Genomic DNA, 72089 nt, shown 5'->3' on the forward strand with positions numbered 1-72089 from the left:
AATCCCTTATATCCATCAGATCTTCATCATGCAAATAAGTCAAGTCTTAATCCTTTTTTATTATCCCCAGTACTCTTCCATCAGAGTTTTTAGCACATAATGGCCAACATCTTCTTTGTACTCAATCTCAGTTATGATGCCATTCCTTTGAACTGTGTAGTTGGGGAGTGTCATTCTTCTTTCAAGACTGATGCATGTGTTCATGTTTGACAAAGGATTCCTATCTCTAACATTCATCATGCAGTACAGTTCAGCACTGTCCATTTTCTTTAGCTTTTCTGTCCTTGATCTGTGAAGTTGAATTGTTCTCCAGCTTCTCTTTTCTTTTAGGAATGAGAATCCCTTGTTAGCTTCACCTTTTAAAAATTTTGAGAGATCATTCATTTGTCTTCCAGCCATCTTATTTCTGTTTGGATAGTCATAGAAATTGAGTGTTGCCATTCTTTCTAGTTGTTCTTGAGTGTATTCAGCAAAGTCACTCCTCACAACTATGTCTCTCAATTGTCTGCTTTCCATAATCACTTTCAGAGATTCAGAGACAGAATCATAGTAGAGTTCTCTTGGAAGATCCACATCTTTTTGTGGTCTTGCTGTTCTTTGGGGTTCAGATCTACTTGATGAGGCATTCATCCTTAAAGCAGAGAGCCTAGTTGGGATAGACTTCTTAGGTTTTCTAGGCCCCAGATTGAAAGTATTGATGTAGATTGACTCTACCATTTCAGGTGGAAGGTTGGAAAGATCAACAAGGTTATGTCCTGCTTGTTCATTAAGGATAAGCATCATTTTCTCTAAACCAGGATTGTTTGACAATCCTACAGGTACAAACCTTCCATCAACAAAGCTTCTAGGGTTCTCACATTCCCTTAGAGCCTTTTCCCAGTCAGCCTTTTGAATGTAGAAAAGTTTTTTCAAGTTTTCCTTTTCCAAGGCATTAAAAGTGGCTTCATCCATTCCCCTCTGATTTATCAGTATGCCCCTCAATATCTTAATCATTTCTTCATTTTCCCAAGATATTATAGGTTCATCTTCTGGTTCAGAATTTAATTCCTCTGGGATTGGTGTTTCAACAGCAGGTACTTCTTTTGATTTTTCCTTTTCAACTTAAATCTTTTGTTTATCCCTTAAAGTCATTATCTTTCTTTTCTTCTTAGGAGATTCTTGTTCATCCTGAGTTTTACCTGACTGTTCAGCAGATGGTTCAGACTGCTTAGTTGAGATTTCAGATTGTAACCTTTATTTTCTTTTCTTTTAAGTCTGTTGTATTGGTTCAACACTGACTCTCTTGATTGATTTTCAACTATATCAGGCTTCAACCCCTTTTTCAATAGATATCCACACATACCTCCAAACTTCTTTTTCAGAGCTTCAATCTTTTCATTTTCCTTGACACATTTTTCTATCACCTTTTCTCTTTCACTGTTGTAAAGATCTTGAAGTTTGTCAACTTTGAAGTGTGTTAGATCTTTTTCTGAATATCCATGCCTTCTAAGATATTCTCTGTATTTCTGATCATCTCTATTCTTTTGTTGCATAGCCCTTTTGATCTTGTCATTTTCCTCCTCAAGTCTTTTATTCAATTCATCATCATTCATCTGAGCAATACTTTCAAATCTCACACCAAGTGCCTTCAACTTTACAATCAATGGATTCTTCATTTTGGCATCTAACAAACTTTGCTCAATGTTGTCCCTTTATTCATCAGTCATTGTTACATGTGGGGACTCAACATTTACAGTCTCAGCACTTTTTCCTTGATCATCATCATAGTTATCATCAGATTCATCAGATTCATCCTCCTCCTCAGTTGAATCATTAACTGCATCTATTTTGGGCTCATTAGGGGGTGAATTGTAGGTTCCCAGCCGGATCTACACAGGAGTATCTCGTAACACGAGGGTGCGGAATCCCCACGTAATACGATACGAGTGTCAATACAATTATTACGTTGAATTGGTAAAACAAACACACTGGATAATACTGTAAACTTGATGTATTTCTATTGCCAACACGTGATGCACAAGATCACCAAAAACACGTACTGAAAAAAAACTCAACCTAAAACCCGAATTGAGGTTTAAATAGACCTTGAAAACTTCGCCTACAAGCTAGGAGAAGTTGTCATAACTTCGCTTGGTCCCCAAGTTCGCCTATACATACCAGCGAACTTACATAATCAACAGTATTCGACACGTAACAAACAAACTAAACAATTACAGACACAGACAAAACACAAGATACTGAACTACTGACATCATGCACCAACAGACTCCCCCTTGGCAGTAGCTTCATATCACTATCTTCATTCTCGTGTCATGTAATCCCAAAACTTTCATACCACTCGTCATCAAGCATGAACGCCCTGCCTTACACAGACAGAGACCACCTTCTGGTACTGTGACACCCGGTAAATTCCCAATCCCTTAAACCAAGTAATCAACCTAAATATTAGGTAATTTTGTTAGGTGCGCCCTGCGCGAGCGCGCCATGTTAGTCAGCGCGTGCATTTGTTATGTGCGCCCTGCGCGAGCGCGCCATGTTAGTCAGCGCGTGCATTTGTTATGTGCGCCCTGCGCGAGCGCGCCATGTTAGTCAGCGCGTGCATTTGTTATGTGCGCCCTGCGCGAGCGCACCATGTTAAGAACCAGCGTGAGCATATGTTATATGCGCCATGCGCGAATGTTTTGGCTTTATGTTTTCATGTAACTTAACGTTATGTTGTCTATGGGTTGACCATCCCGCATGATGCTAAGGCGGGTGCATCCTAAATCGTTTATGCGTGTGCGTAAGGGAACTAACCTCCCCGCATGGCGGGAACATTGAGAGCTAGTTTGTCTGAAGCTCCAAGATGGAATCGACTTCAACATGACTGATCACTATGTTGAAATACCAAGACCACCTGGAGAATCTACAAATGAAACTCAATATCCCCAACTGCGAGAAGGTTACGCACCTACCCGCAGCAAAGAAATGTCCTTCACGCAGAAAGCTATGCGCACAAAGTGATGCGCACAGAACACTTAGTCTATTCTCCAGACATAAGGAGATTACTCCCGCCCAAAAGGAAACAGTAGCGTGTTTCAGAGATTTTCCACTTTTTACTGTACACTGACAAAAGTACCTGAAAAAGCACACTGTAACATGAAAAGTCAACTGTCAGCCACCCTATTCTCACCAACCACAGACCTGCATGTCCTGTCCAAATCAAATCAAGATCTTTTGTCCACTCCTCCACTTTTAAATAAATAATAAACAATAACAATTTCCATACTTTATCATCATTACCCCTAGATATGAAAAGATTACAATCCCCTAAAGCAAGGGATTGTGTTCCCTTGAGTTTGCCTATAAATATGTAACCTAAATTATCACCCAAAACACACTCCAAAGAACTGCAAACTTGCACTAATCCTCCCCCAAGCATCCGTTGTTTTCATTTCCGATCCTGTTACTAGGTAAGCCGAGAATATAACCTTGAGATCTACTTTCCAACCCTTATATTCTCCTATTTCTTGATCTTAATATATATACTTCTTGTTATTTAATCGTATTCTAGACCTTCAATTCCGAGGCCAACACCAAGAAAACCCGAATCTCGATTTAATCCCTTAACAAGAACCACAGGTGAGTCTCACAGCCCCTATTTTCACTGTTTTCACTATTTTTAAACTGTTTTCGGGGCGAGGGACACGTACTTAAATAATGTTTTATCATGGTATAATTACAAGCTACGCAAGCGATTATGTGTTTAAGTTATGTTTCATGATGAGCAATGCAAACGGTTATCTAAGGTTTTCGATGTATGTGCGCTAGAACTCGAGTAAGTGATCACTTTACCATTGGAACTCTAAGGGTAGGGACTGCTGGTTTGATCCACCCACTCGTAGGGGTCGCACCTCTTTGCATGGACGAGTGCCTAGTATGGTCATGGGGCAGTACTATGGGTTTGAGCCCGCTCGTAGGGGTCGCGCCTCTTTGCATGGACGAGCGCCTTGTTTTCCGGCACAACGTCCGCGCGTAACCCGCGGGACGGAATTATTGATTTGCTCGTAGTGGCAGCGCCACTTTGCATGGACGAGCACATTTTTCCTGAAACGTTCGCGCGTAACCCGCGGGACGGTATTACTTATTTTAGCTCGTAGTGGCAGCGCCACTTTGCATAGACGAGCACAGTTCCTAGAAGTGTTCGCGCGTAACCCGCGGAACGATTTTATCAGAATATGTTGATAGAACTATGTTTTACCAAGCATGTGTCTTAATGATGCTATCAGAATTATGTTTCAGAATGATTTGTATCAAGATTATGATGCAATACGATTTATCAAGTTACTAAGACTTGTGAACTCACTCAGTTTATACTGATTCAAATGTTTTTACGTGTCTTTCAGGAGATAACTAGGTAGCGCATGGAGTCACACTTAGAGCACCTCACGCTGAACATCTAAAACTAGCTTTTTGGAAGATTTTAGTTCTATCCCTTCGATGCGCGTGGTTGTTCCCGCCGCGCAAGGGGATATGGCGTGGAAATCTTCAACAGTTTTTATACTTGGATGTTTTTATGTAATTTTTAATCAATGTAATGTATTTGTATTAAACTTTTCATGCGCAATGAAAATCTTTGAATGTTTGCAATGGCCCGTGCTTAATTATCAATCCCCACTCGTGCGCGCCCGGCTGTTTCCGCCGCTCAGGGCCGGGTGTGACAGATTGGTATCAGAGCACTGGTTATAGCGAACTAGGAAAAGAAGTTTTAACCTAGACTATAACCGTTGGGGAATCGCATGAAATATTTTTTTCAAAGAAAATATTTTCAAAAGGAAACTATACACACACTTAGGAACACGGGTCACACTGTAGTAAATAATGATAACATTATGCGCTCAGAGTACATGCGCTAAGTCTGATATATTTTCACTCTTTTAAAGCGAGAATGCCTCCAACTAAAGCCAAAGGAATTACCATGACACCCGAGGAACTCGCGGAAATAATCGCGCAAGCAATCGCAACACATGAGGCCAGCAAGGCCGAATCAAGTCAGGGTCGTCAGAATGAGACCCCAGAACCCGAATCAGGAGCCTTGGACAAAGGATGCTCCTATAATACATTCATGGCCTGTAAGCCGTGGCCATTCAAGGGAACCGAAGGGGCCATTGGGCTCTACAACTGGATTGAAAAGATGGAGACAGTTCTCTCCATTAGCGGATGTAGTGAGAACCAGAAGGTCCTTTACGCGACCTGCATGTTCCAAGAAGCAGCTTCGTCTTGGTGGAAGCTTCAAACGAAAACATTGGGGCGAGAAGTTGCTCTCCACAAGACCTGGGAGGAACTGAAGGAGATGATGATGAGAAAGTTCTGCTCTCGCGCAGAAATCCAGAGTCTACAACAGGAATTCTGGAACCACACCATGGTAGGAACGGATATCGACGCCTACAACAACCGGTTCAACGAACTTTGCCAGTTGGTGCCAGACATGGCAAACACGGAGGAAAAGAAGATCGAGAGGTATATTTTTGGGTTTGTTAGGGTACCGCTCAACGCCGCAGCGCCTCCAACCTTTGATGAGGCGGTAGCGCGGGCCATCACCCTTACAAGGGATACGATCCGTGCGGGTATGTTGACTACGCGCGGAAACGAGCAACGAACCTCTGATCCCAAGAGGAAATGGAACTCCCACCACCGAGGGTCCGACTCCAAGCAGCCACCGTTCAAGAAGCAGGAAAGCGCAAGGGTTTACGCGATTCAGGCCGCGGAGCCACCACGAAAAGGATACAGCGGGCCTCGCCCATAGTGCAACAAATGCAAGTATCACCACGAGGGTGAATGCGCCAGAATCGAATGCGCCAAATGTGGCAGACCAGGGCACAAGACGATGAATTGCCGTGTCAGAGAAGCTGGAGCAAGCGACAACTGCTACGCATGCGGGAAGCCAGGGCATTTTAGTCGGGATTGCCCGCAAAAGGGGAACCAAGCTCGCGGGAGAGCTTTTGTGATCGGCGCAGGCGAAGCTAAAGAAGAGCCGAATGTGGTAACCGGTACGTTTTTGCTTAACGGACATTTTGCATCTGTCTTATTTGATACTGGCGCTGACCTAAGTTTTATATCCGCTGAGTTTAAAGACTCCCTAGGCCTAGCAACCAGTAGACTAAACACGCCTTATACTATAGAACTAGCCAATGGTAGGCAGTTATGCGCGAACGAAAGAACTGAACAATGTGTTATAGTCATGGGAGGTCACGGGTTCAATATTAACTTGTTGCCAATAGACTTGGGAAGTTTTGACATTGTGGTAGGTATGGATTGGTTAGTCGGGAACCGCGCGGAAGTTATTTGCCATGAGAAGCAGGTTCGGATCCCACTGTTGAACGGAGAAACCTTGGTAATTCAAGGGGAAAGAAGGGGAGTTGCGACGAAACTGATTTCGTGCCTAAAGGCGCGAAAGTGCCTAAGGAAAGGGTGCTACGCCTTCCTGGCGCATGTCGTAGAGAAGAAAGGAGATGAGCGAAGAATTGAAGACTTACCAGTAGTGCGCGAATTTCCAGAAGTTTTTCCTGAAGATTTGCCCGGATTACCGCCGCCGCGACAAGTCGAGTTTCGTATTGATTTAGTCCCAGAAGCTGCGCCAGTAGCTCGAGCGCCTTATCGATTAGCTCCATCTGAGATGCAAGAGCTATCCAATCAGTTACAGGAACTATTGGATAAGGGTTTCATACGCCCAAGCTTTTCACCTTGGGGAGCTCCAGTACTGTTTGTTAAGAAGAAGGATGGTTCGTTCAGAATGTGTATTGACTACAGGGAGCTGAACAACCTGACAGTCAAGAATCGGTACCCCTTACCGAGGATTGACGACTTATTTGACCAGTTGCAGGGATCCAGTTATTATTCGAAGATAGATCTACGGTCAGGATACCACCAACTTAGGGTCCATGAGAAAGATGTGCCGAAAACAGCCTTCCGAACTAGATACGGCCATTACGAGTTCTTAGTGATGCCTTTCGGGCTAACTAATGCGCCGGCTGTGTTCATGGATCTGATGAACCGCGTGTGCAAACCATACTTGGACAAGTTTGTGATTGTGTTTATAGATGATATTCTGATTTACTCACGGACCAAGGCCGAGCATGAGCAACACCTGAGATTGATTTTGGAATTGTTGAGGAAAGAAAAGTTGTATGCGAAGTTTTCCAAGTGCGAGTTTTGGCTTAGAGAAGTTCACTTTCTCGGTCACGTTGTAAACGAGAAAGGAATTCACGTTGATCCTTCCAAAGTCAAGGCCATCGAAAACTGGGAAGCGCCAAAAACCCCAGCTAAGGTGAGGCAATTCCTAGGACTAGCTGGCTACTATCGACGCTTCATTGAGAACTTCTCCAAAATAGCTCTACCTCTGACCGCGCTAACTCAGAAAGACAAGAAGTTTGTTTGGGGCGAAAATCAGGAAACAGCATTTCAAATGTTGAAACAGAAGTTATGTAGTGCGCCAATTTTGTCTTTGCCCGAGGGGATGGATGACATTGTTGTTTACTGCGACGCTTCACATCAGGGACTTGGATGTGTCCTTATGCAGCGAGACAAAGTCATAGCGTATGCCTCACGCCAACTCAAGACCAATGAAAAGAACTACACAACGCATGATTTAGAACTTGGAGCGGTTGTCTTCACGCTAAAGATTTGGCGCCATTACCTCTATGGTACAAAGTGTATAATCTTTACGGATCACAAGAGCCTTCAACATATATTTGATCAAAAGGATTTAAACATGAGGCAACGAAGATGGGTGGAGTTGTTGAACGATTATGATTGTGAAATTAAGTACCAACCTGGAAAGGCGAATGTGGTAGCAGACGCGCTAAGTAGGAAGGAGCGAATAAAAACGCTACGAGTCAAGGCTCTAAGGTTGACCATTCACGCAGATCTCTCTACCCGCATCCGAGACGCTCAGCAAGAAGCCTTGAAACCAGAGTTTGTTAAAAACGAATGCCTTGGGGGTATGGTTAAGAATTTGGAACTTAAAGAGAACGGTAATCTATATTTCGCTAACCGCATATGGGTCCCTCTCAAGGGAGGATTGCGCGAGCAGGTATTGAACGAAGCTCACAAGACGCGGTATTCCGTACATCCTGGCGCAGACAAGATGTACCAAGATGTTAAAACGCTGTATTGGTGGCCCAATCTTAAAGGCGCCATCGCGACGTATGTCAGTAAGTGCCTGACGTGTTCGAAGGTGAAGGCTGAATACCAGAAACCATCAGGGTTGCTTCAGCAGCCAGAAATTCCCATGTGGAAGTGGGAACAAATCTCTATGGACTTCATCACCAAACTGCCAAGGACACCTGGGGGTTATGACACAATATGGGTTATTGTGGATCGGCTAACTAAGTCAGCGCACTTCCTGCCGATCAAGGAAACCGATAAGATGGAAAAGTTAGCCCGACTGTATATTCGAGAAGTAGTTTCAAAACATGGAGTCCCAGTGTCCATCATTTCGGATAGAGATAGTCGGTTCACATCAAGGTTTTGGAGATCGTTACAAGGGGCTTTAGGTACTCGTCTTGACATGAGTACGGCATATCATCCTCAAACGGATGGGCAAAGCGAGCGAACAATCCAGACATTGGAAGATATGCTACGCGCGTGCGCAATCGATTTCGAAGGTAGCTGGGATACTCATCTCCCATTGGTTGAATTTTCTTACAACAACAGCTATCACACAAGCATTAAGGCTGCGCCGTTCGAAGCTCTGTATGGGCGCAAGTGTAGATCCCCACTGTGCTGGGCTGAAGTAGGTGACAAGCAAATGACTGGTCCAGAATTGATCCAAGAAACAACAGACAAGATTTTTCAGATAAGGGATCGCCTTAAGACAGCGCGCGACAGACAGAAGAGCTACGCAGATGTGCGAAGGAAACCATTGGAATTTCAAGTAGGGGATAAAGTACTTTTGAAAGTCTCTCCATGGAAAGGAGTCCCCCGTTTCGGCAAGCGAGGAAAGTTGAATCCGCGCTACATTGGACCATTTGAGATCCTGGAAAGGATCGGTCCGGTTGCTTATAAACTCCGTTTACCCGCCGAACTCAGTGGAGTTCATGATACGTTTCATGTGTCCAACCTCAAAAAGTGCTTATCTGACGAAACGATGATTTTGCCGTCGGAAGAGATTCACGTCGACAAACAGCTGCACTTCGTAGAAGAACCTATAGCAGTAACCGATTGGAAAGAACAAAAGTTACGCAGAAGCAGAATGAAGTTAGTAAAGGTTCAATGGAACTCGAGGCGTGGGCCTGAATTCACTTGGGAAAGAGAAGACCAGATGCGCCAGAAATACCCACACCTCTTTCAGAACATGGCTTCTGCCAGCAACGTCTCCTAAATTTCGGGACGAAATTCGCTTAACAGGGGGAGAATGTGACACCCGGTAAATTCCCAATCCCTTAAACCAAGTAATCAACCTAAATATTAGGTAATTTTGTTAGGTGCGCCCTGCGCGAGCGCGCCATGTTAGTCAGCGCGTGCATTTGTTATGTGCGCCCTGCGCGAGCGCGCCATGTTAGTCAGCGCGTGCATTTGTTATGTGCGCCCTGCGCGAGCGCGCCATGTTAGTCAGCGCGTGCATTTGTTATGTGCGCCCTGCGCGAGCGCACCATGTTAAGAACCAGCGTGAGCATATGTTATATGCGCCATGCGCGAATGTTTTGGCTTTATGTTTTCATGTAACTTAACGTTATGTTGTCTATGGGTTGACCATCCCGCATGATGCTAAGGCGGGTGCATCCTAAATCGTTTATGCGCGTGCGTAAGGGAACTAACCTCCCCGCATGGCGGGAACATTGAGAGCTAGTTTGTCTGAAGCTCCAAGATGGAATCGACTTCAACATGACTGATCACTATGTTGAAATACCAAGACCACCTGGAGAATCTACAAATGAAACTCAATATCCCCAACTGCGAGAAGGTTACGCACCTACCCGCAGCAAAGAAATGTCCTTCACGCAGAAAGCTATGCGCACAAAGTGATGCGCACAGAACACTTAGTCTATTCTCCAGACATAAGGAGATTACTCCCGCCCAAAAGGAAACAGTAGCGTGTTTCAGAGATTTTCCACTTTTTACTGTACACTGACAAAAGTACCTGAAAAAGCACACTGTAACATGAAAAGTCAACTGTCAGCCACCCTATTCTCACCAACCACAGACCTGCATGTCCTGTCCAAATCAAATCAAGATCTTTTGTCCACTCCTCCACTTTTAAATAAATAATAAACAATAACAATTTCCATACTTTATCATCATTACCCCTAGATATGAAAAGATTACAATCCCCTAAAGCAAGGGATTGTGTTCCCTTGAGTTTGCCTATAAATATGTAACCTAAATTATCACCCAAAACACACTCCAAAGAACTGCAAACTTGCACTAATCCTCCCCCAAGCATCCGTTGTTTTCATTTCCGATCCTGTTACTAGGTAAGCCGAGAATATAACCTTGAGATCTACTTTCCAACCCTTATATTCTCCTATTTCTTGATCTTAATATATATACTTCTTGTTATTTAATCGTATTCTAGACCTTCAATTCCGAGGCCAACACCAAGAAAACCCGAATCTCGATTTAATCCCTTAACAAGAACCACAGGTGAGTCTCACAGCCCCTATTTTCACTGTTTTCACTATTTTTAAACTGTTTTCGGGGCGAGGGACACGTACTTAAATAATGTTTTATCATGGTATAATTACAAGCTACGCAAGCGATTATGTGTTTAAGTTATGTTTCATGATGAGCAATGCAAACGGTTATCTAAGGTTTTCGATGTATGTGCGCTAGAACTCGAGTAAGTGATCACTTTACCATTGGAACTCTAAGGGTAGGGACTGCTGGTTTGATCCACCCACTCGTAGGGGTCGCACCTCTTTGCATGGACGAGTGCCTAGTATGGTCATGGGGCAGTACTATGGGTTTGAGCCCGCTCGTAGGGGTCGCGCCTCTTTGCATGGACGAGCGCCTTGTTTTCCGGCACAACGTCCGCGCGTAACCCGCGGGACGGAATTATTGATTTGCTCGTAGTGGCAGCGCCACTTTGCATGGAAGAGCACATTTTTCCTGAAACGTTCGCGCGTAACCCGCGGGACGGTATTACTTATTTTAGCTCGTAGTGGCAGCGCCACTTTGCATAGACGAGCACAGTTCCTAGAAGTGTTCGCGCGTAACCCGCGGAACGATTTTATCAGAATATGTTGATAGAACTATGTTTTACCAAGCATGTGTCTTAATGATGCTATCAGAATTATGTTTCAGAATGATTTGTATCAAGATTATGATGCAATACGATTTATCAAGTTACTAAGACTTGTGAACTCACTCAGTTTATACTGATTCAAATGTTTTTACGTGTCTTTCAGGAGATAACTAGGTAGCGCATGGAGTCACACTTAGAGCACCTCACGCTGAACATCTAAAACTAGCTTTTTGGAAGATTTTAGTTCTATCCCTTCGATGCGCGTGGTTGTTCCCGCCGCGCAAGGGGATATGGCGTGGAAATCTTCAACAGTTTTTATACTTGGATGTTTTTATGTAATTTTTAATCAATGTAATGTATTTGTATTAAACTTTTCATGCGCAATGAAAATCTTTGAATGTTTGCAATGGCCCGTGCTTAATTATCAATCCCCACTCGTGCGCGCCCGGCTGTTTCCGCCGCTCAGGGCCGGGTGTGACAGGTACTTCTTGGCTTCATCCTTCCACGCAGGAGTGTAGAATATCTTCTTATCGTTCAGTACCTGCAAATCAGCTTGAGACAAATTAACCAAGTGCACGGGATCATACACTCTGAGAATCTCCATTTCGTCCTCATCTTCTATAACAGCTTCAGCTGTCTGACAATCAACGTACCACCACTTGAGATTCTTTAACACGTCTTTGGGCATCATCTTCATCGGCACCTCTTTTAAACACCGAATCGGCTTATACTTCATCACCAACCAAGGCTTACCATCAGCCCTCATTCCTTGTTCCTTATCTTCAACCAACCTTCCTTTCTGAGGCTTTAGAAGTTCAAACTTTTTCTCCTTAATAGCTTCCTTCCATACTATCTTTCCAATTATTCTTGCAATATCATCATCACTCCTATTAATCAATCTCAAACGAGCCAAATCTTTCACCTCACACTCAGGCAAGGTGTTGAGCGATCTCAAAGCTTTCTTAAAATACTGAATTCCATCATAACGCTTAATCACAAACAACTTCAACTGTTCGTCATACAACCAACAGATGATACCTTTCTTGGACTCAGCGTACCCCTTGATGTTGTAACTCTTCATAAATATTTTTGAAACTGCAGGCTTCTTTTTCTTGAAGAACCACTGAGCACAGCCTTCTTTCCATCTCGGCTGTTCTTCCCACTCGGACTCATCTGACACATTTGCATCTTGGCTCACATTCACCTTGTCAACATCTGGAATATCATGTTCTACACCATCATCCACAATCTCCCCTTCTTCTACCTCACTATCAATCTCAATTTGTTCCCCTATCTTTTCAATCTCATCAATTGTTAACACATCATCTCCTAACTCATCATCATTACCCAATGCTTCCTCATCATCTACAACTACCACATTCTCACCACCCGTACCGCCTGACTGACCAGCAGACTCCCCCTGAGATGTGGAAATCCCAAGAGTTTGTTCAGTTTTTGGCAACTCACCACCTGCACCTTCCGATGCATTGGGATCATCTTCTCTGTCTTGCCTCTTTTTGGTTCTCAACTCATCACCCTTGCAGCTCGTCTCCCTCTGAGATGCTAAGAACTATTTTAGAGCATCAAATAGTTTACCGTGTTCAACAAGGAGAGACGATTATAACTGATTCTCTGCCACAAGTCTCTAGATAGCTTGAGTTTGGATGAGATTGATTCTTGACTGTTCAGCAACTACCCGTTCAAGAGCCGCTATCCTCTCAGAATCAGACAAAGTAGCATCAAAATCAAAACGCATGTGAGAAATATCCTGTGCATACGGTGGAGGAATTCCCAAACTAGCTGGTATGTCCGATGTAGACTGAATAGTGACCGTGGGTTGTATCGAAACAGACAACCCCACAGTAGCAACCAGCATTGACTCAACTAACCGTGCAACAACCTCCGATGGAGTAAGAGATGGAGGCGGTAATGAGACAATCTCTGGAGCGGTAAACTGAAACGTGGTTGGAGGAGTACCAAAAGATGACGACGTGGTCACCAAGGGAACACTTGAGGTTATCAGCGCTGTGACAGTTGAAGAAGCAGGAACCATAGTTATACCTGATAACAAGGGCGGAGAAAAATGAACAACCCTCAAACTCTCACAAACTCTTGAACTTTCACCAACCCTTGCCTTCTTTGATCTTCGTACCAAACGATACAAATCCTCCTCAAAATCTGATTCACTATCATTTGAGCTTTCTTTCTCTTTCCATGAATCCTTTTTTGTCTGGCGAGGATTTGTTGTGTTTCAATGATATCATCAGTGGATGAATCAGAGTCAGTTCTCTCAGAGTCCGCCACAGATGTAGCGACCATGGACACATTCACACCAGACGCCTCAGCTACTGAGGCTTGAACCTCAGCAGCTGGATCAATTCGTTCCATGTTAAAGAACCCTTTCCCTCCAAAGGCAAATTCAAGGTCAACCTGTTCTTCCGGAGCTGCAACCGGATCAGCAGTCGATGCTTTCTGTACCATATGTGGTTGTTGAACCACAGGAGGTGGTTGAGGAACATCGGCCTGTTGCGGTGCCGGATCAAGAAATTCATCACCAGGAGGAGCAACATATGCAGGATTCACCAAGTAACCAAACAGGGCAGTGTGCCTCGGACGAAGTTCTGGTTTGCTACGAGCACTCGATGACCTGCATTGCGCAAAAATCCTCTTACTCACACTTTCAACATAACGGATAGGACGTCGTTGAGGCAAAGTAGGAGCTACGTGATTCAGAATCATCTGTAGGAATCTCGGATACATCAAAAATCTTTCCCTAGCAACCGTGCGTCTCTGACGATCAATCTCATAAAAAATCATCTGACTAAAGTTGTAAGGCTTGTTATAAGTCAACGCGGTCATAGTTGATTGCATTTTTGCACCCATACCATCTGTACCAGCTTTGCGACCGGACATGCATACTATCATCACGTGCATAAGAAACCGCCACTGATCTAACAAAAATCCTTTTCGCATCTGAGAGTCTCCCAACGGACCAGAATACCCCATACGCAGAAACGCATCATTTCTGAATCTAGCCGGAAAGTCTGTGGGATCCTCAGTCGTCTCATTCCCAAATTGTAAGGCTACCCTTATTTGATCTGCCGAGAACTGTACCTCCTATTCATTAACCGTAGCTCGCATCACCGGCGGGTCGACACGACAATCATATTCAATTGTGTTTAAAAAATCTTCAACGTTCGGTAGTGATATCGGAAGAGTAGTAGTGATTGCATGAAAGATGCTTGAGCGTAAGAGGAACGAAATGATCTCACGGTAATCGTCACTTCCTCGAGCATCCGGATCTAAGGTAATATACATGTTGTGACCCGGGAAAAACTGTCTGTTATTATCTCCACCTTCATCACCACCAGCGCCACCAGCACCTGCCACAGCAGCCATATCTGCACAACAAACGGTCTAAGTCAGATAATCGGCTTAACAGGTCATAACTTCGCCCTTTACCATAGGTGAAGTTATGATGTAATTGATTGTGAACTTCGCGTTAAAAATAACTTCGCCTAAGTCTGAACACAGAGACTAACAAAACCAGTACACTTAATCAATATTCTCTTGAACAGGCGAAGTTAATCATATGGTGAAGTTGAGTACAACTTCGCCTAAACCCTAACTTCGCCTCATAATCGGCGTATCACGATTGACCCATTTGTGGTTTTGTTTGTCCGATTTTGAGAATGAAAATATGAAAGAGGTAGTTCAATTGAGATCTAGATAACCAAAACTTGTTACTAAACACTGTAAAAATGAATTGTTAAACGAGGGTTTAGTAAGACCACAAACCGAATCATCGTGATACCGATGATCCCCATATAAAACTAATTACGGGTTACAAGGATCCTACAAACCTTAATCACGTACAAGAAGTAGATTATAATGTGGGTTTCGAGTGAATGTCGACAGTATAAGTTCGCCGAGAGTTATAAGTTGAAAAAAGTTTGACACGTTTGACCAACAAATCCCCTTTTATAGTTTAGAGAAACCCCAGAGGAGAAGTTATGTGAACTTCGCCTTCAAAATAACTTCGCCTAAGTCAACCAAGTAGTCAACTTCTCCTATTAGATAACTTCGCCCGAAATAATTGTTAAACAAAAACATATATGTCTGACCAAAGGGCAACTGACTTTTAAAATCCTTGCAAAACAGATGTAAACAAAACGATCAAAGAACCAAGTATCCAAGTGTTATAAAAGTAAACCATAAAGCGAAATGCATAACGAAAATTTGAGTAATAAAATAAACGGGATCAAATTTCAGTCTTGACGAGAACCTGCATGTTTTAGAGAAGATCCGAATAGGAATCATACTAATTAAGTGGCTGTCACATAGATCCATGTTCAGCGGTATTATGACATAAAGAAACAGGTTGTAAGCATGTATAAGACTTAGTATGGTTTTCATCGCTTCTGTGATACGGATTAGGTTCAATTAAGCTCAAAATTTAGATGGACATCACATGAGAGATTGTGATGCCTCCTATCTATTCTCAAAGCGTATTTGGCTTTCCCCAAGTCACCCCGAGTTGACTTCGACCCGTAGTGTCTGATTAAACAATGAGCACAAATCTATCTTTAGAGTCTTCTTGCCATTTTTTCTTATGCTTGAAGTATTCTTTCTTGCCTCTTTCTAGATATTTGAAACAACTTAAGCTTCAGAAGGCTTAATAATATACATATTTTTATACAAATAAGAACATTAATACAACTCCAAATTGTAGACAACTGCAAGTCCCGAATCTGGATCACTACAGGTACTTAACACTCTCTTCGCGGGAATCAGAACACTCACGGGCTCGTGTATGACTGGGTAATCACTTTTCTGCCTATCATTCAGAAAGATGTATATGGAGACATGCACAACTCAAAATGGTTTTCCACATTAAATCGAGGATATTTAGTTTGTATCACTTCTACTTTTACGCACCATAGAAAGCTACCATAACTACAATGAATGTTCTAGAATCTTTTAGGCCTAATAACTTCACCAGTTGAGCACACAAAATCAGTTGTTCTATAACTTTCCAAGGTTGGATCAATTTTCATTTTAACACCGTATTGAAACTTCTTACGAAGTAATAGACTTGAAAAATTATATCATCCCCCTAAAAAAAATTTTAAATCCTATCGCCCCGATCAAGTCAAAGTCTTCAGGTAAACGGCTATCCTGAAGATCCAATGGATCAGCTGGACTGACCACATACGAGTATGTGTCCGTCTAATTAAGTATGAATGACTATTTTTTAGTGAAAGAATAAAAACCCATCATAAACCGCCCCGGTCACTTTCAGTCATCTGGCTAATGGCTATCCTCATAATCTACAAGTAGAAGTAAGGACCAAACATATCCGAGGATATGTCCTTCAAACTTAAGCAACCGACATAATTTTAAGCGATAGTGATGGGTTTTTTTTTAGAAAACAAGGTTACTCGGGATTGATCATCCCATTAAGCTCAACTAGATTTTGAAAACGGGATCGGTCAAAGGCTTTAGTAAAAAGATCGGCAAAACTATCCAAAGAATCAACCTTTTCAAGCACAATTAATTTCTTCTCAGCACAATCCCGTATAAAATGATGACGAATGTCAATATGTTTAGTTTTACTGTGTTTAACGGGATTGTTAGTTACTGAGATTGCAGCAGTGTTATCAATGCAAATAGGAGTTTGAGTGAAATTCAGACCATAATCACGCAATTGCTGTTGTATCCATAAAACCTGGGAGCAGCAGTTTGATGCTGCCATGTACTCTGCTTCGCAGGTGGAAATGGCTACTGAGGTCTGCTTCTTGCACTGTCACGACACCAATCTTCCTCCAAGAAACTGACATCCACCGGTTGTTGACTTCCTGTTTTGATTGCAACCTCCATAGTCAGAATCTGTGTAAGCTACCAAATCCAGTTCTCCCCCTTTCGTGTACCATAATCCCAACTTAGGCTTGCCTTTGAGATACCACAAGATTCTCTTCGCTTCCTTCATGTGAGATTCCTTCGGGTTTGCCTGAAAACGAGCACAAAGACAAACTGCAAACATAATGTCAGGTCTAGATGCGGTTAGATACATTAAGGAACCTATGATTGCTCGATATTGAGTGGGATCCACATCTTCATCACTGTCGGAATCAGCACCCAGTTTGTGGTTGACGCAGATTGGAGTGTCAAATGGGGTACTATCATCCATCTTGAAGCGTTTGAGCACATCATGGACATATTTCGTTTGATGAATAAACATGCCATCTTTCTTCTGATCTACCTTCAATCCCAAAAAGAAAGTTAATTCGCCCATGGCGCTCATCTCAAACCTCTTCTTCATGACCGCTTCAAATTCCTGACACATAGTGACTTTTGATGCAGCAAAAATGATGTCGTCCACATAAACCTGAACGAGAAGAAACTCTCCCCCTTTTTTCCAGGCACGAGGAGCCTGATGTAACCCATATAATGCTTTACTCAGTTTGTACACATGATCAGGAAAATCTGGGTCAGGGAAACCCGAGGGTTGTTCAACATATACCACCTCATCGACTTTACCATAAAGAAATGTGCTTTTCACATCTAACTGGAACACTTTCATCTCTTTGTGTGCAGCATACGCCAAAAACAGTTGGATTGCCTCCAATCTCGCTACAGGAGCAAACACTTCATTGTAATCGACCCCTTCCTGCTGATTAAACCCTTTCACTACCAATCTTGCCTTGTTACGTATGATTATCCCCTTCTCATCTTTTACATTTAAATACCCACTTTGTACCGATAGCGTTCACTTTATGCGGTTTTTCAACTAATTGCCATACTTCCATCTTCTCAAACTGTGCCAGTTCTTTCTGCATGGCTTCAACCCACGAGCTATCCTTCAGTGCCATTTGATAATTCTTTGGTTCAATCTGGCTGATGAAGCAGGAGTACAAGCATTCATTTATAATACTCGTATCTTTAATGCTTGCATAAACACATGTGCGTTCATCCAAACTTCTTCTAGTACGTACACCATCAGAAGGATTACCGATCACATTTTCCAAATGATGATTCTTGTGAATTTTGATGGAATGGATCGGACTGACTTCCAGATAATTCTCAAGATTTGTGGCAAGTTCATCAGTATGAGACTGATGATGAGTGTGAAATGGATTAAAGAATTCATCTTCCTTCGAGACAGCAGGAGTTTCGACTGCATTTGACGAAGTTGGTTGGTTTTCATCATATTGTGGACGTTGCATAATGGTCTCCTCCTCGTCATACAGTATTTGTGAGGCCATTTTCTCATCAGTGTCTGCAAAATCCAAGTAAGGCACATTAAAAGATTTGAATAGCTTATCATAGTCGAAAGCCTCTGCCGGTCCCATGCTAGGCCTTGGTGATTTGTAACTAGTAATGTCAGTGTTACATATCACCTCAACCTTGCTGTTCGATAGATTAAAGACTCTTCTGTTGGGTGTCCCAACAACATAGCCAACTAAAATACCTTCGTCAACTTTCTCACCAAATTTAGAGTTAGTCTTTAATATCGAACATGGGGACCCAAAAGGTTCAAGACCTTTCAAGTTAGGCTTTCTACCATGCATAAGTTCATAACATGTTTTATTTAATCTTTTAACAGTTAAAACTCGATTAAGGATGTAACAAGCTGTAGCCACAGCTTCAGCCCAGAACACCACGGGAAGTTTAGCATCTTCCAGCATGGTCCTGGCGCCTTCGATTAGAGTTCCATTCTTCCTTTCAGCTACTCCATTTTTTTGTGGAGTATATGGGGCACTGTACTGATGCTCTATCCCTTTCTGTAGACAAAACATCTCCATCTGATAGTTCTTGAATTCTGTCCCATTATCACTCCTGATGTACTTAACCTTCCTCCCAATAATATTTTCCACCTTGGTAATCAAGTTAATTACCAACTGAACTGTCTCATCCTTTGTCTTCAGAAAATATACCCAAGAGTATCGAGAGTAATCATCGGTTACAACCAAGCAGTATGAAGTTCCTCCTAGACTCTTTACATTCACAGGACCAAAGAGATCCATGTGAAGTAGGTCTAGGGTGATGACAATTGAGTTAACCTTCTTGGAGTGATGAGGCTTTTTGTGTTGCTTTCCTTTCTTGCATGATACACATTGGTCATCAAAATTGAAGTTCTTCAAAGGAACCCCTAGCACCAACCCATTCCTGACTATGTAGTTCATCTTGCGAAGATGTATATGACCCATTCTTCGATGCCACAATTCTGACTCAGACTCAGTTGCCTTTGACAGAAGACATGACTCTTCTGTTTTCATCTCAGTTGACCTCATATCCATTACATACGTGTTCTTTTCTCTTGGAGCTTTCATCACAACCCAGGCCTCTGGTATCTTGAAACCAGGATAAAGAACGAGTGTTTCATCTTTAGTAAAATGCACCGTGTATTCTTTTCACAAATCTGAGATACACTCAACAAGTTATGCTTCAACTCTTCCATAAAATTCACCTTCTCTAACTTTATTCTTCCATTTGTCACAGTTCCAATACCACTGATTCTTCCTCCACTTTCTCCAGCGAAACTAACCCTTCCTCCTTGAACAGATTTTCAGTCACGTAACAATTTCTTGTTACCAGTCATGTGCCGGGAACAACCACTGTCAAGAACCCACATATTGTTTACAGCCCTGTTTGAATGTTCCTGCATAAATAAAGAAATAGATTAAAATCTGGGGACCCAAGACCAATCTGTTGTCCGGCATCCAGTACCTTGGTTGCCCGAAGTCAGTTTGAGGATGGTTTCTGTAAGTTCTGAACGGAAACCTTCTAGAGGACTGGCTATGAGGCCATCCAAACCTTCGTGAATTAACTGAATTATAATTGTTGGTTTGGTAGTTTACTGGGAAAAAACGAGACTGATTTCTTTGAAATCTTGGATTAGTCCAATGATTGAAATTTGGTGTGTTCACATTCTTACCAGCATCACAATTAGTATTCATTTTATTCTCAGTTTTCGAAGGCCTCATACCTCTAAATTTTCTCTGTTTTAGAGGACAATCAGCTACAAGGTGTCCTACTTTATTGCATCTGAAACAACTTCTGTTTTGAACTTTCGTCTTAACAGTTGTTGCAGATGTCGAGGTTGCGTTACTACCCGTTTGTCTAACATATGGTGGGACGAACGGATTTAGGGAAGATTTCTTTTCATCGGGCTTATATTCCTCCCCACGTGTCAGTAACACAACCTCTTCTTTTATCTCACCCAATTCGGATGACTTGTCCGAATTTGATGAGACAGAGCTAGGGACAAAAATCGCAACATTAGAACTTGACTTACTCGTTTCGCTCTTATTAACTTCAGTTTCTTTTGTAGAAACTTTGATTGGAACTGTCTGACTAATCTCAACATTCGCAAATTGCTGATCACTAGGATCATAAGTATAGTTATTGTTGTACGGTGGTGGAACTTCAGAAAATCCAATTCCCCCTTTGTTAACCAGGGAACGTTGAATACTTATGATGTGATCTAGCATTGCTGAAGAATTTCTAAATTGTTCAATTTTTCTGTTTAGTTCCACCACTTTTACCTGGTAATCAGCTATCTGTTTATCTTTTTCAACAATTAGTTTGGTCGTTTCTTCTAACACTTCATAACTAAGATCAATTACTTGTATTTTTTCAGCTAGACTGGCTTTCAGACTTCTGATATCCTTTTAACTAGCTTTTATTTTTACCGAGTAACTATTTTCTTTAGTTTTAGAGTAGTGACGCTCTTCTTTCAGGTTTTTAAATTGAGTATCCAAACTAACAAACTGATCAGTTAATGTTTTTAATTGTTCAGACAGATTTTCACATTTTTCACAATGAAGTTCAGAACTTACCTCAGAGAGCTGATCGTTCACTTCGGCCATATATGCCTGATCTTCTCCCGTCTCTCTCTCATTTCCTCCAGTTTCGATGTTTACCAAATTAGCCTGTTCGAACACTTCCTCAACTTGTATATTCCTGTTGTATCCACCATTCTGTCGAGATACCATAGCCCTATTTTCACTACCACCCCCATTCTGTTGTGCAGGCCTGTTCTGACTTCGTTCGACTCTCTCATTTGTACATTCCTTAGCAAAGTGTCCATTTTGTTGATAGTTGTAACATCGAACCTTTGATTTATCAAACCCTGGTCTTTCTCCAACGAAATTTCTACCCGTTTTCTTCATGAATCTCTTTACCCTTCTTACTATCATAGCCATCTGCCATTGCAGATCCATCTCTTCCAAATCATCAGCATCGATCTGATCATAGTCTTCATCCAAAGTTGCAGGGTCTACTATTTTACCTTTGATATAGTTCTCATAAGATGCAATGAAAGATGCATAGAGGGCAAACTGTTGTTCAGAAGATTTCACACTCATAGGCATCTGTGAGTAGTTATTGTTTGGAGCATTGGATGAGAAATTTCCAGTTGTAGTTTGAGGCTTTGAGGAATTACTCCCTCCTGCTACTAAACATACGTCACCATCCATATTGAGAATCACATGACCATTTGGAGTGGATTTTGATTCCCCCTTAGAGTAGTAGGCAGTGGATTCTAATTTTGAACTTGAGCTCGGAGTGACTTTAGCACCATACATTCCCGGATCCTGAACCTGATCAGTTGGTGTCTCCTTTCGAACCATGTTAAGTTCAAAATTTCGTAACTTATTGACCACTGTTTCCAAATCAATCTTGTCAAAATCTTTATCTTCTCTCATCAGTACAGTGTACATTTCCCATTTCGGTGGAAGAGCATCAAGAAGTTTCTCTACTACCTCTTCTTCCTTGTATTCAATGGAGTAATTATTTAGTTCGGTCATCAAATGATAATATCGTGTGATGATATCATCAAGTAATTCATTTTTCAAATACTTGAATACAGAGAATTGGGTTTTTAGCAGCTTTGTCTTGGAAGTACGTATCCCTACATTACCTTCATATCTATTTTCTAGTGCTTCCTATAGCTCTCTAGCAGTTTTGTATTTCTTGAAGGTATGAAGAATCTCTTGTGGAAGAGCCATTGTTATAGCTGCATGAGCTTTACTCTCTGCCTCATACATTTTCTTTTCTTCCTCTTCCATCTTACTGTACTTCTTAATCTATTCACGACCTTCAAACATGGATGTTGGTGGAATGTACCCGTCTTGAATGAAAACCCACATCTTAGCATCTTGATACTTCACATACTGTTCAAAACAATCTTTCCATGCAACGAAATCGGTACCCTTAAGCAGTTTTGGAGCTTTAGTTGCTGAACCGGCTTCAACCTCCATCTTTACCAGTTCTGTGATGTTTATTGAAGTCGTAGTTGAAAGAAACAAGACTCAAACCCCCTTTTTTTATAATAACCTTCTGTGAACAGTGAGCAAATAGCGAAGTTGATATAACTTCGCTTGAAACTTAAGTTCGCTTAACAACTTTGCTAGCCTGACAACTTCGCCTGCTTCTTAACTTCGCCAATCACTTAACTTCTCAGCTAATCAACTTCGCCAAACCTATATCTTCGCTTAAACCTACGTTTTGTGGCGGAAACTTCGCTTGACGAACAATGAGGTTTTGCAGGATTTGTTAGGTTGATTGCAATGGACGCGAGGGTGTTTCTAGGGAGTATTTGATGGGGGAAGATGGGCAAAAGACAAAAACAAGGTATTTCAACGTAAACTCTTTCCGGATTGGTCAAGCGGAACGATCTTAACACCCGTGTGATAATCCCGAACCACACAATCACGAGCAAATGCTCTGATACCAATTGTAGGTTCCCAGCCGGATCTACACAGGAGTATCTCGTAACACGAGGGTGCGAAATCCCCACGTAATACGATACGAGTGTCAATACAATTAGTACGTTGAATTGGTAAAACAAACACACTGCATAATACTGTAAACATGATGTATTTCTATTGCCAACACGTGATGCACAAAATCACCAAAAACACGTACTGAAAAAAAACTCAACCTAAAACCCGAAGTTGAGGTTTAAATAGACCTCGACAACTTCGCCTACAAGCTAGACAAAGTTGTCATAACTTCGCTTGGCCCCCAAGTTGCTTATACATACCAGCGAACTTACATAATCAACAGTATTCGACACGTAACAAACAAACTAAACAATTACAGACACAGACAAAACACAAGATACTGAACTACTGACATTATGCACCAACATGGATGATCTGGGTTTGGTTCACTTATAATAGGCACATCAGGAACACCTGGAATCCTTTCACCTGGCATCAATGTCTGCAGTGGGACTGCCCTGATTGGACTATCTTCATTATCAGGAGTTTCCACATAGCACTTATTCTTTTCATCCCACTTGCCTTTTTTCTTGGATCTTTCATATTCAGACTGTTCAGATGCCCTCTTTCTTCTCATGTAGGTCTTAGAAAAGCTATTGACTTTCTCAACAAATTGTTCATGTAGTTTTGAAAGTCTTTCTTGTTTCTGTTTAAGTGTTTCATGAGATTGAGTCACATTTTCCCTTTCTGGCCAGCTATCAGTTGGATTTTTCCTTATATCTTCTCACTTGCTCAGCCCATTTCTTGGCAGCCATTGAAGCCATAGACTCACCAATCTCTTCTTCAGCCATCATTTCTGTATTCAAATTGATTGGTTCAAGAGTGTCATTAGAAAGGGAAGTGATCATGAGAAATACAAAGGAAAGGTTTGGTGTAAGAAATGTGATTAGTATGGTCATCACACAGACTCTTGCAATGAAAGACTCAAATTCAAGCCCTTTCATGTCCCTAATGAAACAAAGTATGGACAAGACTTTATTATGTACAAGCAAAAGTATGATTAATACCTGGGAAAGGGAAAGGTTTGTGAGAAGGAAGATTTGAATGAAGAAAGCCAGAAGCCATCAGTAAAAGGCAAGAAACATGTGGCTGAACAAGCCAAAAGGAGTAAATCTCCTATGAAGCATGAGAAAGATGTCAAGAAAAACTTTCAGCCCTTGAGAATAACTCCTAAAAGGGATACACAATCTGTCAAATCTGATAGTTCTCAAGGATCACCAAACAGTGAAAAGACAAGAATCAGAGGTGTCTTTCCTAGAAAGAAACCAACGGAACTTACTGGTGATGAAATGCTTCTAATGAAACATGGGTTTAAACCTGAAGGGTTCCTTTGGAAATCTAAGGCTGAAACTAAGGTTGAGACAATTGCTGATGTAAGAGATTATTCAAAAAAGAAAGATTATGTGATAAAAGAGTATGACACTACATCAGTAGAATGCCAGAGCTCAACATAATTTGTTAAAACCCCAAGAGAGTGTGGTTATGAGACAGACAATTCAGACAACATAGAAGTTACTCATGAAGATCCTGAACTAACAACACTCACTTCCCAAGCTGCCACTGAAACTGAAGTTGATGAGTTACAAGCTGAAATAGCTTGCACTTCATCACTCAACTGATCAAAATTTTCTTTTGTGCAGGAACATTCCACACCTCTGAATGACATATGGTATATGGATAGTGGTTGTTCTAGGCACATGACTTGTGACAAAAGATCACTTGTCAATTATGAAGAAAAGTTTGAAGGTCCTGTAGCTTTTGGGAGTAGTGAAAATGGTGGAAATATTGTTGGCAAAGGAATCTTAACAAATGGAAAAGTTTCATTTGATAATGTATTTCATGTTGAGGGTCTACAGTATAATCTGCTGAGCATATAACAAATGTGTGATAAGGGGTACAAAGTCAGTTTTGATGATTCACATTGTTTCATCCTAAAACCTGAGTTTGTAATCCCACCTGAAATGATTATGATGATGGCACCAAGAAATGGCAATCTATATGAATTGAACATGAAAGAAGCTGTTTCAAGGGGAGGTGCATGTTTTGTGTCCAAAGCCACTGAAAATGAGTCAAAATTGTGGCATAGGAAACTGTTTCAAGTAAACTTAAAGAACATGAATAGACTTGTCAAATGTGAGCATGTAATTGGCTTACCTACAAGAGAATTCAAATTGGAAGATCATTGTAGTTCATGCCAAAAAGGAAAGCAACACAAATCTTCTCATAAGACAAAGCTCATCAATTCAATTGATCAAGTACTTGAATTACTTCACATGGATCTCTTTGGTCCTATGAGTGTGCCAAGTATAGGAAAGAAAAGATATTGTCTTGTGATCATTGATGACTATTCAAGATATACTTGGGTTTATTTCCTAAGTACCAAAGATGAGACTGCAGAGTTGATTAAGGGATGTGTAACAATGATTGAGAACAAACTGAATAAGAAAGTTAAAATGATGAGAAGTGACAATGGTACAGAGTTCAAAAATGGAGTTATGGACGAATTTTGTGTAAGTAAAGGAATCATTCAACAATTCTCAGATCCTAGAACTCCTGAACAAAATGGTGTTGCAGAAAGAAGGAATAGAACTTTGATTGAAGCTGCAAGAACCATGTTAGCAGATGCTAATTTACCTGTTACATTTTGGGCTGAAGCCATAAATTCAGCCTGCTATGTTCAGAACATCGTACTTGTCAACAAAAGGCATAACAAAACTCCTTATGAAATATTCCACAATTGAAAGCCTTATATCAAGTTTTTCAAGCCCTTTGGATGCAAATGTTTTCTTCTAAACACAAGGGATTATTTGAACAAGTTTCAAACAAAATCCCTAGATTGTTTCTTTGTTGGATATTCTACACACTCAAAAGCATACAGAGTATATGTGAAAGACCATTTGAGTGTTATAGAATCATCTGACATCATCTTTAATGAGAATCAATTCAACACAGTTGATGGTGCAGCATGGCTGTTTGATCATGAGAAGTTGATAAGGTCTTTCAAGATTATCCTGAAGACTTTGATGACTCATTTTACAAGACCAGTGTAGTTGAAGAGAAAAGGAAGAAACCATTGGACTTAGAATAGTTGTGGAAAAAGGTTGCTAGAAAAGAAAAGAAATATACTTTTTGTGAAGAATTCCTCAAGTGATATTGTTGAACAAGTTCAAGAAAATAATCAAGAAAACAATCACAGTCCTGAACAAGATCATCCATATATCAATCAAGACAATCAAGAAGTACAGAATGATCAAACTCAGAATGAGGGAAACACAAGTAACCAAGCAAATGAAGAAGAAGTTGTATCTATTGCAAGGTTTCAAGATCTGTTTCAAAGACTGAACTTAGGAAATAATGGTGCATCTACTTCAGGACAAAATAATGAAGAAACACCATAATTTCATGATGCAGAAACTGATTTGATCATTGAAGAACAAGATCTAAATGAATCAAATTTTGACACACATATGTCTGCAGATATGATTGTTCAAACTCTTTATGTAGAAAAGAATCATCCTTCTGAAAACATCATTGGAGATTTGCATGAAAGAGTCACAAGAAGTCATTCTGAAATTGCAAACATCTGTCTTTACTCCTGCTTTCTACCCTAAATAGAGCCAAAGAACATTGCTCAAGCACTAAAATACAATAGTTGGGTGGAAGCAATGCAGGATGAACTGGCACAGTTTAGAGATTTACATGTGTAGGATCTTGTTGATAGGCCAATAGACAGATATGCAATTGGAACTAAATGGGTTTTTAGAAACAAAAGGGATGAGAGGGGTTTGGTGATTAAGAATAAAGCTAGGCATGTGGCACTAGGATGCCTTCAGGAAGAAGGAATAGACTTTGAGGAAGTCTTTGCACCAGTTGCAAGACTTGAAGCTATCAGGATCTTTCTTGCATATGCTGCCTCAAAGAATATTAAGGTGTTCCAGCTTGATGTTAAGTTTGCATTCCTAAAAGGAAAGATTGATGAAGAGGTGTATGTTGCTCAACCTCCGGGTTTTGAGGATCCTTTGTATTCAAACAGGGTGTATAAGTTGAATAAAGCCTTATATGGATTGCGTCAAGCTCCTAGAGCTTGGTATGATGAGCTGTCAAATCATCTTCTTGAAAATGGTTTTCAAAGAGGAGCCATTGACAAGACACTCTTCTATAAAAGAAAGGGATCGGATTTGCTTATGTTACAAGTTTATGTGGATGACATCATCTTTGGATCTACAAATGAAAAAATGTGTATGGAGTTGGAAGGGGTAATGAAATCCAAATACAGCATGAGCTCTATGGGAGAAATGAACTTTTTTCTTGGACTACAAGTTCAACAGAAATCTGAAGGGATTTTCATCTACCAAACCAAATATGTGCAGGACATCTTGAATAAGTTCAATTGTCATGAGTACAAAACTGCTTCAACTCTAATGGACACTAAAGAAAAGATGATTGCTGATGAAAAGGGGGAGCCTGTAGATGAACATGAATACAGAGCCAAAATTGGATCCCTGATGTACATTACTGCAACAAGACCAGATATTATGTTTGCTGTATGTATGTATGCAAGATTCCAATCAAATCCAAAAGTCTCCCATATGAATGTTGTGAAGAGAATTTTTAGATATCTGAAGGGAAGACAAGACTTGGGAATTTGGTATCCAAAGAATAAATCTTTTGATCTGATTGCCTACACAGACAGTGATTATGATGGCTGTAACATGAGCAGAAAGTCAACCTCAGGAGGATGTCAAGTTTTGGGTGAAAGGCTAGTGTCATGGCAATGCAAGAAGCAGACTACTGTCTCAATCTCTACTGCAGAAGCTGAATACATTGCTGCATCTGCATGCTGTGCACAAGTTCTATGGATTCAAAATCAGATGCTGGACTATGGTTTGAATTTTCTGAATACCCCTATTCTTATTGATAATACTTCTGCATATTTTACTGTTAAGATTCCAGTTCAACATTCTAAGACTAAGCACATTGAAATCAGACATCACTTCATAAGAAATTGTACTGAAAAATGTTTGATTGAAATGCAAAAAGTTGATACAAGTGATAATTTGGCAGACCTATTCACCAAACCACTTGATAGAACCAGGTTCAACTTTCTTTTGAAAGCCCTGGGAATGATCAACTCTGATGAGATCTGATTAAGGATATGTGCCTAGTTGTGTACCTCTTTGTGCTAACTGATTATATTGTTAGAGGTTGCACTCAATGAATGTTAAGTGAATATCCTTTATTATGTTATTTGATATGTTGACTGCTATGTGCTTTAACTGATTATGAGTGCAAAATTTTGACATGATTGATTTGATTGATGTTTTTGCATGTTTATCAGTTGATGTGCATTTGTGATGTTAGGATGAGTGTTCTTATTATGAATTACTTGTTAATATAAGCTTATCTGACATCACTGCTTAATTGCTTGAATATGTGCTTTATCTGATATTCTGATGTTATTAAGCTAGGATAGACCTTGAAAGTTAGTACTGTCTACTTTTCTTGATGATATTTTGGTTGATTGAGATTTGTTTATGTGTGACAATTGTTTGTGTCAAAATGAGTCTTATGTCAAAATTAAGTGATAAATGAATTTTTCTAATGAATTTTGCATAAACACATTATTTTGGTCAAAACATGAGCAAGTTGATTAATGGTGTTGAGATATGATAATAAGATTATTCAGTTCAGGCTTTAAAGAAGCACAAAAGAGGGATTTTTTTTAGAAAAGTCTCAAGTAGTTGTTTTTGCTGAAAATTATGCCATTTGCCCAGTTGGAAGGACATACACTTGTGTATGTTTGGTCCTAAAATCTCTATAGATTCAAAGGATAGCCATTAACCAGAAAACTAAAAGCATTTGGGGCACTTATAACTTGTTTTCTATTCCTTCACTTAAAACTGTGTCAATAGCTCTGACTTTGAAAAGACATATATTCACATGTATGTTTGGTCCTATTGACCACTTTTGGTCAAACAGGATAGCCATTTACCTGCCAATGAAGAGAAATTGGGGTGATTGAATATTAAACTGAATTTAATTTTAGAAAATGATAGTATATTGACTACTTAGCCAATCATATGGATTTAATAGGCTAAAAGGACCTTAGTATAGTCATTAACATGTATGGTTGCTTTCCTATGATGTGTAAAATCTAAGGTGATATAAACATAATGAATATGCTAATCTTTATGTGGAGATACATAGTTGTCTTTTCATGTCTCAAGATAAATCTCTCCAAATGATAGGCAGAAAAGTGATTATCCAGTCATACACAAGCCTGTTGTTATTTGGTCAACCAAAAATGAAACATCTTTAAATATGACAAAGAACATGCTTTTAGAAAATTTGAGAAAATATCAAAAACAAGGTGAAGAATGAATAAATCAACCAAAAGTTGATAAGTGTTTTAAATATTTTATCAAACAAGAGGGTTACAACAAGAACTACAAAGATGTTGACAAAATCTGTCTCATCTTGAATGAAAGGTCTGTTATTTAACAGTAAGTCCAACGTTCAACCTCTATATATGTTTGAAAATAAAAAATACAAAAAGATCCAATAAGTTCTATCATACAAAAAAAAACAATTTTTGACCAAATACAGGAGGTTGGAGTCAAATTGGGGTGATCCGGGGAAAGCCAAATAAGCTTTGAGAAGAGATATGAGGCATCATAGCACAGTGTTGACCATTAATGTATTATGCTACTAGATGAACCTTAATCATATCACCAAAGAGATGAAATTCATGCTATGTCTAGACCTGCTGTTAACCTATCTATGTTGTCATAATAATGCTGAGAATGAAGTATTGAGAAAGCTACTTAGTCAATATGATCCCATTCTTGAGATCTTTTCAGAAAATTGAAGAAACTGTTTTGAAGAGAAATACAACTGAAATTTGATCTCTAAATGCACCATTTGCTCTTAAACTATGATATTGAATAAAAAAAATATACTCTGACAAGTGGTTTAAGTCAAAAAGTGTTGCATTTTGCCTAAAAAGGTTTGAATATGTATTTTCGGGTAAGTTTTGATGTTTTCAAATCTTCCCGAACACAAAAACAGTTGAATATGTTTGAATATGTACTTTCAGGTAAGATTCGATACCTTTTAACTTTTCCGAGTACACTTAGATAATGTTATCTAAGTTTACTATTTTCGGGCATGCCTTGAAGTATTTGATACTTTTCGGGTAGAGTTACTATTCAAGTCACTCTCCGGGCAAGCCTGATTGTTTATGATTGAATATGTATTTTCAGGTAAGGTTTGTTGCTCTATAACCTTTCTGGGCACACTTAGATACTGTTATCTAAGTTTGTCATTTTCGGGTATGGTTTGATATTTTGAAGTTTCTCGGGTAGACCAAACTGTTTAGTTTAGTTCTCGGGCATACCTGATGTTTGAATATGAGTATCCTAGTAAGCTTAGTGCTAACATAGGATTTTCGGGCAAGCTCTTTGAAATTTTAGACTATAGCACACTTAGATGTTTTATATTTAATTTCATTCCTAGCATGCTCTGTGATATTTGTGTTTATGATTTCTTTGAAATTACAAGTGTTTTCGGGCAAACTTTGTCTTTCCGGCACACTTTATATTCCGGGTACAATATTGTTCCCTCAATATACTTGGTAATTTCAAAAATTTGACTTTCCGAGTACACTGTCTGCTAGATATCATTTCGGGCACACTTTATACTCTATGAAAGTTGTTCGGGTATACTTTGCATAAGAAGGTTGTTCACATTAAACATTCGGAAGGTTGCTCGGGAACACTATGCTTCAAAGTATGCTTGATTGAATGTGTTTCTTATTCTGATATGGTTTATGCTAGATTAAGCTTTCTAGTTTAAATTTAAGAAATTTATACGGGTATCTTAATTGATTCCTAGCAAGGATGTTTATTTGATATTTTATACTTGATTATTTGCTTTGTGATTAAGTTCTCAAGAAATCTAGTATTTCGGGTAAGCCTTCTTCATCATGTCTTGACTTTAAATTACTTAGCTTGACCAAGCAAGGTTTGTAAGTGGAAGGTACCGTGCAAAATTTGTCAATTTAAATAATGAAAATTTTACCAAGCAAGGTTTGACATCTTAACTTTATCGTGTAAGGTTTTAAATGGATAAGATTATTATGTTTGACAGCTAATAACTCACTACCCGAAAAACGCATTTAAAATCCACTTTCAAAAGGTATATAAGAGGGAGTTAGAAATATTATTCAACATTACTTTTCCCTCTCTCCTTCCACTGGAACTGCTTAATCACAAAGAAACCTAAACCGACTTATCACATTCGTTTCTAATCCAAACCCTAATTTTAATCAGCCCTCTAATTCCGACTCGGTAAGCGATAATAATATGTTTTCCGATCACGATTAGACTATAATGGACTTCGATTATGTATTCATATGCTAACACTCTATTTTTTTATGTGTTTAGGTTATAAACTTGTCTAAGAACAGGTTCTTGATGATTCTCTTTCTTCTTCATTTTTATAACTTGAAATTACTTAAAGCTATGAACTTTATGACTAATTTCAGTTTGAATGTGTTTTATTATGTTTTTCAGACATGGCGGATAATAATCAACCGAAGTATCCCTTTGAACAGAAGCATAATTTATGCGCCAGGTTGTAGATTACTCCTGATAATGAGGAGGTGGCGATGATGATTACGTGGTTGTTAAGATCAAATATTCGTTTTGCCTTCACCGAGTGCCCAATCATTTATAGAAATCACTCACTTGATTTCTGGCGCTCAGCAAGACTGTATAATGACATAAATGGTAGAAGGATTGAAGCCACTGTTGCAAGCCATGAAATACATGTAACAAAACAAATGATCAGAAGATGCTTGCAATTACACGATGACGACCACAATCATATAAAATTCAATACTGATCACCTACTGAAGATTTTTGAACAAACTATGGGATACCAGGGGACAATACATGATGGACAATTTCAGAAGGGAATGTTCCCTTTGATATACAGATTTCTGATTCACCATGTGATTCAAGGATTTGCTCCAAGAAAAGGCTCATGGACTCTAATGAGCAGGGATTTGGCAAACACCACAGTTGCAATCATTTATGACCTACCATACAATTTCTGCAAGATGATCTTTGAAGTATTGGTAACAAATTTAAAGAAAGCTGAGAAGGATAGGTTTCTGCAATATCCCAGGTTTCTACAGATAATCTTTAATAGGGAGTTGCATGATTTACCCACCATTGGTATTACCCATATTTTGCAAAATCCCAACACATTCAACCGAATTAAAAATCCGGGAAGTGCAAATAGATATAATCCAAACATTCCGTTTGAGATTTTGCCATGGTTGTTGGACATGACTTGGATATTATGCCAGTTCCTGAGCTGAGCTCAGAGGAGGAAGAGTCGGTTGATGAGTTGGAGGATGAAGATGATGATAATGATGATGGAGATGAAGGAGGGGCTGGAGTAGCCATGGAAGTTGATGAACGTGATCAGGGGGAGCAACCTGAGGAACCAGAACAACCACCTCAAACACCACCACACCAACCTTAACCCACTGACCAATCCATACCATCACTACCACAAACTCCACCACACCAAACCACTCAATCCCCACCTCAAACCTTAACCTTGAGCCAGCCTGAAACATCAACTCATATATCCCCAACACCACAAACACCACCAACCACTAGTCCAATTCATTCAGATCCATTTATTCCAAGCCCACCCCATACACAATCACCACCAGAATCCATTTTCCAAACTCAAACCACAACCCAAGAACAACCTGAACATGAACCTTTCTCTACATCACCACCTACAACCCCACATACTGACACAGACTTATTCCAAAGAAATTTGGACTTGTTGAAAGAAAATGCTGAATTAAAAAAGAGGAATGAGGAGGTGACTATGGAGAATGTGATGTTGATGGATCAGTTGGCCAGAGCTATGATGAAAATTCAAACCCTAGAGCAGGAGGTTGAGAAGACCTCAGCTGACCCAAAATAGAGGAAGAATGTAAATATGTCAACTGACTCTATGGTAAATGTTGAAACTGAGAAGGAAACAGGTATAGAGACTGTGGATGGTTTGAAACTTATTTTGAGTGCATATGATGATGAGGATGAGGATAGTGAGGAAAGGAGAATGGAGGATGATGAATATGAAGCTGATAAATCAGATGTAGGAGAACAAGATTATGATGTCAATGATGAAATAATGAATGTTGCTTGGAGTGAAGAGGAGGCTATTGTAGAGACAATGGATGAGATTGAGAAGACAAATGATGAAGAGATTGTGACTACCATTAATGTGGTCACTAATGTGTTAATAGAAACTCAAATTGATGAAATCAATGAGGGAAATACTGCTACAAAGAGCCTATCACTGAAACTGAACAACATGAAAGCTCCAATAGGGTAGAGTTTGATCCAGAGTTAGAGGCACTTGAAAAGGAAATTAATGAATATCAACAATCTGATGAAGAGGAAGAAGTGCAGAAAAGAATGGATAAAGGAAAAGAAAAATTTACTGAAGAAGAGCCTGTTAAGGCTAATCCTGAGAAAGACATTTTGTTTAGAGATGATGCTGAAGCTTCTGCTGCTGCCAGGAGAGAACATGAAAACATTATGAGAGAACAAGGGACAGAGAAATACTGGCCCAAACCATGGATCCTTTAGAGTTGGCAGAGCAGGAAGCCTTGATCAATCATGCCAATATTGCTAAAGTAATTAATGAAGTAGAGGCTGATGATCAAGATGTGATTGAAGCTTTAATTAAATTGAGAAGAGTTGAGGAAGCAGATAATTACTTAGCTATGGTGGTTAGCATGTTTCAACCACAAAGTCAACCAGAAAAGAAGTCAAATGAAAGTGCTGAACCAATCAATTTGAATACAGAAATGATGGTTGAAGAAGAGATTGGTGAGTCTATTGCTTCAATGGCTACCAAGAAATGGGCTGAGCAAGTGAGAGAAGATATAAGGAAAAACCCAACTGACAGCTGGCTAGAAAGGGAAAATGTGACTTAATCTCATGAAACACTTCAGCAGAAACAAGAAAGACTTTCAAAACTACATGAACAATTTGCTGAGAAAGTCAATAGGTTTGCTAAGACCTACATGAGAAGAAAGAGGGCATCTGAACAGTCTGAACATGAAAGATCCAAGAAGAGAGGCAAGTGGGATGAAAAGAATAAGTGCTATGTGGAAACTCCTGATGATGAAGATAGTCCAATCAGGGCAGTCCCACTGCAGACATTGATGCCAAGTGAAAGGATTCCAGGTGTTCCTGATGTGCCTATTATAAGTGAACCAAACCCAGATCATCCACCCCCTAATGAGCCCAAAATAGATGCAGTTAATGATTCAACTGAGGAGAAGGATGAATCTGATGATAACTATGATGATGATCAAGGAAAAAGTGCTGAGACTGTAAATGTTGAGTCCCCACATGTAACAATGACTGATGAATAAAGGGACAACATTGAGCAAAGTTTGTTAGATGCCAAAATGAAGAATCCTTTGATTGTAAAGTTGAAGGCACTTGGTGTGAGATTTGAAAGTATTGCTCAGATGAATGATGATGAATTGAATAAGAGACTTGAGGAAGAAAATGACAAGATCAAAAGGGCTATGCAACAAAAGAATAGAGATGATCAGAAATACAGAGAATATCTTAGAATTCATGGATATTCAGAAAAAGATCTAACACACTTCAAAGTTGACAAACTTCAAGATCTTTACAACAGTGAAAGAGTAAAGGTGATAGAAAAATGTGTCAAGGAAAATGAAAAGATTGAAGTTCTGAAAAAGAAGTTTGGAGGTATGTGTGGATATCTATTGAAAAAGGGGTTGAAGCCTGATATAGTTGAAAATCTATCAAGAGAGTCAGTGTTGAACCACTACAACAGACTTAAAAGAAAAGAAAAGTTGAAGAGGTTGCAATCTGAAATCTCAACTAAGCAGTCTGAACCATCTGTTGAACAGTCAGGTAAAACTTAGGATGAACAAGAATCTCCTAAGGAGAAAAGAAAGATAATGACTTTAAGGGATAAACAAAAGATTCAAGTTGAAAAGGAAACATCAAAAGAAGTACCTGTTGTTGAAACACCAATCCCAGAGGAATTAAATTCTGAACCAGAAGATGAACCTATAATACCTTGGGAAAATGAAGAAATGATTAAGATATTGAGGGGCATAATGATAAATCAGAGGGGAATGGATGAAGACACTTTTAATGCCTTGGAAAAGGAAAACTTGAAAAAACTTTTCTACATTCAAAAGGCTGACTGGGAAAAGGCTCTAAGGGAATGTGAGAACCCTAGAAGCTTTGTTGATGGAAGGTTTGTACCTGTAGGATTGTCAAACAATCCTGGTTTAGAGAAAATGATGCTTATCCTTAATGAACAAGCAGGACATAACCTTGTTGATCTTACCAACCTTCCACCTGAAATGGTAGAGTCAATATACATCAATACTTTCAATCTGGGGCCTAGAAAACCTAAGAAGTCTATCCCAACTAGGCCCTCTTCTTTAAGGATGAATGCCTCATCAAGTAGATCTGAACCCCAAAGAAAAGCAAGACAACAAACATATGTGGATCTTCCAAGAGAACTCTACTATGATTCTGTCTCTGAATCTCTGAAAGTGATTATGGAAAGCAGACAACTGAGAGACATAGTTGTGAGGAGTGACTTTGCTGAATACACTCACTCAAGAACAACTAGAAAGAATGGCAACACTCAATTTGTATGACTATCAAAACAGAAATAAGATGGCTGGAAGACAAATGAACGATCTCTCAAAATTTTTAAAAGGTGAAGCTAACAAGGGATTCTCATTCCTAAAAGAAAAGAGAAGCTGGAGAACACTTCAACTTCACAGATCAAGGGCAGAAAAGTTAAAGAAAATAGACAGTGCTGAACTGTACTGCATGATGAATGTCAGAGATAGGAATCCTTTGTCAAACATGAACACATGCATCAGTCTTGAAAGAAGAATGACACGCCCCAACTACACAGTTCAAAGGAATGGCATCATAACTGAGATTGAGTACAAAGAAGATGTTGGCCATTATGTGCTAAGAAACTCTGATGGAAGAGTACTGGGGATAATAAAAAAGGATGAAGACTTGACTTATTTGCATGATGAAGATCTGATGGATATAAGGGATTTGGTCAATCCAGAAAGTCACACTCACTACAAAATCCTTGATATCTTTAGGCTGAGAGCTGCATCAGTAATAGTCAACAGAAGACAAGCCGCCCACAATGCAAGGAAAAGACAAGATTCTTAGAATAGGCTTTGTTATGTAATGTCTTCGGAAAGAATTCTGATTATGTAATTTGTTTATGTTTTGATGAATATGTAATTTGACTTTAATTTGATGGGTATTTTTGACTAAGTGTAAGTAACCATAGAAATGTTTTGGGTCAGCTGAGGTGTTCCAATCTAGGGGGAGATTGTTGTGTCAAAAATTTGACCTAAGAGAGATATATGGAAGATTGGAATCTTCTCAACCTCCTCAGAATTCACTAAGTATGGATCCGGGCACACCTTAGACTTCCGAGCAAGCTTTTACTTAGCCGGGCATGATAATTTGTCTATCGGGCAAGGTTATCTTCTAGAATTCTTCTTTAGTGGATATCCGGGCAGGGTTTGCAAATTGGTGTATTACCGGGCAAGGTTCACTAGTTTATGCCAATCCGGGCAAGGATCACTATATCAAGCAAGTCTGCTCTTCATAGCCAAGTATGGTTTACTTCCGAGTAAGCTTTTGGCTAACCAAGCTCATGAAGCCAAATGACTGGAAGACCGAGCAAGGTATTCTTTAATAATACAGTGGTCTAAGTAGGCTTGATGATTTAATGGAATATCTTTAAGTAACATCAGACAAGGTTCAACTCAAGCAAGGAACAGTGCTGTCGAGCACACTTTGCTAATAAGCTATTCTCTAGCAAAGAGTTGAAAGGGACCATTGGAAAACAAGGTTGCTCGTAAGGGTTTGTCGGGCAAAGTCAAGAAGATTGAAGTCTACCCGGTGAGTATTTTACTTGGTGAAATACTCTTCAAGTAAAGTCTACCCGGAAATTGATCCCGGACACACTTCTATGTTACCAAGTTCTAAAGGATGGCAGAGCACACAGCCTACTCGGAAAGTCAATATTGCTGCAAAGCCTACCCGGAAGACATGTTTTACACTTAGAATAATTTTGAATATGTAATTTGAATATGTATTAACATTTGGGGTTTCCAGAAGGAATGACACCTGTCTTAGGATGGCAGGCCTATAAATATAATAATTTAGGGCACGCCTCCTATGGATTTTAGCCTTTACACTTTTCAGATAAGAAAGAATATTTCTTGAAAGTGACGGCTGTCCTAGGATTCGTACGGATAAACTTTCCCTTCAAGAAACCCTAAATCGATTATCCTTTGGTATGATGAACATTATATGAATGCAAATCTTTTGAGTGAATCTTGTGTGTGTTAGATACTTTTGATTATTGTTTAGCAACCACATCGTTTGTTTTGATTCCGCCTTTAACAAACAGTATTCTTTCTAAATATAGCAACCCGTCATGAACTCCCTTGTCGACACATTTATTTGTGTGAGTTATGGCATGATTTGAGTAAGATCTACCTGAAATCGGGGACCTGACAGAAGGATGCGAATTTTTCTTCTGTTTGCCCTTTTTGCAAGCAATACAGTGGTCTGATAACTTAAAATTTTTCAAAGAAACACCTTCAACTAGGTCATTTGCCATTACATAGTTCATCTTACGAACATGAATGTGACCCATTCTACGATGCCATAGAATAGAGTCTTTCTCGGTTGCCTTCGAGACGAAACATGTTTCAACAGATGTTGATACTTTAGAACTCATATTTAAGACATAAATATCATTCGATCGAAGTGATCGCATGATAACCATGTCCTCGGGAATCACATAACCCGGTTTCAAAATCAAACATTCTTTATCGGTAAATATTGTAGTGTATTGCTTGTCACAGATTTGCGACACACTCAATAAATTATGGTCTACCTTGTCGCAGCAATTGACCTTTTCAAAAGTAATATGCCCATTCGAAACATCACCTTTTTGTGTGATCATACCCCCAGAATTCCCAGCAAACGCCACATAACCCCCTTGAATATTTCTCACATTTGTTAATAGGTCGATATTTCCAGTAATATGACGAGAACATCCACTATCCATAATTCAGTTTTCACCAGAAATGGTCTTGGATGTACCCTACACACAAAAGAAAAATGATTAGTTCAAAAAGGAAGCCCAGGCCACAGTCTTGGGCACCTTTTGGTTTTCTTGAGAAACATTAAACTTAGCGAAATTCAACTGTTGTTCAGCAACTTGAGAATAAGTTACAGGCTTCTTAGACTGCCGTCTTAAATAAGCAGCTTGAACGACATTTGAGTTCACATTTTTTCATAACGGTTCAGTTGGAACAAACTTTGGTTTAACGTGACCATAAGTTTCATTCACATGAACAACCTTTCGAGGATTCACGTTTGAGAACATGATGTGAGTACCATTATCATATAACACAGGTCGTTTCAGAATCTCTTTTTCAAAGGTACTGGTTTTGATTGATCTTTGACAAATGGGTGAAGATCCTGAGAACTCTTATGTCCACAGTTTCTCACAACATGACCTTGTTGACCGCAAAGGAAACAGCGTCGCATGTCCACATGGTTGTGTTGAGATTTAGTATTAACTTATGACATAGAAGCATGATGACTCACGTTCTTGGTAAAACTCTTAGCTAAATCATCAGATGACCCCGATTTCTTTCTCAAATAAAAATTTAAGTTAGAACAGTTTGAAAAACTTTGCAAAGTATCTGTTCCAGTCGATTTTACAAACTGAACTTTCTTAGCATGTTTTTAAAACTTGCTTAGCTTTAGTCAAGGGGTCAGATGAAACTGATGTTTTAGCCTGAGCATACTGACGCTCAAGATCTTGAATCTTGGAGGTTTCATTGTGAAAAACACTTGTAATCAGTTTCAGTTTTATGATACTAATTGGAATGTCTTTCTCAGTGAACATCATGTCTATTCCTTTTAATTTAAGCACACGACCTGTGGATGGCTTGGAAACATTCGGATTGATGAAACGCAACAAATCCTCATCAGAAATTTTTGGTTTTAAAAGGTTTCTTAGCTTTCACTGGTTTGACCTTAACATGATTTTCTTGTTTCACCTGAGTTGTGTGCGAACCATACACAGCCTCCTCAAATTCATGAGGTTCACAAAGTATGTGATTAGAACTTGGAATGTTCTTGTTTTTGTGTATTATTTCAGGTTCGAACACATATTCAATGATGACTTTATCAACATTTTTAACAAAGACTTTGTTGCTTTGAACATGAGGTTTCTGAGTTGTAGTTTGGGCTTTAACAGTTTCAGGTTTAACCGGTTTTGCTTTTTCTGAAATCACGAATTCTTTAACAATCACATCCTCTTCTTTTCTAGCAAAAGGATTTGGTTTGTAATCATTCTGAAAAGGTGGTGGAATTTCAACAAAACCTATTCCTTTCTTTGAATCTTTTTGCTGACTAGATACTTCAATTATTTTGTTTAGCAAAAAGGAAGAATTTATGAATTTGCCCAATTTGTTCTTTAACTCAAGAACCTCATTTTCAAGCTCGGTTATCTTTGATCTATGTTTCAAAATTTCTTGGAACTTTTGATCATTGATAGTCATTTTAACCGATAACTCAGCCTTAAGATCATGATTACTTATAGTTAAGGCCTCAATTTTCACTCTTGAATTCATTTGAGAGGTTAAAGATTGCCTATAAGTGTCCTTTAAAGAAACAATCTCTTTTAGCAAATTATCATTTTGGAGTTTTAAGGAATCTATCTTAGGCTTATTGATTTCACAATCGGCACATGAAACATTAACAGATAATTTAGAAGTAGAAGTACTGACCTCATTTTGCTTAGCCGTGTAAGCTGACGTGGTTGAATCACTGATTTTAGCCATACACGCAAAAGTGGTTGGACGCTTTTCGCTTGAATCATCCGAATCAGACTCAGTATCAGCATAAGAAGATAGCTCACTCCCACTTACATTTGATCCAAACATCACCAAATTAGCTTGATTATCATGGCACAACAATCGTTGTGACCAGTCATCGCAATCTAAGTTGGACAACATTGCTTGGGATCCATGATACGACAGTTTGGTTCCAGAAGACTTTCCCGCATCATTTCCACTTTTACCAGATGAATTCTGATCTTGCTTTCTAGGACCAGTGTACTCTTTCTTTGGCTTATCACATTCTTTAGCAAAATGCCCAAACTCTTGACAGTTGTAGCACTTGACTTTTAATTTATCAAACCCCAACTTCTTGTTCGAAGATGGAAGATCTTTACCCGTTCTCTGCATAAACTTTTTCACTTTTCTGACTATCATAGCCATATTCCACTTCAATTCAATCAGTTCCAAATCATCAAGATCAGTTTGATCATAGTCTTCATCAGTCAAATCACTCGTTGCAATTTTACTACTAACCAGATTCTCATATGAAGTCATGAAGGCAGACAAGAAAGCAAAATTTTGTTCGGCCTCCCTCATGTTCACATTCGGTTGTGATGAAAATTGATTTGAAGGTGATGATTTTCCAGAACCTCCAGATGAACCAGAAATACCAGATGATCCAGAATTTCCAGCTGTGTAGAAACAAGCACGTGGATCACTATAGATAGTTGTTGCATTATTACTTGCATTTTATATTAGAAATGCAGTGATAGGAGAATGGTTGAACTTAATGGCCTACTTCCACCATACAATGCAGGATCTTGACTATCTTTTGAAGACTTTTGACATTTAAGATCATATTCTCGTGCCTCGATCTTTTGCATAAATTCCGATGCCGTCAAATCTTCATTGTTGAAATAATTATTCTCTTTCAGAACCATCAAGAAAGTCGAGTAAGAACTCGGTAATGCGCTTTTAATGGTGTCAATCTTATCAATCTCAGAAGTTTCCAACCTCATCTTATCCATCTCAGCGATCAAATGATTAAATCATGTTGTCATCTCTTCAACAATCTCACCCTTAAGTAAGTTAAAGTTTCTAAATTGAAACTTGAGCATAACCTTTTTGCTTTCAGCAGTGTTACCCATACTCCTCATACAAATGTGTTGGAATAAGGAGGCACAAATTTTTATACTACCAACTTGATGAAAGATGTTTTCGGGTAAAGCCATAGTGAGAGTATTATAAGCTTTCGTTTCAATTTCTAAGGCTTTCTTCTCTTAAACGGAATATTGTGAGATAGCTTTAGGTGTGAAACCAATGGTCTCATCCCCAATCATTGGAACACTGTAAACCTCATCTATGCAATATGAACAATCAGGGTGAACTGACTCTAGATGAGCACGGAAACGGGGTTCCCATTTAGCAAAATCGCTAAATTTCATTAAACGTGGACACTTTGAATGTGAACCGATCTCGGTGTCCAGTTGTAACATTTGTTGCATAAGCATATTTTGGGAAGATAATGCATACATACCAGCCATGTTGCTAAATGATAATGTTTTCAAACTCCAAGGGTTAAAAGTTAAAATTATATTAACGAACTGTGAACAGCAGAATTAACGAACTGTAAACAGTGGTTAACGAATCACAACTTAACGAAATGAAAATTTGTTTAGGTAACGAATTAGGAATAGTATCACACGAAGTAAGTTATAACGAACTGTTCTGCGAATTAAGTCAAGTAACGGATTAGATTGACTGTATGGATGAAAGAATCAGATGGTTTTCTTTAACGAATCACTAAGTGTAGACTTAGCGAATTAAGTGACGAATCAGCTACAGTTGATAACGAATTAACTTATAGCGAATCAGGTTGTTACAACGGTTTGTAACAAACTCTGACAATGGTTGCCATGTGGCAAAAAGTTGTTATAATAACCGTTAACGAAATGGACATGTGTAACACAAATTGAGTTACACGAATCAGGAGCGGTAACGAATTGATTCATGAATTAGCTACAAGATTAACGAATCAGGTAGCGAATTGATGAACAGTGTATACGAACTACCAATGTTTTAACGAATCTTCAAACATCAATGAAAATCTTCAAATCTTCATCTGAAATTTCCAGAAATCTGGAAAATGAAGAACACCGATACACAAACTTAAATTTGTTATACTATATCAGTACTTAACCAAATCGTTCTTATAACCGATCAAATCACTGGGAAACACCACGTAAATCCAATTCAACCTCACTCGTAACTCAATTAACCATCAATCAAAACCAATTTGACCAAATTTAATGCCCTGTTTTCGGCCAAAACCAAAACAACACAATTCAATCCAAAACCAATCCGAATTCCAATTCCTATTAACCAAACCTTACCAATACCTTAATAACCTCAAATACAATCCAATCAATCCATATCCAATTCCGAATCAAACTCAATTCGATCCAAACGTAACCCATATATAAACTTATACCAAAATACCAATTAACAGTCCACTAATAACGAGTTAACACTTAAATCAAGAGCAATCGAACACCGAAAGCTCTGATGCCACATGTGATTTCCTTAATCAAACCTCATATCTCAGATCTGATAGAGAATTAATAACGATTATGGATCTAGTTCATTATGCTCTTATACGAATATATATTATTGTTATATATATTAGTTAGTATTAGATATGTGTATGTATAATATGTTAATGAAGCTTGAGAGAAACGAATTGGGCAGAGGTTCGATAATCTAAACTCAAAACTTAAATTAACAGTGGAATAACACCACTATATATAGAAGATGGATCAAGTTCGTTACACATTCCGTAACGAACTAGCCTCCACTTCGTTACATTACAATAAATGAAACAAACATAACGAATCACTCCCTGATTCATTAAACATCCTTAACGAATCAGGAGGGAACATAACTTAAAACTAGTTCGTTAAACATCCTTAAGGACTAGTCGATACTTTAACGAACTACATTAATGTCTTTAATAATTAATACATTAATTAAAATGATAAATACATAAACGATAAATACAAAGACTCGAGACGCAAAACCATGTACTAACAATTCTCCAACCATGTTATGAATCCACCTAGTCATGCATTGAATCCGCCTCTTGTGGTGTGGTTGAACTAGTAAAGGTTAGGTACAACATCACATTAACGTCATGTCATTGTCACGTAGAGAGTGAGTTTTAACTAGTCTAGCTAACTAATTTTTTTTCATAAACGCATAAAATATGATTGGTTGTTAGTGGTGCTAGACCCTTTCTTTTAAGCTCCTTTGGGTGCCATCAAGATAATCGGGAGAGGGGGAAAGGGGCCATGACGCCGAAATTGTTGTGGTTACTGGTTAGCCATGGTTTAACAACTGATGTGGGGGATGCTGCCTCATGTCACCTCCACAAGAACACCCATTCTCTTAATTTAAAAATGACATCTCATCCGTCAAATTGTATCAGTTATTTATTTAATTTTGGTCTGCATGCAATATCCATCAAGGTGGTTGAAGATGCAAATATACAATCACACAAATACGATCAAATAGAACAAAAGTATAAACATTATTTATTATCACAAGGAATATATTAAGAATTGTTTTGGCTTTTTTCTGTTATAAAAACAGGGCGGTTCTAATATACAAGAAGCACTCATTCCGTATGTAAAAAAAAGTATCCAGTTGAACAAGCACATATCTAAATCTGGATAGGCTTGACCGATGTTTCCACAGTATACGGGTCGGGTAACTAACAATACGGTAATACGAGCTTATCGCCACCAGTCCGATGACAGATATTTTCAAAACATACCACCGTGAGCTCGTTACGGGAATGACAAGAGGGAGGGTCTTCCCGTAACCACCCTCCGGCGTGAGAATAAGTACCATTCTAAAGAGAGAAAAGTACTTAAGAAATTGATGAGTTGAGTGAGGTGTGAATACCTATCTTATGATGATGGAGAAGGTATTAATAGCCGAAGGGTTAGGGAATATTATTGTGCATTTGTCCCCCTTCTAGAACATGTTTATTAGTAAAAATATAGACACGTGTCCGCATGTGATAGGGCGAGCTAGCTGGTCATGTGCACGGTTATAACAACCTCGGCAACTGTCCATCTCTAATTGGTTGTTACATCATGTGATTTCCAAGGAAAGATCTTCACGTAAATCTTCTAGAAGGAAGTTAGTTACAACTGATTTGTTGATGTCAGCCTCTAGTCATCCTTGCATTTGGAAGGAATACCATGCGGATGACTTCTGAGGACGTCCTGATCGACCCGCAGACAGTCTCTAGAGTTTATTCTTAATCTTCCTCTGACTTGGGTTATGCGGGTGATGGAAGTGTTTCGCGGGTGACTTCTAAGGAAGTCTTGAATGATCCGCGAGTACTCCATTATGGTATTTGGGTCTTTTCACTGCCCTACCTCTATAAGTCCCCCAGTCCATTATTTCTTCCGCGTGAAGTTTTACGCGTGTGAAATTTTGGACTTAAGATCTTTTATGGGGATTTTTGAATGTTTGCGTGTGTTGTGGAGATATTTATTTTTTTAAAGATAAATATGGAAAAGGACGATGTGACAGTTTACAGGCGCCGTATGGTTGACGTGACGCCTGTGCCGGCTGTCAACTGCACGCTACTGTACCCCCGTTTTCTCTTTTTCAGTTTTCCCGCGTGGCTTGGTGTGTTTTTACTGAGCCTTTCGTTTCTCTCTCCACTGTCACACTCCCATCGCATTAGCTGCGATGGGTATAAATAGGACTCTTGGAGCATCATTTGAATTTTTTTATCACCTTTGTATCTTCATCGTCTCCAATTCTTTCTCTGAATTTCCAGAACTTTGTCATTCATACGCATTTCCTTTCAATCATCACCATCCGCAGAAGCCACAGTTGCACCTGATCAAGGTGTAACATTTCAAGAACCACCGTCTCCTCCACAGACGATTGTTATTCCCGATGGCGTGTCTGGTTCCAAAGGGAAAGAACTAGTTCGAGACGTTGAGGGACCAAAGACGCAAGAGTCTCCGCATACGTCTCTATTTTCTCCTCTGCATTCACCCCCACATTATTCTCGTTCCTCACCTTTGCATCAGTTGGGTGGTGGGGGGATATCCCTGTCTTCTGAGTCCAGAAGATTTCAACCCCCTTCCGACGCTGACTATTATGGGATGGCTAATCCTAGGGAGGACGACCACCTACATATACCACGTTGGACCTTAGTCTAAGGGTCTTGATCCACGGAGGCGGAAGTTTGTGCTGAATTTCTCAGCCACGGGATTCTGCCTGTAGAGCGTGCATTCCATCGTGGTCGCTCATGCCATGATCGTGCCCACAACTACAATTGTTTCATGGCCAACACTATGAATTGCGGACAGAAAAATTTTAGGGAATGGCTCTCTATGGGGGAGAAGTGGGGCGAGATGTCCCGGCAGACGGAGGAAGCCAAAAAGGCTGCTGATGACCAGCGTGTGGACGCTGAGATTGCCCTCCATGCCGAAAAGGATCGACAAGCGGCCACCGCATGCTCATGGGAAGATGCGTGAAAAGAATAATGTAGTTCTTGCTGCTTCCCATGATGGGGAGTGCAGTCGGATCATGAGGACGCGACCATGGAGAGTCAGGTTACCAATCAAGGTAATCTGATTCAATCATATGATGAAGAAACCAGGCTGTGGAAAGAGCAAGTGGAGGAGATGGAGAAGAGGGCAGAAGAGTTGTGGAAAGAGCAAGTGGATGAGATGGCTGAGGAGGAGAGGCAATGGTTAATGTCTGATAGTCTTGTGCAGGTATGATACCTTCTTCCTTCAAAATTTTTACTTTATTATTGTTGAAAGGTATCTTTGTTTTATCATCTGACAGGTCATTGACTACATCAAGGACGGGCATGAGTTGGGTGACTGTCTTGCTGCCTTACTTAATGCATCCACCCAAACCGACCACAAGATTGGTTTTGAGGAAGAAGTTGAGAACATGAAGGCCCAACGTCCAATTGAAGAGCATCCTCTTCATGGCCTTAATGTGGCAGGGGACTACCACAAGAAGACGAAAGCCTACGACGATCTAACTTTCCCTCTTCAGGGTATGATTCCTGAGTTTGCCACGGATGACAATGGAGTTCAATGCCTGAAGGTATTTTTAAGCGGGCTCTCAGATGATACATCTATTCCTCCTGTTTCTCCAAAATCAGACACTCCTCACGCTCAAGATCAAGAAAATCCATCTGCTCAATATCCAGTAGCGTAGGTTTTTGTAATTATTATTGAGGAAGTCATTTGTAATCACCATCTTTTGTAAACCCATTTTGACATATGGAAGAAATATTTCTTCCATTATCCATTGTCTTATTCACTATATATAATATAAGTGTTATGTTTAGGATAATCTTATATGCCAATAAAGGATTACTCAACCAATTTTATGGCTTTAAGTTTTATGACACGTGGGTCACTTTTGGCACACAGACCAGGAATAAAAGTCTGATGACATGCAGGTCACTTCTGGCACGCATGCCAGGAATAAGTTTAATGACACGCAGGTCACTTCTTGCAAGCAGGCCAGGAAAAAGTTTAATGACATGCGGGTCATTTCTGTCACGCATGCTGTAACTCCCTCCGGCTCCACCATCGGTGCATTCCTTGGCAAAATGGCCCAGCTTACCGCACTTGTAGCATGCGGGTTTTGCAGTACAATCAGGAGCATAATGCCCCAGCTTTCCACACTTATAATAGGCATTTGATCCCAGCCTGCATTCCCCACCATGAGCCTTACCACACTTATAACAAACATCCGATCGTTTACTCCACTACACTCACCCCCATGCATCTTTCCACACGTCTTGCACGATCTTTTCTCCCGCACTCTCTGCTTCTTATCCTTTGAGTTCCATAACTGAGTACCGGGTCGCTTAGCATGATTGACCCACTTCTTATCTTTCTTCTCTTTTTCTACCACAACATAATCCACAGCCAGGTCTTCATAAACCATCTCTGCGAGTTCGACAGCAGAGTCAAAATTAGCAGGTTTATTTTCCCTGACCAACGTGCGGACCTTCTGTGGAAATCCCCTCACATAGCACTTGATTCTCTTAGCCTAAGTGTTAACCATATCGGGTACCAACCTAGACATTCGGTTGAACTCTGTGGTATACTCATGATGTGTCATCTATCCAGCTTTCAGGTTCAGGAACTTCATCTCTGTCCTCTCAACTTCGGCATCTGCACAGAACCTCTTCATAACTAACTCTTTCAGATCCTCGTACTTCATTGCCTTGATCTCCTCTGGACTCTTCCTCTGCTCAACCGATTCCCACCAATACATTGCCTCATCACCAAATGATTGGGTGGCATATCCCACAGCTTGATCAAGACGGCACTAGCTAATGCGGATAACCTTGTCCATGGTAGTTATCTATTGGAGAGTAGTGATTGCATCTCCCAAACCAGTCAGCTTCGACGGGTCGCAACCTTTAAATGACTTGAAGTTGCACCCACCTCGGCCTCTCCTCCTGTCATCAACTTTCACAGATTTAACCACACTCGAGGCCTCCCTCTCCCTTTAATCATCTTTCTAACCATCTCCTCCCGCCCTTTCAGTGGTTATTTCACGGCCTCCAGCAGACCCTTCAGGATTCAAGTTCTTCATAGCAGTGGCTACAGCTTGAACAATAGCTGCTTGAATTGGAGGGTCAAGTTGAAACCCTTCGTTGTTGTTTGGGTTTCGCCCAGCTGCGCTTCCTTCATCTCTGGTGTTGGAAGTTGTTTCTACCGAATGCTGGACACGACGAGGCCTTCCACGACGTCCAGTGCAGCCTCCTGCTCCAACAAGTGCCCTAGATCCAGCCATCGTATTCTGCAAGGGAAAACACAAACGTCATCACTCAAGGAAATATTTAGTTCAAGGATAGTAAAGCTAACAGGTAATAAAAGTGGCCAGCTGTGATTAGCTGATCACGTTACTTTCCGTGTCCTATACATTTCCCCTTATGAGTCTATTTGTGCGGGTTGTACTCTTAAACAGTTAATCAATCAAACAATTAAGAAATCATATCCCTAACATACACATATCCTTTCTTTAGCAATTAAGCTAACATTAACATACATATCTAACCATACTCTTTACCACAACTGAGCTTGCTTGAGTGACACATCGCTATCTTGAACTGGCATCTTCTTTCCTTTCTTACTTAAATCCCATTCTTTGTTCGAGTCTAAGCATGTAGGATGCTTAAATCTCTCGAACTTTGATCTGATACCAACTTCTAAGGCCCCGTTACCGGTGCCTCACTTTGGATGTTGGATTTACTCATTAACACAGTTCTAAATATCAGAGTTAATTAAAACTTTCACGGAATATTAAAACTTCCATAACATTACATTAATAAATCATAACATGTCTTAAAACATTCTTGCCTTTCAAAATTAAAACAATAAATATAAAACATCAAGAGTCTTTCAGATGCCAGGCTCTAATTGTTCTGCCATGTGTCCCCGCTCAAGCTAGCTGTCTTATCCTACTCACCTGCGTGTATACTAAAAGTCAGCTACGCTAAGTGAGTTCTAGTTAATCACATTATACAATACATACACCTGCCTTCAATTATGCATCCGAAGATACATAATAAATACTTTACTCATTTACTTTCATTACATAATTTCATACATACGTTCATACTTTATTACTTCTATACTTAATAATTACTGTCCTTTCTATCTCAGATATTATTTGGGCTTGATCCCTTCCTTTTATATCTCAGATATTATTAGGGTCTGATCCCTCTTTCCTTTGACTATCTCAGATATTATTAGGGTCTGATCCCTTTCTTGTCTATCTTAGATATTAGTAGGGTTTGATCCCTCTTTACTTCTCTATCTCAGATATTATTGGGTCTGATCCCTTTATTCTCTATCTTAGATATTATTAGGGTCTGATCCCTTACTTCTTTATCTTCATACATTTTGTCTTTACACACCCATAACATACATATACATTCTTTACTCATTCGTCCATATTCATATGTAGTACATATATCTATCATACACATTCATCTATTACATACATACCTCCCTTGTCATTACGTTCGATATCTGAAGATCGTTCACGTAACGACAAGCTTTCATTCACATTCAAGATATACATAATTAACATATAAATCATACATGGCATACACTTACCATTTAAGGTAAATCTATTAACTATCACATCGAGTATGCACACATCCCCGAAAACATAACAAGGAAATGGGGCTAGAAACTCACCTGAATGCGGTTACATTCACCGTTAATGGTAATCCCTTTCTTTAGTTGTGCACGGCTAAATGTATAACAATTACGCGTATTAATTACTATCACTTTCATATCGCGTTTCTAGTTTATTTATTACCCTCAATGAACAGGGTTCCGGGGGCAGCGCCCCTGGCAGCGGGGTTTTAGGGAAGGCAGCCCCTAGCAGGGTCCAAAGGGTAGAGCCCATGGCTGGAGTCGAGCAAACTTATTCTTTATAACGAATTAAGCTTGATTTGCTATCTGATTCGTTATATTATCATGGCTTGATTCGTCATTTGGTTCGTTATCTTATCATAACGAATTGGTCAGTAACGAATCACCTGATTCGTTATCTGGTTTTTTTCCTAGTTCGTTAGCCTAATTCGTTATCTTGACGTGACCTGATTCGTTATCTTAATATAACGAATGGGTAGATAACGAATTAAAGGTTCATTCTTTATCAAATCACATGAATGAGTCCCATTCGTTATGACCGCGTAACAAATTGATCAGTCATAACGAATCATTTTATCCAGACTTTGACTCAAGGGTCAAAGTCAAAATCGTCAAGAACAATAACAGTCAACAGGCATCAGATCTTCAATTAAACCTTCGATCCTTAATGAAACATCATGATTTAGGTACCAATGAACTCGGAATCCCAACGCCAACAAACTCCAATCCATTAATCATCCAAATACTACGTTTTAAAGGGTGCGATTTACCCATATACCATCAAACAATTAAACCATCAAATGTTAATGAATTCTAGTAAGGTTTGATGCATCGGGTTCGTTTTTACCATTTAAACATAGATCTAAGATTTGTAGATATAAACCGAACCTAAACGACCAAGTTCTCGACATAAACGTACCTTAAATGAGTCGGTTTACAAACACGGTCTAGTCTTGATGTTGTTTTGGTTCGTCACGGCGTTCTAGCACCAACAAGCTCGGGTTTTCGCCTTCGGATCTTGAGTCGGGATATAGGATGGTGTTAGTGTGTGTTTTTTATGGTGTAGGCTATGGTGTAGAGATGGATAAAAATGGAAAGGTTTAGGGTTTAAGGTGTATTTATACTCCCTTAAGCCCATGGACCTAAGGGCCATTCCATCTCTTATTCCATCTTTTAAAGTCCAAGCCCATCATCTTGTAGTTTATTTATCTAAACCGACACACGACACTTTATTGAATAAACGAAATTTCATTTATTTGTTATAATCAAAAGTATGATGTAACAATAGTTTAATGGGGCATTCAAAAGGTTTAACTATTTTAATAAATTTTATTTAATTAAAACATTCATTAGTTTTATTAGTTAAGTAACATATGAAAAGATAATGATGATGATGATGATAATAATAATAATAATAATAATAATAACAATAATAATAATAATAATAATAATAATAATAATTATTATTATTATTACTATTATTATTATTATTATTATTATTATTATTATAAAAGTAGCAGTAGCAGTTAAATAATAATTCTAGTAATTGAATGGTACATGCACATAAATATTTGATCTTGATTATGAATATTTTAAATGAGTATGTAATACTACTACAAGTGTGGTGAAAAATATAATCGCATAGAAATGATCACATAAAATTCATTAACGAAAATTGAGATTAATTAATATATTATAAAAATATATAAATTAAATATAAACAAAACCGATAATTTAAAACGGGTGGGGTTTTCGATTTTGAAAATTAACGAATGTGTTGAGTCAAACAATTGACCAAAGAGGGAGATTGTTGAGTCAAAGATTTGACCAAAATGAAGTACATGGAAGATTGGAATCTTCTCAACCGCCTCAGAATTCGCTAAGTATGGATCCGGGCACACCTTAGACATCCGAGCAAGCTTTTACTTAGCCGGGTACGATATTTTGTCTATCGGGCAAGGTTATCTTCAAGTAGTCTTCTTTAGTGGATATCCGAGCAGGGTTTGCAAATTAGTGCATTGCCGGGCAAGGTTCACTAGTTTATGTAAATCCGGGAAAGGTTCACTTTATCAAGCAAGTTTGTTCTTCATAGCCAAGTAAAGTTCACTCCCGAGTAAGCTTTTGGCTAACCAAGTCCATGAAGCCAAGTGATTGGAAGACCGGGCAAGGTATTCATTAATAATAGTGGTCCGAACATGCTTGATGATTGAAATGAATATCTTTATGTAATATCGAGCAAGGTTCAACTCAAGAAAAGGAAGAGTACTCCCGAGTACACTTTGCTAATAAGTTATGTTATAGCAAGGTGTTGAAATGAACCATTGAAGAACAAGGTTGCTCGTAAGGGTTTGTCGGGCAAAGTCTGGCAAAGTCAAGAAGATTGAAGTCTACCCGGTTGGTAAAATACTCTTTAATTAAAGTCTACCCGGAAACTGATCCGAGTACACTTCTATGTTACCAAGTCCTGAAGGATGGCAGAGTACACAGCATACTCGGAGTGTGAAGATTGATGCAAAGCCTACCCGGAAGACTTTTTTTTACATTTAGACTATTTTCTGATTATGTAATTTGAATATGTATGTACGTTTGGGGTTTCTAGAAGGAATGACAGCTGTCCTAGGGTGGCAGACCTATAAATAGAATGTTTTAGGGCACGCCGCCAGAACACAAGATGGGCAAGGCAGACAGACACATTTATTAAGAATAGAATATTGTGTGTGTGACGGCTGTCTTAGTACGAATAAACCTTCAAGAAACCCTAAATCGATTATCCACTTTGTATGATTGATATGATATAAATGGAAATCTTTTGAGTGAATCTTGTTTTTGTTAGTTACCTTTGATTACTGATTTTGCAACTGTATGTTTGTTATTGATTCCGCCTTTAACAAACGGTCGTCTTTCTAAATATAGCAACCCGTCATTAACTCTCTTGTCGACACATCTATTTGTGTGAGTTATGACATGATTAAGTAAGATCCAGCTGAAATCAAGGTACCTGACAAGTGCTATCAGATCTTGTTGCTGCTATTTTGGAAAGATTGTTGCTGATTGAAGATTTGAAGAAGAATGACGTCAACAGACCACTGTTACATTGAAACGTGACGTCAGCAGCTCTGTTCTTCATTTTTCTTCAAGATCTACAATCATTTGTTGTTTTCTCTTCCTTATTTTAATAAAAGTTTTAATCTTTATATATAAATCTTGCTCTTATCACATCAGATACCTCAGATCTGAACAATCGGTTTTCAGATCTGATTATTTTGAACTATGTTTTTTACAAAGAAACTACTTTTGATTTCTCAAAATGTCTGGTTATGAGGAACAAGAAGTCTCTACTAACAAGATTCCTAGACTGTCTAGACAGGAGAATTTCACTAAATGGAAGGTCTTGTTTGAAGCAGCCATTTGCTATAATGATGTTGATATGTGGAACTCCATCAAGAATGGTCCACAAGGGGAAGTTGTAGAAGGTGCAAATTAGGCAGCAACTGCTGCTGTAAGAGAAAGGATGAGAAAGGTAGATGACAAGGCTTTAGCTATGTTGAAGCTAGGTCTGTCTTGGGAAATACTTATGAAGGTTGCACATCATCCCAATGCCAAGGCAATGTATGATGCAATACTTGAAATGTTTGAGGGAAATGTTGAACTCAAAAACATCAAGAAGCAGAGATTGAAGCAGCAGCTAGAAAGATTCAAGTATAAAGAAGGAGAAAGGTTGAAATCAATTCTGGAGAGGTTTCTGGGAATTGTGAATGATCTCAGAACCACAGATTATGTAATGACTGACTTTGACCTCAATACCAAGCTGCTCAACTCTATGCCAAAGGAATGGTATACTGCCTGCAAGTTCATCCTTACAAAGCACAACTTCAATGAGCTAAAAGTGGATGATGTAGTGTGCTTTCTTCAAGCTGCAGAATTAGAGATGATAAAGAATGAAATGATTAAGGAGGAAAGACCCTGCTTCAATGTTTTAAATGCATTGATTGCACCTATGGGTAATTTGACTATCAAGAATCAACAGCAGATTCCTATCATTAAAGAACCTGTTGAACTTAATTCTGATACTCCAAAATCATTTGTTGGTGTTAGCAATCAAGGAAACCAACAAAGATTCAATGTGCAGCTGATTGATGACACTGATTCTGCCTCTATGGCAAGTGGGAATGTTCCTCACACTAGTGGTGGAAATGGTCAAGGCAGTGATACTCAAGCCTTGCTTTCAATGTTCACTGAGTCATATAATGCATTTGTTGCAAAGAATCTAATTCACACAAGTGTAGTACAAGATGATATTGAGCAGATAGATGCTGATGATTTGGAGGACATGGATTTGAAGTGGCAAGCAGCCATGTTGGGTCTTAGAAGCAAGAGGCTTTACAACATGACTGGTAGGTCACTCCTATCAGGACCAAATGAAAGAATTGGTTTTGACAAGTCAAAAGCCATCTGCTACAACTGCCAACAGCCTGGTCATTTTGCAAGAGAATGTAACATGCCAAGAAATTTCCAAGTGAACCAATTTCAAAACCAACCAAGAAATCAGCAGCCTCAGTATCAACAACAGACTCAATATCAGCAGAGACCCAACACCAACAACTTCAACAACAACTTCAACAATAATCCCAACAACAACTATAATCCCAACTTCAACAACATTCAAGCTTAAATAAAAAATCATGATCAAGGAATGCATCAGAATCAAGGTTTTCAAAGAAACAACAATCAAAACCATCAAAATGTTCCAAACAACACTGTTCAAGCCAATCAGAACCAGATCAGAAATCAAGAAAATGTTGCTGTAACAACACAGCATGAGGGCAACTTTGTTTGGAGAAATCATGAAGAAGACATTGCAGATGATATCAAGAGGGCAAATGTAGCATTCATGGCCATAATTGAGAAAGAAACTGGATCATCATCTCAGGTACATTCTGCTCCTACTATTGATTTAACTGAAGTTATCAATGAACTGAAAATGAAAGTAGGCAAGCTGGAAAGTGAGTGTTTTAAGAAACAAAGTATCATCAATGCATATGAGGCAAGTGAACTAGTGAGTGAAGAAAGAATGAAAAGTTTGGAAGAAGACTGTGTAAACAGTTACAGAGCTCAGAAAAGATTCACCACTGAATTGATGGGTTGAAGAAAATGATTATAGAAGAGAAGGTGCTACACACAAAACTGCCAGCTGACAATGAATTCTTGAAGAACTTGGTCTCCACTGGAAACATCTGTGGAATTTTAAACCAAGTTAAATAAGAAGACAAGTACAAAGCAGTTGCACCACCTTTCAACAACAACTTTATGCCAAGAGTTGATAAAGAGAAAAGAAATGCATATCTACAACAATTCAAAGATGTCTTTCAAGACAAAGAAGAACTTGTGGATTTGTACAAGAATGTTGAGGTGAGTGAAGAAGGAGAGTTTGTTGTGAAGAAAGAGTTGGAAGAAGAAAAGTCAATTGGAGTTCAAGTCTCTGAAGATGACCTTGAGTCAATTGATTTGAATCAAGATGACTTGAGTGATTTGAGTGATCAAATTACTGAAGAGGAACTCAAAGCTGCTGAAAGAGGAAGAAGATACAAGAAGCCATAATCCATTGACAAACTTCCAAAATATCCACCTGTCACATCAAGAATGAAGAAACAGAATGAAAGAACAAAGAAAGAACATGTGTCCTTTGATATATGTGAAAAGAAAAAGGTAAATTACAATGCAGAGAGACCTCCAAGCAAAGAATTATTGGAAAAGTTAAAGCAAAAGGTAAGAAAAGGGTAAAAGAAGATGTGAATATTGAAAACTTTATTCCAGTTTACCCTATTTTCTCAAACATTGAAGACTTTGACATTGGAGAAGTAGAAACAATGGAGGAATATGAAAAGAGGAAATCAAGACAAAGGGAAAACATAGAGGAGGAACCTTTGAGTTTAAGGGAAATTGTCTTTGTTAAAGGAAAAGTAGAAAGAAGTGACATTAGGATAGCTGAATTTGTTCCCTTCTCAATTGATTTTGACAGTTTGAAATCTAAAAAGACAATTGGAGTTGATTCACCAAGACCAAGTGAAAGATTCAAGAAACCAAATGAACATGAAATATTCAAAGGAAACGTTTGGTGCAAGAAGTGTGATGAGTATGGTCATCATACAGACTCCTGCAATGAAAGATTGAAGTTTCAACCATTTCATGTCCCAGATGGAATAAAGTATGGCCAAGACTTTGTGGCCTACAAAATGAAGTATGAAAAATACTTGGGTATGGGAAAGGTTTGTGAAGAGAAAGTTCTGGAAACTGAGAGCCAAAGGCATTCAATGAAAGCCAAGAAACATGTGGAAAAACCTGTTTAAAGGGGTAAATCTCCAGTGAAGCATGTGAAATATGTTAAAAAGAGCTCTCAACCCTTGAGAATAATCCCAAAAATGGATGCTCAATCTGTCAATTCTGATGGTTCTCAAGGATCGTCAAGCAGTGAGAAAACAAGAAGAAAAGAAGCATATCCTAGAAAGAAACCAACTGAACTCACTGGTGATGAAAAGTTTCTGATGAAGCATGGATATGAACCACAAGGTTTTCTTGGAAACCTAAAACAGAAACAAAGGTTGAGCAAGTTCCTGATGTGAGAGACTACTCTGGGAGTGATGAAAATGGTGGAAAGATTGTTGGAAAAGGAATCTTAACAAATGGGAAAGTCTCATTTGATAATGTATTTCATGTTGAAGGTCATCAATACAATCTACTGAGTATATCACAAATGTGTGATAAGGGATACAAAGTCAGTTTTGATGACTCCCACTGTTTCATCTTGAAGCCTGAGTTTGTGATTCCACCTGAAATGATTATGATGATGGCACCAAGAAATGGTAACTTGTATGAATTGAATATGAAAGAAGCTATCTCAAGAGAAGGTGCATGTTTTGTTTCCAAAGCCACTGAAAATGAATCAAAATTGTGGCATATGAAACTTTGTCATGTGAACTTAAAGAGTATGAATAGACTTGTCATAGGTGAGCATGTCATAGGCTTACCTACAAGAGAGTTCAAATTGAAAGATCATTGTAGTTCATGCCAAAAGGGAAAGCAACACAAATCTACTCATAAGCCTAAGCTCATCAACTCAATTGATCAAGTACTTGAACTACTTCACATGGATCTCTTTGATCCTGTAAGTGTGCCAAGTATAGGGAAGAAAAGATATTGTCTTGTGATCATTGATGACTATTCAAGATACACATGGGTTTATTTCCTACGTACCAAGGATGAGACTGTTGAGTTGAATAAAGGTTGTGTAACAATGATTGAGAACAAACTGAATAAGAAAGTCAAGATGATGAGAAGTGACAATGGCAATGAGTTCAAGAATGGAGTTATGAAAGAAATCTGTGAAGTAAAAGGAATACAACAACAATTCTCAGCTCCTAGAACTCCTGAACAAAATGGTGTTGCAGAAAGAAGAAATAGAACTTTAATTGAAGCTGCAAGAACCATGTTAGCAGATGCTAATCTGCCTGTCACCTTTTGGGCTGAAGCTATAAATATAGCCTGCTATGTTCAGAATAGGGTACTTGTCAACAAAAGGCATAACAAAACTCCATAAGAAATATTTCACAATAGAAAGCCTTACATTAAGTTTTTCAAGCCCTTTGGATGCAAATGTTTTCTTCTTAACACAACGGACTATTTGAACAAGTTTCAAACAAAATCCCTGGATTGTTTCTTTGTTGGATATTCTACACACTCAAAAACCTACAGAGTTTATGTGAAAGACCATTTGAGTGTCATAGAATCATCTGACATCATCTTTAATGAGAATCAATTCAATATAGTTGATGGTGCAGCATAGTTGTTTGATCATGAGAAATTGATAAGGTCTTTCAAGATTTATCCTGAAGACTTTGATGACTCATTCTACAAGACCAGTGAAATTGAAGAGAAAAAGAAGAAACCACTGGACTTGGAAGAATTATGGAAAAAGGTTGCTAGAAAAGAAAAGGAGTATACTTTTGCGAAGAATTCCTCATGTGACATTGGTGAACAAGATCAAGAAAATAATCCCAGTCCTGAACATGATCATACTGAGAACAATCAAGACAATCAAGATGTACAAAATGATCAAGTTCAAAATGAGTATGACACAAGGAACCAAGCAAGTGGAGAAGAAGCTGCATCTACAGCAAGATTTCAAGATCTATTTCAAAGATTAAATTTAGAAAACAATGGTGCATCTACTTCAGGACAACATAATGATGAAGCACCAGAATTTCATGATGCAGAAACTGATTTGATCATTGAAGAACCAGAGCTCAATGAAACAAATCTTGACACAAATTTGTCTACAAATATGATTATACAAACTCCTTATGTGGAAAAGAATCATCCTTCTGAAAACATCATTGGAGATTTTCATGAAAGAGTTACAAGAAGTGATTCAGAAATTGCAAACATCTGTCTTTACTCCTGCTTTCTATCCCAAATAGAGCCAAAGAACATTGCTCAAGCACTGAAAAACAATAGTTGGGTAGAAGCAATGCAAGAGGAACTGGCACAGTTCAGAGACCTACATGTGTGAGATCTTGTTGATAGGCCAATAGACAGATATGCAATAGGTACCAAATGGGTTTTTAGAAACAAAAGGGATGAAAGGGGTTCGGTGATTAAGAACAAAGCTAGACTTGTAGCACTAGGATGTCTTCAAGAAGAAGGAATAGACTTTGAGGAAGTCTTTGCTCCTGTTGCAAGACTTGAAGCTATCATGATTTTTCTTGCATATGTTGCCTCAAAGAACATTAAAGTGTTCCAGTGTGATGTTAAGTCTGCATTTCAAAATGGAAATATTGATGAAGGGGTGTATGTAGCTCAACCTCCAAGTTTTGAGGATCCAATGTATCCCAACAGGGTGTATAAGCTAAAAAAAAGCCCTTTATGGATTGCATCAGGATCCTAGAGCATGGTATGATGAGCTGTCAAATCATCTTCTTGAAAATGGTTTTACAAGAGGAGCCATTGACAAGACACTCTTCTACAAAAGAAAGGGATCAGACTTACTTCTGTTACAAGTGTATGTGGATGACATCATCTTTGGATCTACAAATGAACAAATGTGCATGGAGTTTGAAGGGGTAATGAAGTCCAAATACAGCATGAGTTCTATGGGTGAAATGAACTTCTTTCTTGGATTGCAAGTTCAACAGAAAGCTGAAAGGATCATCATTCACCAAAACAAATACGTGCAGGACAACTTGAACAAGTTCAACTGTCATGAGTACAAGACTGCTTCAACTCCAATGGACACCAAAGAAAAGATGATTACGGATGAAAAGGGGGAGCCTGTTGATGAACATGAATATTGAGCCAAAATTGGATCTCTGATATATCTGACTGCAACAAGACCAGATATCATGTTTGCTGTATGTGTGTGTGCAAGATTTCAATCAAATCCAAAAGTATCCCACATGAATGCTGTTAAGAGAATATTCAGGTATTTAAAGGGAAGACCAGACTTAGGAATTTGGTATCCAAAGAACCAATCTTTTAATATGATTGCATATACAGACAGTGATTATGAGGGATGTAACCTGAGTAGAAAGTCAACATCAGGAGGATGTCAATTTTTGGGTGAAAGTCTAGTGTCATGCAATGCAAAAAACAGACTACAGTCTCAATTTCTACTGCAGAAGCTGAATATGTTGCTGCATCTGCCTGCTGTGCACAAGTTCTATGGATTAAAAACCAAATGCTGGACTATGGTTTGAATTTTATGAACACCCCTATTCTTATTGATAATATTGCTGCATATTTTACTGTTAAGAATCCAGTTCAACATCCTAAAACTAAGCACATTGAAATCAGACATCACTTCATCAGGGATTGCAGTGAAAAAGGTTTGATTGAAATGCAAAGAGTTGATACAAGTGACAATTTGGCTGACCTATTCACCAAACCACTTGATAGAACCAGGTTCAACTATCTTTTGAAACCCTGGGAATGATCAACTCTGATGAAATATGATTAAGGATGTGTGCCTGGTTGTGTACCTCTATGTGCTAACTGATTTTTTTATTTAGAGGTTTCACAAATTGAATGTTATGTGAATAGGCTTGAGTATGTTACTGATTATTCTACTGAATATTTAAACTGATATGTGCTTTAACTAATGATGATTGCATAGTTTTGACATGATTGATCAGATTGATATGCTTGTTTGATTATCAATTGTTATGCATTTGTGATGTTAGTATAAGTGTCTCTGTTAAGATTTAATTGTTAGAGTAAGCTTATCTGACATCATTGCTTAATTGCTTGAATATGTGCTTTATCTGATCTTCTGATATTATTAAGATAGGTTGGACTTTGAATGAATGTACTGTCAACTTGTCCTGATAATATTAAGTTTGATTAAGATTTGATTATGTTACAACTGTTTATGTCAAAATGTGTTTTATGTCAAAATTAAGTGATAAAATGAATTCTACAATGAATTTTGCATAAATACTTTATTTTGATCAAAACATGAGCATGTTTTTAATGGTGAAGAGATATGATAAATTATTCAGTTCAGCTTGAAAGAAGCTTAAAAGAAGGAATTTTAAAGAAAAGTCTCAAGTAGTTGTTTTTGCTGAAAATTATGTCATTTGCCCAGTTGGAAGGACATGCATTTGTGTATGTTTGGTCCTTGAATCTCTACAGATTCAAAGGATAGCCATTGACCTGAAAACTGAATGCATTTGGGGCAATTATGACTTGTTTCTTATTTCTTCACTTAAAACTATGTCAATAGCTCTGACTTTGAAAGGACATATATTCACATGTATATTTTGTCCCGTTGAACACTTTTGGTTAAACAAGATAGCCATTTACCTGCCAATGAAGAGATATTGGGGTGCTTGAATATTAAACTATGTTTTAATGGGAAATAATAGTACATTGACTACTTAGCCAATCATATGGATTTAATAGGCTAAAAAGGCCTTAGTGTAGTCATTAACATGTATGGTTGCTTTCTCATGATGATGTAAAATTTAAGGTGATATAAACATAATGAATATGCCAATCTTTATGTGGAGATACATAGTTGTCTTTGCATGCCTCAAGATAAATCTCTTGTCACACCCCGACTAGGTAGTTGCGGAAGCGTAATACGGGAATGTAACAGGTAACGCTGGTATCAAATACATTGTTCATAAAGAAACATTACTAACTAATTTACAATATATTATATCGTTCTAACATCTTTTACAAACTAGGTGATACAATCAAACCGGTTCTTCAATTACTTTACTTCTAACTCAAATGCCCATGACATCATTCACCAATCAGACACGTAACGCACAGGAAATTACTTCTCATATCTGATTACCTGAAAAGCATGTTAAAATAGGTCAACTACGAATAGTTGGTGAGTTTCATAAGTTTAACGAAATCAGTTCTGCGTACCACACAGTCATAGTTTGTATGTACGCGCGTATGTAAAAATATGTGTTTACGTTTGTATAAATATGTACAGCCATATCCTTGTGTGTGCATATGCACACATGTAAGTTTATAATATAAATTTGAAATTTCAGTAAAATCGTGATTGTTTGTTCGTACTACCTGTTTCCAATTTCCGTGTTTAACCAACCACTATGGACCCCCTTCCTCCCACAACGGTTCCACATAAACTCAACCACTGTGGCCCCCCTTCCGCCCACAACGGTTCCGCGTTAACATCAACCACTGTGGTCCCCCTTCCACCCACAATGATTCCACGTAAACTCAAACATTATATAGTGTACATGCAAATAATTAGTATATTCTACACATAGTATTTCCTACGGCTAATCACATAGCATGTATATAGACACATATACACATATAGTATTTATCACGTATCACCAAACACTATGGCTCCCCATCCGCCAACAATACGCCTAATCACTACATTGTTTACTTAACATTCATGTCATAATCAAGTTAGTTCGTTTAATAAGTTGCAGCAGAACTTGGCTCATAGGCCATACTCAACTTTAGTTTATAAGTTGCAGCAGAACTTGGCTCATAGGCCATACTCAACTTTAGTTTATAAGTTGCAGCAGAACTTGGCTCATAGGCCATACTCAACTTTAGTTTATAAGTTGCAGCAGAACTTGGCTCATAGGCCATACTCAACTTTAGTTTATAAGTTGCAGCAGAACTTGGCTCATAGGCCATACTCAACTTTAGTTTGTTACTATTGTGGCCCCCCTTCCGCCCACAATAGCCGTATAATCATCACAGATCACGTTATCCCCATGGCCATTACAGACCACGTTGTCTCCCAAATTAGTTATGTTTAACATTACATAAAGTGTTTGTATAAACATGCTATCACGTGTAATTTCATTATGTTTTGCAATTCGTATTATCTCCACTCAATATATCAGTCAACGATAATAATCATCTTTCATCAGCACGTAGTCAATCATTATGTTTGTAGGGACTTTTCATATATAAATGTTCAGATATTTTATATCCTGAATCGTTTTCAGATAGATAACGTGTGTAAACATGCTTTCCACCCCAAAAGTTCGTAAAATAGTTTAAAGAGTGGGGTCATGAAACTCACCTTATCGTAGTTCGCACAGAAATTACGTATCAGTAAGTCAGATGCCTCGTTTATAGCCTGATTCCTATAAACGGTATCGTATCGTTAATACTAGTACAGTGTTCAAGCTAAGTCGGGCCGTATAGATTATCTGGGTATAGCTGTTAGGCCCAGAACATGACCGTAGTCTTAGATTGTGACGTTGTATACTATGAAATGTTTAAAACTGGATTTGGCTCAGTTTCACCGTTTCCTGAGCCTAGCTCAGTTGATCGTTTATACGTTTCGGGATTAGGTAAGATCACATAAAACTTAAGTAAATATATTGATTGATAAAATAATTTGACTTATGAAAGAATTTTAAGGTTTCGGTGTCTGGTTTGATCGCAAGGTTTGTTTCCGTTTTCATACGGGTTTGATTATACAAAACGCGCATAATTCACCCGAATTTTCCGGAATTCTCGTAAAAAGTTCGTTTTTATCAATATCATTCAAAAACATGATATTTGACCACTTTTGACATTTTGACATACCAGTCAGTCCGTTAAACACAAAACTGCCGGTTTCGTTAAAACAATTATAATTTAAATTTTTGATTAATCATAACTAAATATGTACTTATATAAATTATGTAAATTTTTGTAAAAATACATTAAGACATGGAGAATTTTATAAAAATATTTTCAGAAACTTTATGATTATTTATTTATTTATAAAAATTCATTTAATTGGTTATAATCGTGTAATAAATGGTCCGTTTATATCAAACGACCTCCGAAAAATCCGATAATTTTTACAAATGGCCTCAATGTTATTACATAGCCCCTGCAAAATTTCCAGAACCTAACTCTTTTGACAAAATGCCTTTTTGTGCGTTTTTCGGCTGTTAAAATTCGGTTAAGCCATGATTGCACAAACCATACTTAGACATTTCCAATGATACCCAAACTTTACCAGTGATCTTACCATCACATATTAAACTCCAAAACCAAGTTTCATAATTTTTCAATATCTTTAGCTATTTTTCCCAAATAAACGCTCATAAACGGGAATAAATTCACCAAATATTCTCCGTTTATCGAAAAATTACCAAATTTGAACAGGGACTCATTTATATGATCCCTAATGTCCCTGCAAGTTTTCACAAGCTAACAACAAGCACGTCACAACCTAATACTAAACAGCCCCTAAACGAGTGTTACGGGTTTACCATGTCGGTTTTCGATGAATTTTGCTAGCTTAAACGACTTTCCGGGTCTCGGGTTGCAAACTCAGTATATCTACATATCATATAACATCAAACCAAGCATAAATCATCCATGTAACAGCCTTGATAATTAGGGTTTCGGTTTTGGGTTCAAACCGAACTTTCTAACCGTAAAAACGTTGTATTCATGTTCTAATCCGCGTTTTTGACCAAAAAAGTATATGTTCCTGGTTTGTAAACATGTTTAACATCAAAACATGGTTTTACTTGATTTTTAGGGTTTTTGGATGGTTAAACATGTTTAAAACTAACTAAAACATGTTTATATGTTAATTATATTAATCAAACTTGGTTAAATCTTCATAAAACTTGACCTTACCATAGGGTTTTGAAGGGAAGTTGATAGAGCAGAGCTGGAGCTGCTTGGACTTCAAAATTTCATGAGTTGTAATGAATAATAATACTTAGGGAGTAAGTTATATAAAAACAAATGTATAGTTTGGTGGGCTAGCGATCGGAAATCAATAATGGCCCTTAATGGGCTGTTTTGGGCCATTAATCTGGTTATACAATCCCAAACATGAAAAGCCCACTTCAAATTTAGTTCGGGTTCGGTTTTTCGCAAGAAAATTAATTCGGGTGTGAGAAATAGCGCAAAAACGAGTGTTTTTCAGCTTATTTTTGTAAAATAAGAAAAACGTACTGACTCGTTGTAAAATTCCAAAATATTTTCACGGATTGCTTAGAACATGTCATATAAGTGTTTTATAAATCTTTTTCGGCTTAACGGATGCTACAATGCTTGTTTTGATATTAACGATTGCGTTTAAGCTTATAGCGTATCGATAAACGAAACCTTTTTCGTTTAAAGAGTTTTAAACGTACTGGGGCCTAAATATCAATATGTTAGCCTCTATAACATATATATAACTCGTATATGACCCCTCAGTATGTATACGGGTCATAATTAGTATCGGTCGGTTACTCGTTTAAGCACTACGAATTAACCGATTTATCGTTTACTTGTTACGTAATGAATATAGTGTACCTCGTTTTGTTTGCTATCGAACTAAGGCCATATTACTAATATTTTAGCTTGCATAGATCATATATCACTTATAGATGGCACCCTGGGATATCCGGACCATAACCAGACCCGTTTGGTTATTCGTTTGTTCGTTACGCAATAAGCGGTTAAACGCTTATTCGAGTTTGTAAGTACTAAGGTGTACTCGGTTTTGCCACGGATGTCACATTCTCCCCCTGTTAAGAAATTTCGTCCCCGAAATTCAATATGCCATATATGCTCTTTTTGGGGAAAATTTTATAATCATTTGTTTTGGAATTCGTTTTTCTGTTTCCGAACACGTTTGATTCCCCGTTGTGGATTCCACTGGATTTATTATTCAATGGGATTTTATTGTGTCACAACTGTTTGATTTTCCCCACTCAGCATTTTCATGAGTCTCTTTATAGAGTTTAGCTGTATAAAAGTTTTCAAATAGTACTAATTCCGCCATGTCAGCAAGGCAATCGTTTTGATTCGATATATGAAATATAGGGAGTGAAATAATTTTGTTTAATACGTTATGGGGTTAACTTTTAAGGCAATTTTGTATAGTGTTATATATTTTAGAATTAACTCACCGTTCCTCAACTCAACTAACAACTTTCAAAATTTGATAACTTCTCGTATTTCTCAGTATAGCCCTCTTGTTAGCCTTAGGCGGCCTTCGGTTTGTTACGAGTTTTATTTATGGTTATCGAAATCAAATCGGATTTTGTATTTTGGGGGTCACCAATTTTTTTTTTTAATTTTAATAAGATGGCGAGTTACATTCTTGCTCGTATAATATGGTATATTACCACTTGTATAATATTATGATGACTGTTAATGTACGAGGATTGAAATTACTGGTCTCACCTTCCTCTATTGTTTGAATAGTTTATTTGATTTGATTGTTTTATAGAGGATTATAGACCGTGCTTAGGCCAATTAGGGATCTAAAATTTCATACACAATTCACTAAGAGTAAGATTTTGTTAAGGCGAGTTTTTCAGCTGGATAGTTGTTACAAATCAGAAGAAGGTATTTGGAGTGGATTAGTCAAGAAACTATCATTCAGCTTGAATTGCTTTCTCGGGATGTTTAAGGAACACATGTTAAGGGTTCCATTTTAGTTTGTTTCCCACTTCCAATGGGGTATCTCGAATTGTTGTAGCATCTCCGAGGATCTTTTGTATTCCCCGCTAACTTATAATAGTGCACACTTTACAACATATGTGCCTATGATTCCTTCATATATTTCGCTTGCATCTTTATACTAGTACTCAGTTTATCCGAACATCTGGCCTGACTTTTCCTTGTTCATCACTCAGTTATTAAGGCTATAAAAATTTAAAGTTCAAGTTTCGGTTACGGATAGTATAGTTTTCCTCATCCGTGTTTCATCATTGGGGTACTAGGATTTGTTCCGTGTACGGGATCACTTCTTTATCTAGAAGAGGCAGTATAACAGTTCTATTTCTATATATAACCTTCATTTGAACACATTTAACTAGTCCATACTGACTATTACACAATGACTCCTCACTTCCACCGGGAGTGCATCGATAAGGAATAACTAGTTATTTAGGTTAAGAGGGTAGTTTTTCGAGTAATATGGTTAGTATTTATAGTCTTACTTTTGGTGGTTTCTATAGTATACAGAATTGTTATTTTACTAGACGGTATATTTTCCAAAGTAATAACTTGTAGGAACGAAACGTCTATCAGTGTCCATAATAAATAGACTAAAGTATGTTAGGCATTACTAAGAACGTACCTGTCACTACATTTGTTCTATCCGGTTTATTCACAATACGTGACCCCTAGTCGAGTTGGACGTCGATGTCGGTCCTTGCCTTGGTCTTTCCATCGCAATTGGGTTCAATCTAGGGCAGTCTTTCTTGATGTGCTCCATACTACCACACTCATAACAGGCATTACGGTTTATTATGGGTTGGTTTTGGTAGACTGGTTGTTGTCGTGTTGGTTGCGGTTGGGGTAGTTGTGAGTCCTGAAGTTGGGTTGGTGGATTTATAGTATTCATAACGGTTCTACAATTTCGGGCATAGTGTCCCACCTTCCCACATTTGTGACACACATTGGTCCGACATTCACCAACATGATGATAACCACATTTTCCACATCTAGGCAAAAGCCCGTTATACTTATCTTGTTTCACATCGGAACTGACCATAGCGTAATTTTGTATTGCAAGGCGCGCGCATTTATTCCGTTGTCTTTCTTGTATCCCCGCTCCATAATTGGTTCGTTTTGTACCAGATGATTCCCCGGGCATTCTTAATGAACCACTTCTAATCAAATCAGAAGTTACAATGCCGGCTTGTAACACGGCATTTTCGAAAGTTACAGGGCCAGTTGAATTAACCAAACTCCTGACTTCGGGGGCTAAACCCCAAATGTAGCGTTCAGTACGTTTAGATTCTGGAGTAACTAACCATGGGACTAGATGAGCCAGTTCGTTAAAGCGGTGGGTGTACTCCAAGTGATCTGCACCCTTAATTTCTAGATTCTAAAGTTCTTGCTCTAATTTCTGAATTTCGTTTATCGGACAAAAGTGTTTTATCATAAGATTTTTAAGTTCTGTCCAAGACACACGATTGGTTGCCTCTTGTCCTTGAATTTGCACAACAGTATTCCACCACATTAGCGTGTGGTCTACAAATGTAGAAGTAGCAAATTTGACAATACAATCTGGTGGACAGTTAGTGATATTAATGATGGATTCAGTCTTTTCGATCCACTTTACCAGTCCATTTGGTCCTTCAGTACCGTTAAATTCCATAGGTTTACATAGCATGAAGTTCTTAAGTTGATATCCGTGTTGCGGGGGATTTTGATTGTTACAACTATTGTTCAAGTTCGGTAGGAGATTATCATTATTGAAAGTAATATTGGTATTCAACGGGGGAGTATTAGTTGTGATAGCATCAGTATTTTTCGGGGGAGCATTTGTGGTTGTATTAGTATTTGTCGGGGGATTAGTATTTACGGCCGCGTTAGCGTTCGACACTTGATTTGTATTCATAGTTGTATGGATACCAGCAGCGAATTGTGCTGCTATTGTCGGAAGTACTGTTTGTAGTTGTCGAGCGATCATTTCGGCTATATCTGCCTCAGACAACATGTTTACTTTCTTCGGGGCCATTCTATAACAATAACCAGTTATCCAACAATTAACAAAATTAACATACACTAACGATCACAAAAGGAATTATAATAACAAGTAATCAGGTATTTCAATTAACACGTATATATCACACGGGTTTGTTCTTGAGTTTGAATACTAAGGATAATATGTAAAGTTAGCCTAACAAAGGCCAATGTTTATATATATATGTATATCAAAAGTTGTCACCTAGTGACAAGTAATTGTAATCCAGTAAGGGTAAGTGTTTGTAATGAAATATCCAATGCGTCACCCATATCAACATAGCACCCTACCAGATGCTTGCATGGGGTATCGAAGGCTATATACAACAATATCGTACTACCCTTATCTATCTAAGTACACATTATACAATTATATACGGTTTACAACTTGCCCGAAAATTATTCCGGTACGATCCCATCATTAGGCAATTGTTTTTCTTTAGCCTCTTCCATAAGTAGACAATTGCTCGTTATGAGTTTAGTTAGTGTATTTATCATATGAATGCACTCATATATTCAACTAGACCCTTAGAGGTTGTTAAATATAACTATAGAATATATTCCTTCGCCAGGTCATTCGGTGCACGCAAGTATGTTGGGCCTACTAAAAGTGGTAGTTTACTGGTTGGGTTAAGTATGTCCCGTTCCAGTCAGCATGTCATCAATTCGTGAGCATGAGGTTTCTCTCCTACAGTAACCACTTGGAATAGGAAAAATATAGGAGAGGTTGGATGTTCTTGTTCATAGATGGTTCGAAGAGTTTGCTAGTTAAGGAGGTTCATCAGAATTAGTTGTACTGGTAATATGTAAAAGTAATTATTATTATTAATATTTCTTTTTGAAATATAATCAATACATTATATGTATTGGTAGTCACGGTCTACTTATAGATTTAGGGATTCAATAAAGTAGTTTTTATATTTATAATTCAATAAGTTGGATTCATCACTAAGTATTTCCCCCATGGATGGTGTTTGTTTTTCAACCAACAGAAATCGAATGATGACCAGAAAATAGTTTAGTTTAGTGTCAAAGAAACGAGTACATAAAATAAAGGTTAGACCCATGCTGAGAGGTATTATATGTATATATATATCTATATATATATGTATATTCTTGAAATCATTGTCTGTAGGACACGCCTCCCATGGTTCTTTCCCGGGCCTTGCATATTAAGCCCCTTTGTGGTGCTGTCACATCACCAGACTTAGTTAAACTTGTTGAAGCATTCTCATATTCTCAATCACAGGAAACACCGGTTCTTTATCTGTCGTAAAGCTACCCGATCTCGACATCTTTCAGTGCAATCGTTAATCAGAAGAAAACGTTTTTCGGTAGCTTAAATCATCGTAAAGGATATTATTAATTAATACCGAAATTAAATATTTTATTTGTTACAAAAAGATTCATTATCATCGGTAGTACCGTACGTACACATATCCCTATACCTCATCTCAGATAAGCACGTATGCACACTTCATATATACTTCACATCACCTTTATGCACGTATGTTGCCATTTTTACCTTTCAATATGTTCCGCGACTTCACCCCGAATTCCCTCGTACAAGCAAGTCTGTTATTACGTTCCGGACCATAATAACTCACTTGCCCTACGAGTTCATCCCGGCATCCATCAGTATCTATCGTTACTCACTAATAAGTTCCCCAGTGATAATCGAGCCTACGGTTATATTATAGGTATCCTAAGGGATAACCTGATCCTTTATAACCAATGGCTCTGATACCAACTTCTGTCACACCCCGACTAGGTAGTTGCGGAAGCGTAATACGGGAATGTAACAGATAACGCTGGTATCAAATACATTGTTCATAAAGAAACATTACTAACTAATTTACAATATATTATATCGTTCTAACATGTTTTACAAACTAGGTGATACAATCAAACCGGTTCTTCAATTACTTTACTTCTAACTCAAATGCCCATGACATCATTCACCAATCAGACACGTAACGCACAGGAAATTACTTCTCATATCTGATTACCTGAAAAGCATGTTAAAATAGGTCAACTACGAATAGTTGGTGAGTTTCATAAGTTTAACGAAATCAGTTCTGCGTACCACACAGTCATAGTTTGTATGTACGCGCGTATGTAAAAATATGTGTTTACGTTTGTATAAATATGTACAGCCATATCCTTGTGTGTGCATATGCACACATGTAAGTTTATAATATAAATTTGAAATTTCAGTAAAATCGTGATTGTTTGTTCATACTACCTGTTTCCAATTTCCGTGTTTAACCAACCACTATGGACCCCCTTCCTCCCACAACGGTTCCACATAAACTCAACCACTGTGGCCCCCCTTCCGCCCACAACGGTTCCGCGTTAACATCAACCACTGTGGTCCCCCTTCCACCCACAATGATTCCACGTAAACTCAAACATTATATAGTGTACATGCAAATAATTAGTATATTCTACACATAGTATTTCCTACGGCTAATCATATAGCATGTATATAGACACATATACACATATAGTATTTATCACGTATCACCAAACACTATGGCTCCCCATCCGCCAACAATACGCATAATCACTACATTGTTTACTTAACATTCATGTCATAATCAAGTTAGTTCGTTTAATAAGTTGCAGCAGAACTTGGCTCATAGGCCATACTCAACTTTAGTTTATAAGTTGCAGCAGAACTTGGCTCATAGGCCATACTCAACTTTAGTTTATAAGTTGCAGCAGAACTTGGCTCATAGGCCATACTCAACTTTAGTTTATAAGTTGCAGCAGAACTTGGCTCATAGGCCATACTCAACTTTAGTTTGTTACTATTGTGGCCCCCCTTCCGCCCACAATAGCCGTATAATCATCACAGATCACGTTATCCCCATGGCCATTACAGACCACGTTGTCTCCCAAATTAGTTATGTTTAACATTACATAAAGTGTTTGTATAAACATGCTATCACGTGTAATTTCATTATGTTTTGCAATTCGTATTATCTCCACTCAATATATCAGTCAACGATAATAATCATCTTTCATCAGCACGTAGTCAATCATTATGTTTGTAGGGACTTTTCATATATAAATGTTAAGATATTTTATATCCTGAATCGTTTTCAGATAGATAACGTGTGTAAACATGCTTTCCACCCCAAAAGTTCGTAAAATAGTTTAAAGAGTGGGGTCATGAAACTCACCTTATCGTAGTTCGCACAGAAATTACGTATCAGTAAGTCAGATGCCTCGTTTATAGCCTGATTCCTATAAACGGTATCGTATCGTTAATACTAGTACAGTGTTCAAGCTAAGTCGGGCCGTATAGATAATCTGGGTATAGCTGTTAGGCCCAGAACATGACCATAGTCTTAGATTGTGACGTTGTATACTATGAAATGTTTAAAACTGGATTTGGCTCAGTTTCACCGTTTCCTGAGCCTAGCTCAGTTGATCGTTTATACGTTTCGGGATTAGGTAAGATCACATAAAACTTAAGTAAATATATTGATTGATAAAATAATTTGACTTATGAAAGAATTTTAAGGTTTCGGTGTCTGGTTTGATCGCAAGGTTTGTTTCCGTTTTCATACGGGTTTGATTATACAAAACGCGCATAATTCACCCGAATTTTCCGGAATTCACGTAAAAAGTTCGTTTTTATCAATATCATTCAAAAACATGATATTTGACCACTTTTGACATTTTGACATACCAGTCAGTCCGTTAAACACAAAACTGCCGGTTTCGTTAAAACAATTATAATTTAAATTTTTGATTAATCATAACTAAATATGTACTTATATATAAATTATGTAAATTTTTGTAAAAATACATTAAGACATGGAGAATTTATAAAAATATTTTCAGAAACTTTATGATTATTTATTTATTTATAAAAATTCATTTAATTGGTTATAATCGTGTAATAAATGGTCCGTTTATATCAAACGACCTCCGAAAAATCCGATAATTTTTACAAATGGCCTCAATGTTATTACATAGCCCCTGCAAAATTTCCAGAACCTAACTCTTTTGACAAAATGCCTTTTTGTGCGTTTTTCGGCTGTTAAAATTCGGTTAAGCCATGATTGCACAAACCATACTTAGACATTTCCAATGATTCCCAAACTTTACCAGTGATCTTACCATCACATATTAAACTCCAAAACCAAGTTTCATAATTTTTCAATATCTTTAGCTATTTTTCCCAAATAAACGCTCATAAACGGGAATAAATTCACCAAATATTCTCCGTTTATCGAAAAATTACCAAATTTGAACAGGGACTCATTTATATGATCCCTAATGTCCCTGCAAGTTTTCACAAGCTAACAAAAAGCACGTCACAACCTAATACTAAACAGCCCCTAAACGAGTGTTACGGGTTTACCTTGTCGGTTTTCGAGGAATTTTGCTAGCTTAAACGACTTTCCGGGTCTCGGGTTGCAAACTCAGTATATATACATATCATATAACATCAAACCAAGCATAAATCATCCATGTAACAGCCTTGATAATTAGGGTTTCGGTTTTGGGTTCAAACCGAACTTTCTAACCGTAAAAACGTTGTATTCATGTTCTAATCCGCGTTTTTGACCAAAAAAGTATATGTTCCTGGTTTGTAAACATGTTTAACATCAAAACATGGTTTTACTTGATTTTTAGGGTTTTTGGATGGTTAAACATGTTTAAAACTAACTAAAACATGTTTATATGTTAATTATATGAATCAAACTTGGTTAAATCTTCATAAAACTTGACCTTACCTTAGGGTTTTGAAGGGAAGTTGATAGAGCAGAGCTGGAGCTGCTTGGACTTCAAAATTTCATGAGTTGTAATGAATAATAATACTTAGGGAG

Source organism: Bidens hawaiensis, unplaced genomic scaffold (assembly GCF_021521415.1).
Source record: "Bidens hawaiensis isolate Kalapana, Puna unplaced genomic scaffold, B.hawaiensis_p1.1 tig00017153_1, whole genome shotgun sequence".
NCBI lineage: Eukaryota > Viridiplantae > Streptophyta > Magnoliopsida > Asterales > Asteraceae > Bidens > Bidens hawaiensis.